The sequence below is a fragment of the Haliotis rufescens genome, unplaced genomic scaffold (assembly GCF_023055435.1).
Source record: "Haliotis rufescens isolate VD_foot unplaced genomic scaffold, xgHalRufe1.0.p SCAF_13, whole genome shotgun sequence".
In the NCBI taxonomy this organism is placed as follows: Eukaryota; Metazoa; Mollusca; class Gastropoda; order Lepetellida; family Haliotidae; genus Haliotis; species Haliotis rufescens.
In genome coordinates, this window is record NW_025963813.1 from 25,170,838 (window position 1) to 25,242,926 (window position 72,089).

Consider the following 72,089-nt stretch of genomic DNA (forward strand, 5'->3'; position numbering starts at 1 on the left):
TTGGCCCTCCATGTTTGCCAGAGCAGACAAATCCCCTGCTTTCAGCGCTAAGTGAGCAGCTCGGCATCCTTCGCTCTACATCTATTGTGTGGGTCACATGCGGTTCAATCCTTCCGTTGATTGCTGCCTTTGACGGACAACACAGCAACTAAAGTTCGTGCAGTTGATTCGGGAACTCCAATTCCGGAAAGATCATCAATCGAGACTTCCACAACCGCCATCTTGAAATTTGGGGCTTTGGCACGTTTCATCTTTTGATTGGGGTCATGGCCTCAAAGGGGAGGTCATATGGCCCCAACAATTAAGATGATGATAAAATATGTGATGGATGATAGTGCCGTCAATTTATCGTACTCACGCTGTGAAAAATGTGAATTTCATACATCAATGATGAGTGAAAGTATAGATGATGTGACATCATGGTCCTTCTATCCCCTGTGTTGTAGGATGCTGAACTGATGATAGTGTGATGTGGGGGAGATTGTGGTTGAAGTGGTCCGACTGGTTTATACGCGGTTGTTACAGAGTGCTTGTGGTAACACACATGAATGAGTGCATGTAGTTACAAAATGCTATTTAATGCATGCTTGTGGTCAGGTTATGCATTGGCGGTTAACCTGAAAGAGGTTGTGGTTTCATACTGTCGATTAAAGAGTGTTTGTTGTCCCACGCCGTTGGTGAAGCTTTTAAGTGAGTGCATGTTGTTTTGAAAACCAGTGCAGCACGAACGCCATCCTTGTTCGATGACTACCAAGCTAGAAATATTTGAACATTGTTTGTAGTTCTACAGTTTGTTGAATATTGCTTGTGGTCCCACAATAATGGTTGAAGATTGATTGTAATTCCACACTTTTGGTTAAAGATTGTGATTCCATATTGTTTGTTAAAGGTTGTAATCCCATATTGTTGGTTAAAGATTGTGATCCCATATTGTTGGTTAAAGATTGTGATTCTACATTGTTGGTTAAAGATTGTGATTTCACACGGTCGGTTAAAGATTGTGATCCCATATTGTTGGTTAAAGATTGTGATTCTACATTGTTGGTTAAAGATTGTGATCCCATATTGTTGGTTAAAGATGGTGATTCCACACGGTTGGTCAAAGATTGGTCTACACGGTATGCCGAAGATTGCTTGTGGTTCTACAAAGTCGGTTTAATATTTCCTGCTTTTCTCAATGCTGGTGTCATTTCACACTATTGATTATTGACTGTGTGTGCTCCTCACTGATGGTTGAAGATTGCTTATGGTTCTACACAGTTGCTTGGCCATTGATTGTAATTCCACCCTGTTGACTGGAGATTGATTCCACACTGTTGATAGAAGAATGTTTATCGTTCTACACGGGCTGTTAAAGATTGCTTGTGGTTCAACAATGTTGGTTGGAGATTGTGATTCCACACTGTTGGTTGAAGATTGCTTGTTGCCCTACACTGTTGGTTGAAGATTGATTCCACGCTTCTGTTTGAAGATGGTTGTGGTTCAACAGTGGGTGGTATTTTGCAATTAGGTTCTCATTGTTAGCTGAAACGCACATGTAGTTCTACAGTTTTGGTTGAACATTGCCTGTGATTTTAGCCGGTCTGTCTCAGAGTGGACATTTGTTCGGTGGTTAAGGGGAAAATTGGGTTTAAACGCTTCTGTGTACAGTATTTCAGTGACGTTATGCACAGGTAAGATAAGCGTGTAGCCCATGTCCTGGCCTGGTGTTGACAGGCCACGGGTTAGAAACTAACGAAACTGGCAGGTTACGATACAACTGCAGTTTGATATGGCCACATAGAGCATTAGGCACTGTGGCCTATGTACAAATGTTCAATCAAAGTCAAATTACATTGGTCAGATACATAAATGCAGAAAAATACAGACAACAAACATCAGTCGTTATATGTTTATTCGTAATACCGGGATGCCGAAACCATTTTGAATTTTCGATAGTTTGTTTCTCGAGTACATGGGTATTCATTTGTATGTGTCGGAAATTGTTGTATCATTTATATCGTGAGTATGGTAAGATATGGTATGAGTGAGTAGTGAGTGAGTATGGTGTTAAGCCGCTTTTAGCAATACTCCAGTAATATCACGGCGGGGGTCACAAGAAATGGGCTTCACACATTGTACCAATGTCGGGAATCGAACCCGGGTCTTCGGCGTGACGTGGTATGGTATGGGTGGTATGGTATGGTATGGTATAGTATGGGTGGTATTTGTACAACTTGTTTTTAATGTGTCTTGCCTATTTGCAATGCTATTTACGAACAAATCTCGAGACATTTATATACAATTTTGCAGTGTACATTTTGGTTGGTTTACACCACACTCAGCAATATTCCAGCCACAATTCTATGATCCACACTGTCGGAGAAAGATGACACGCTATCAACCAAGTCACCAAGTCATCCATTGCTACCAGCAATGGTTCCAATTCAAACCTAGAGTTCCTGCGGCGCACAGCAACCCATGCTTGTCCTAAGAAGTGACGGAATTGATTAGATCGTTATTTGTAACATCAATCACCGGTCCATACTCGATTATAATTTACATGCCGCCGTCATAGAGCTGATAATCAGCCAGAACATGGTGGCGAGCTTCTGGTGTAAGGGAGACAACCCCATGCCGTAAACGAAATTAGATCAAATGACATGCCGTCAGTGAATTCGCCAACTGATTTGCCTTGTGTGATATACACTGGTCGCTGACACACAACTACCAATATTTCTATGAAGTTTATGTCCTTCAAGCCCCTTTCAAACGCATATTGAAGATCATCACGACTGTACACTCCTCAGTTCCCGAACAGTCTTAAAGTTTAAATTGAAAATATATTATTTCAGGGTTTCAGGGTTTTGTCCCTGGCACTGTACTCTAAATCTAGCATCCTTGGCCACAAAATAGGAGTTTGAATCAATAAGCATGTGGTGTAACATACATGTCAATCATATATTAAAAAAAGATCTGGGCCCTGTTCCACAAAACGATATCAGCGCAAACACGGTCGTAATTCCCTAACTTTAACATAGACTTACGACAGTCGGTACCGCTAAGATCGCTTTGAGGGGGTGCTGCTGTTATTATCATTATTGATTCAAAGGTCTGAGGTTGGTACCTGGCATGACAACTCCAATCTTTTGTTACATCAAGTCTGATATAGTCCCAATTTGATAAAACATGTCCATTATCCGTGCCAGTGCCAACAATCAAATATCGAATACATATCAATTTCAAAGTTGAGGAGAATTACGATTAAAAACGACTTTTTAAGGCAGTAATGCAATATTTGTACTGATTTGGGTTTTTTTCCTGACACTGACCAAGAGTAAGTTTTTTTTTTATAATTGAAGAATCACCATCTTTAAATTTGATTCATTTTTCTTCTGGACAATTTCACAATTACAGGTTTCCTTTCATCCTGCAGTGAAGAACAAAGCGTGGTTTATTTCACGATAAAATATTGATGACGACATATATTTTGCTACAGCTACATCTATTGGGAACATCTCCCTAGACACTCCCCTCTAAAACATAACGTCATTATTATACATCAACAAGTTGTGAGCTCATGTTCGAATCTCCAGAAATGACGTCATGATAGAACAATGTTTTTAATCGTGAAACAAACCACGCTTCGTTCTTCATTGTTCTTTGTGATTTTTCGCGTAACTATCTTATATTGTACGATAAACAACTCCCACTCGTCGTTTATTTCTTAAACTACGCTTCGTTCTTCCTTGCTCTTTGTGAGTAATCGTCGTAGCTATCTTATATAGAAAGACAAACTGTCAAGTAATATCAGATTTATTACATACAAGCTGTACACAGCTTTCAAACGTTACATCAATAAAAACAGCAATATCCTCACAGTCCACACCCATTTAACAACCAAGTTTTCGTTCCACAAGTATGTTGCTTGTTACGGTTTTCCTTTATCTTAAAAATCTCTATTTCAGCCAAAACTTCTCATTGTTTGGGGGCATGTGATATTTATACAACTTTAAACAAGTTTCATTAACCAAATCAATGTCATAGAGCCAGTCTGTCAAAGTAAGCTTGCTGCACCGGACACACAAGTCTTGTCACCTCTCACTGATGTGATTATATAAACATTTTAGGTACATATTTAGTACGCAAGCCAGCAAGAGTTACTCCCCTTATATCATGCAGCTGATGACAGCTAACCATGCGGGGTGGGACTGACAACGGTATGCCGAGAAATTGCATTCCATACTGTTACTTTGTCACTGTCACAGTCACTAGTTAACCCATAACAACATCAAAATTATGTCAATTGTACAAAGGTTATTTCTAAACATTTAAGTTTTAAGAAAAAGATTTCAATTGATGTTTGGACATAGACGTCTCTCCTGTACAGTTGGAAAACAACACAAACTTCAAACAACAGCTCAGACTCCATCACATTGAATTCAACTGATTCACAACTGGTCACACCATACATGCTGTGAGTCCTAGTATGTCAGTCAACTGATTCACAACTGGTCACACCATACATGCTGTGAGTCCTAGTATGTCAGTCAACTGATTCACAACTGGTCACATCTTACATGCTGTTAGTCCAAGTGTGTTGATCAACTGATTCACAACTGTCCACATTTGACATACATTATGCAATAATCTACTGCAGTTGTAAGATAAGAGTGACTGTAGGTGGCACAAATACTGTCCTTGTTAATTAGTACTAATTGGTTACAAAGATCAATCCATATTTATCTCAAAAACAGCACGGTTGGGGGGTGGGTGCCTCTAAAATTGAAAAAGAAACTTTTTCACAATGTTAATATTATATATGGTTACTTGACACACCCCAATTAGTTGACACATGGAATCTATCCCGGTATTATATATAGACAGACAGACAGACAGACAGATTTATTTGTATAAGGCCATTTGACCCATTGTACAAAATACATTTACATTTTATTTATCTAAGAGTTGCCTAATTTATACTTCTTTTTTGTGTGTGTGTTGAGAACACGTACATTAAAATTTTTGTAAAATTTATCATTGCATCGTTGTTGGATAGTTGACAGAGTCTTTCTAAACAAAAATAATTATGATTAACTGTCTTTGGGATATACATTTCCCGCTGATTTGCATAAAGAGGACAATTGTATATAACATGAAGTTCATCCTCAATAACATGACAGTGTTTTACATAAGACGGCATCCTCCTCAATATTAGCAACACCCCTACGTATAAGTTGAATACCAAGAGTATTCTGTCCACATCTAAATTTGGTTATTAGCCTTCTATATTCACAATGCTTAATATTTGATAAATATGTTTCACAAACAATATTAGATTTGTGCAGTTTATAGAATGAGAGGGTCTTGCTGCCTAGAGATGCATGCCAATCTTGAAACGAACAATCTTTAACTCTTTCGCTGAACATATGTACAAATAATTCTGCATTGCCAATGCCTTGTGCAGCCCATACATCCCCAAAACCATAATGACTTAGCAAAAGTCTGATATGCGATGCCCAGTTAGGACGTTTTCTATCAGCAATGGATAATAACATTTTATAATACTGGTATGGGTATCTGTTTTGACTCATTTGCAAAATCTTAAACCAATATTTAATGCATTTTACATAATAAATAGTATGAAGTGGATACCTACCACATTCACCATAGGCTACTGCATTTGCAGTTCTGTAGCCCGTGTGAAGTATTTTTTTTCAAAATTTGCGGTGAACAATTTCAATCGTATTCCAGTTTTTGTTAATATTATATATGGTTACTTGACACACCCCAATTAGCCATACTCTTGACACATGGAATCTATACCGGTATTATATATACAACACAACTCTCCCAACAACCAATGTAACGATTGGGTTTATTCCATACACTGCTGGTGGTAATACCCAATCAGCTTGCGGGCCAAGCCAGCCATGCCAATTGCGCTACACCTCCTCGTCAACATTTTTAAGATTTGTTTGGTTTCTAACAAATAAAGACCTTAAAATTTACATTTTGACAAGTTATTTTTCTTGGCCATCGTATTGTACATCATACTAGCTTCAACATGACAGCAGAAAAATATCACTATTTTTCATGATACTAGCACATTAAACAATGTGTTGATAGATTACACTATCTTGTAAATAAACTTCTTCATTATCAATGTTGACATACAGTTGGCAATTATCTTAGACATGGTGTCTGGTACTATGTTATGTGCGTGCTGTCTTGGGCGTGGTGCTGCCAGCAGCAGGTTGCCTAAGACCTGCCTGTGCCATGCTCTCCTTCCATAGCGGCTCCATGCTCCGAATCATTGACCAGTAGTTACTCTGCAACACCAAGCACAGAGAGCAAGTTTAGCATAACTCAAACAAATATAAATCTTATTTATTAAGATCAAAATACTGTCTGTACTGCCTATAGTGTATCTGTAGCAGTGGAGTGGGTAGCTAAAGTGCCTGTACCAGTGGAGTGGGTGACTTTAGTGTCTGTACCTGTGGAGTGGGTGACCATAGTGTATGTACCTGTGGAGTGGGTGACTATAGTGTCTGTACCTGTGGAGTGGGTAACTACAGTGTATGTACCTGTGGAGTGGGTGACTATGGTGTCTGTACCCGTGGTGTGGGTGGCTACAGAATCTGTACTTGTGGAGTAGGTGGCTATAGAATCTGTACCTGTGGAGTGGGTGGCTATAGTGTCTGTACTTGTGGAGTGGGTGGCTATAGTGCCTGTACATGTGGAATGGTTGGCTATAGTGTATGTATTTGTGGAGTGGGTGGCTATAGTGTATGTACTTGTGGAGTGGGTGGCTATAGTGCCTGTACATGTGGAGTGGGTGACTACAGTGTATGTACTTGTGGAGTGGGTTACTACAGTGTATGTACTTGTGAAGTGGGTGGCTATAGTGTCTGTACTTGTGAAGTGGGTAACTACAGTGTATGTACCTGTGGAGTGGGTGGCTATAGTGTCTGTACTTGTGGAGTGGGTGACTACAGTGTCTGTACTTGTGGAGTGGGTAACTACAGTGTATGTACTTGTGGAGTGGGTGACTACAGTGTATGTACTTGTGGAGGGGGTGACTATAGTGTCTGTACTGGTGAAGTGGGTAACTACAGTGTCTACTTGTGGAGGTGGTGACTACAGTGTATGTACTTGTGGAGTGGGTGGCTATAGTGTCTGTACTTGTGGAGTGGGTGATTACAGTGTATGTACTTGTGGAGTTGGTGGCTATAGTGTCTGTACTTGTGGAGTGGGTGACTACAGTGTCTGTACCTGGGGAGTGGGTTGCTATAGTGCATGTACCTGTGGAGTGGGTGACTTTAGTGTGTGTACCTGTGGAGTGAGTGACTATAGAGTCTGTACCTGTTGTGTGGCTGACTATAGAATCTGTACCTGTGGAGTGGTTGGGTATAGAATCTGTACCTCTGTCGTGGGTGGCTATAGTGTATGTACCTGTGGTGTGGGTGGCTATAGTGCCTGTACTTGTGAAGTGGGTAACTACAGTGTATGTACTTGTGGAGTGGGTGGCTATAGTGTCTGTACTTGTGGAGTGGGTGACTACAGTGTCTGTACTTGTGGAGTGGGTAACTACAGTTTATTACTTGCCTGTGAAGAGATCACCCGTTTAATAAACATACAGCTGTATTACACATTGTGTAATACCAAAACGCGTGCTTATGTACTTTTGGAACACGTTTCACGAACAAATATTGAAAACTCTCAACATCCCTTGGCTTATTCAACGACATTGCGTATGGAGTTGATAGATCACTGAGAGGAGCTTATGCACACTCGATGACCCCAGCAACCTTGTTGCTAGGCTGACGTCACATGGCATTGTTTCGCCGATGGATCTTGCAACAAAATTCCACAATTTACGTCATTGGGTATTGTGACGTGATTGTAAACTTTGAGGTGCAAGGCCCGTGCCACAAGGCGATCGTATTGTAGCGCAACGACAGTCGTTAGTCTCAGTTAAAGTATGTGATTTGCGATTAGACCTACGATAATTTTGTGGAACGGACGCCTGAATTTTAAAGGTGGACCGTTGGATGGTATTAAATTCATACGTTTCAACTTTTGACGTGTTTGAAGTATTGTTCTGTTAAACTCAATTTGAATATGCCGTGGATCGTGTAGGTGTCAGCCTATTCATACTCAACAGTATAATTCTAAAAACGTTATAAATGGCAAGTAATAAATAAAATACTAAACTCGCTTCCGTGTAAAACCAATTTTATGAAACTCGTGAATAGTTGTGTTATCTAACTCGCTTTCCCTCGTCAGATACCACAACTATTCACTCGTTTCATAAAATTGGTATTACACGGGAGCTCGTTTAGTATTCTATATGTATGTACTTGTGGAGTGGGTGACTACAGTGTATGTACTTGTGGAGTGGGTGACTATAGTGTCTGTACTGGTGAAGTGGGTAACTACAGTGTTTGTACTTGTGGAGTGGGTGACTACAGTGTATGTACTTGTGGAGTGGGTGGCTATAGTGTCTGTACTTGTGGAGTGGGTGATTACAGTGTATGTACTTGTGGAGTGGGTGACTACAGTGTCTGTACCTGGGGAGTGGGTTGCTATAGTGCATGTACCTGTGGAGTGGGTGACTTTAGTGTGTGTACCTGTGGAGTGAGTGACTATAGAGTCTGTACCTGTTGTGTGGCTGACTATAAAATCTGTACCCATGGAATGGTTGGGTATAGAATCTGTACCTCTGTTGTGGGTGGCTATAGTGTATGTACCCGTGGTGTGGTTGGCTACAGAATCTGTGCTTGTGGAGTGGGTGGCTATAGAATCTGTACCTGTAGAGTGGGTGGCTATAGTGTCTGTACCTAGGAAGTGAGTGACTATAGAGTCTGTACCTGTGGAGTTGGTGGCTATAGTATATGCACCTCTTTCGTGGGTGGCTATAGTGTATGTACCCGTGGTGTGGGTGGCTACAGAATCTGTACTTGTGGAGTGGGTGGCTATAGTGTCTATACCTGTGGAGTGGGTGGCTATAGTGTCTGTACCTCGGGAGTGAGTGACTATAGAGTCTGTACCTGTGGAGTGGGTGGCTATAGTGTATGTACTTGTGGAGTGGGTGACTACAAATTATGTACTTGTGGAGTGGGTGATTACAGTGTATGTACTTGTGGAGTCGGTGACTACAGTGTATGTACTTGTGGAGTGGGTGGCTACAGTGTCTCTACTTATGGAGCGGGTGACTACAGTGTCTCTACTTGTGGAGTGGGTGGCTACAGTGTCTGTACTTGTGGAGTGGGTGGCTATAGTGTCTGTACTTGTGGAGTGGTTGACTACAGAATCTGTACTTGTGGAGTGGGTGACTACAGTGTATGTACTTATGGAGTGGTAGGCTATAGTGTATGTACTTGTGGAATGGTTGGCTATAGTGTCTGTACTTGTGGAGTGGGTGGCTATAGTGTATCTACTTATGGAGTTTGTGACTATAGTGTATGTACTTGTGGAGTGAGTGACTATAGTGTATGTACTTGTGGAGTGGGTGGCTATAGTGTATGTACCCGTGGAGTGAGTGACTACAGTGTATGTACTTGTGGAGTGGGTAACTACAGTGTATGTACTTGTGGAATGGTTGGCTATAGTGTATGTACCCGTGGAGTGGGTGACTATAGTGTATGTACCCGTGGAGTGAGTGACTATACTGTATGTACTTGTGGAGTGGGTAACTATAGTGTATGTACCCGTGGAGTGAGTGACTATAGTGTATGTACTTGTGGAGTGGGTAACTACAGTGTATGTACTTGTGGAATGGTTGGCTATAGTGTATGTACTTGTGGAGTGAGTGACTACAGTGTATGTACTTGTGGAGTGGGTGGCTATAGTGTATGTACTTATGGAGTGGGTGACTACAGTGTATGTACTTGTGGAGTGAGTGACTATAGTGTATGTACTTATGGAGTGGGTAACTACAGTGTATGTACTTGTGGAATGGTTGGCTATAGTGTATGTACTTGTGGAGTGGGTGGCTATAGTGTATGTACTTGTGGAGTGGGTAACTACAGTGTATGTACTTGTGGAGTGAGTGACTATAGTGTATGTACTTGTGGAGTGGGTGACTATAGTGTATGTACTTGTGGAGTGGGTGACTATAGTGTATGTACTTGTGGAGTGGGTAACTACAGTGTATGTACTTGTGGAGTGAGTGACTATAGTGTATGTACCCGTGGAGTGGGTGGCTATAGTGTATGTACTTGTGGAATGGGTGACTATAGTGTATGTACTTGTGGAATGGGTGACTATAGTGTATGTACTTGTGGAGTGGGTGACTATAGTGTATGTACTTGTGGAGTGGATGACTATAGTGTATGTACTTGTGGAGTGGGTGACTACAGTGTATGTACTTATGGAGTGAGTGACTATAGTGTATGTACTTGTGGAGTGGTAGGCTATAGTGTATGTACCCGTGGAGTGAGTGACTATAGTGTATGTACTTGTGGAGTGGGTGACTATAGTGTATGTACTTGTGGAGTGGGTGACTATAGTGTATGTACTTGTGGAGTGGGTGACTATAGTGTATGTACTTGTGGAGTGGGTGACTATAGTGTATGTACTTGTGGAGTGGGTAACTACAGTGTATGTACTTGTGGAGTGGGTGACTATAGTGTATGTACCCGTGGAGTGAGTGACTATAGTGTATGTACTTGTGGAGTGGGTAACTACAGTGTATGTACTTGTGGAATGGGTGACTACAACGCTACTGTAAACTGAGAAATGTGTATAAAAGCTTTTGTAGAAAGTTCAAATATGATCTTAAATTGTCACGGCTAGTCCGACTAAACAGCACTTTACACAGTCCGAAATTATTTTGGAATACTATACGTTCTCTTCAGAGACATCCTACCCCCAAAGGATCTATATCCCAAACAGAATGGTTACATCATTTCAAGAAGTTATTCTCAAAAGATGATTCGATATATTTGGTAGACAATGAGTGCTTTGAACGTGATGATGATGGCGTCAGTGAAATTCTTACTGAAGTTGACATGCTTCTGTTGGAATCGCCTATCACGGAAACGGAAATATTTAATGCTATATCTCACCTTAAAACAGGTAAATCTGCTGGGATTGATTGTGTTATAGCTGAAATGCTCAAGTACTCACTACCTGATACTATGCCTTTTCTGGTTAAATGTTTCAATCGGATTTTTGATACAGGTATTTTTCCTTCTATCTGGTCAAAATCTATTATTATTCCGTTATTCAAGAATGGAAACGTAAACAATCCTGACAATTATCGGGGTATATCTCTCACGAGTATCCTTAGTAAAGCATTTACATCTATCATCAATAATAGATTAACACAGTGGTCAAATATGAGAGATTTGATCCCTGAAACACAAGCGGGATTTAGAAAGGACTATTCGACTTTTGACCACATATTTACTTTGTATGCAGTCATTGAGAAATATTTATCGTACAGGAAACGTAAGTTGTATGTGGCCTTTGTTGATTTTAAAAAGGCATTTGATTCTGTAAATAGAGCTTATTTGTGGAGGTGTTTGAAAAATAAGGGTTTAGGAGGCAAAATGCTTGTCATTATTAAATCAATGTATGCAAATGTAAAATCATGTGTTCGCTGTGGTGATATTAAGAGTGACTTTTTTGATTGTCCGATAGGTTTACGTCAAGGATGTGTTTTAAGTCCTATACTTTTCTCATTTTTTATAAATGAGTTATATGTTGATATCATACAGTCTGGTAGACATGGCGTCCAGCTCTCCCCTGATGTAATAGAACTTTTCATGCTAATTTTTGCAGATGATGTGATTTTGATGTCTAGTACTATTATTGGTCTACAGAAGCAGCTTAACATACTTTCGGAATATGCAGATTAATGGAAACTTAGTGTTAATCTTGATAAAACAAATATTGTTATATTTCGTAGAGGTGGTCGAGTGGCCACAAGAGAGAAATGGTCTTTTAAAGGTACATGTATTAATGTTGTGCATGAATACAAATACCTTGGCATATTGTTTACCCATACACTGAATCTGAATAAGTCAGTAATTAATCTCACAAACAGAGCAAAGAAAGCTCTGTTACAAGTCCACTTTGTTATGTCTAAGCTCAGAGTTATTTCACCAAAAATGTATTTTAAATTATTTGATTCTCAAATACAACCTATTTTACTATACGGGTCTGAGATATGGGGTTATAAAGAGTTCTATACAATTGAAAAGGTTCATCTCCTCGCTTGTAAAAAGTTTTTGAATGTTGGTATGTCAACACCAAGTAATATGGTTTATGGAGAATGCGGGAGATTCCCATTGTACATTGGATCTTACACTCGTTTTTTGAAGTATTGGTGTAAAATAATATTAAAGCCTGAACACCGTTTACCCAAGAAAGCCTACAACATGCTCGTACACCTCGACAATCTTGGAAAGAACACATGGGCTTCTTGTATTCGTACATTGCTTTTTACATATGGCTTTGGTTTCATTTGGCTGTCCCAGACAATTGGTAATGCAAATGCTTTCATTAAGTACTTTCGCATGCGTGCCATTGATATGTTTCATCAGAAATGGCATTCAGATATTTATGAAAGTTCAAGATATTATACTTATCGCCAATTCAAGTCATTGCTTGAACCAGAATCCTATTTATCAAATTTACGGTACAGAAATTCTCGTAACACGCTTATTCGTTTTAGACTTGGCCTGAATGATCTAAAAATTAACACAGGGAGATTTTCATCTATTGAGAAATCGATACGATTATGCCCATTTTGTGACATTGTTGTCGAAGATGAATACCATTTCATGTTTATTTGCCCTATATACGAAAACCTAAGAGACAAGTACTTACCGCAGTGGTCTCTATCTCATTTTAATGCTAAAAGATTGTCTTCATTACTGTCTTGCAAGGATCTTATAACACAACATCAACTGGCTTTGTACATACATAATGCTTTTTTGTTACGAAGTGAATTGTTACCTTGACTTTGTATTTTATAAAATATGTTATGTAACTCCGTTGTATATGGGCCTGTGGCCTTTCATACAAAAAAGAATTGAATTGAATGGGTGGCTATAGTGTCTGTACTTGTGGAGTGGGTGGCTATAGTGTCTGTACTTATGGAGTGGGTGACTACAGTGTATGTACTTATGGAGTGGTTGACTACAGAATCTGTACTTGTGGAGTGGGTGACTACAGTGTATGTACTTATGGAGTGGTAGGCTATAGTGTATGTACTTGTGGAGTGGGTGGCTATAGTGTCTGTACTTGTGGTGTGGGTGACTATAGTGTCTGTACCTGTGGAGTAGGTGGCTTTTGAATCTGTACCTATGGAGTGGGTGGCTATAGTGTCTGTACTTGTGGAGTGGGTGGTCATAGTGTCTATACCTGTGGAGTGGGTGGCTATAGTGCATTCACCTCTGTGGTGGGTGGCTATAGAATCTGTACCTGTGGTGTGGGTGCCTATAGTGTCTGTAGCTGTTGTGTGGGTGGCTACAGAATATGTACTTGTGGAGAGGGTGGCTCTAGTGTCTGTACCTGTGGTGTGGGTGGCTATAGAATCTGTACCTGTGGAGTGGGTGGCTCTAGTGTCTGTACCTGGGGAGTGAGTGACTATAGAGTACGTACCTGTGGAGTGGTTGACTACAGTGTATGTACCTGTGGAGTGGGTGGCTATAGTGTACGTACTTGTGGAGTCGGTGACTACAGTGTATGTAATTGTGGAGTGGGTGACTACAGTGTATGTACTTGTGGAGTCGGTGACTACAGAATCTGTACTTGTGGAGTGGGTGACTACAGTGTATGTATTTATGGAGTGGGTGACTACAGAATCTGTACTTGTGGAGTGGGTGACTACAGTGTATGTACTTGTGGAAAGGGTTGCTATAGCGTCTGTACTTATGGAGTGGGTGGCTATCGTGTATGTACTTGTGGAGAGGGTGACTACAGTGTATGTACTTGTGGAGTTGGTGACTCAGAATCTGTACTTGTGGAGTGGGTGGCTATAGTGTATGTACTTATGGAGTTTGTGACTACAGTGTATGTACTTGTGGAGTGGGTGACTCAGAATCTGTACTTGTGGAGTTGGTGACTGCAGTGTATCTACTTATGGAGTTTGTGACTATAGTGTATGTACCTGTTGTGTGGGTGACTACAGTGAATGTACCTGTGGAGTGTGTGACTAAAGAGTGTGTACCTGTGGAGTGGGTGACTGCAGTGTATCTACTTATGGAGTTTGTGACTACAGTGTATGTACTTGTGGAGTGGGTGACTCAGAATCTGTACTTGTGGAGTGGGTGGCTATAGTGTATCTACTTATGGAGTTTGTGACTATAGTGTATGTACCTGTTGTGTGGGTGACTATAGTGTATGTACCTGTTGTGTGGGTGACTATAGTGTATGTACCTGTGGAGTGTGTGACTAAAGAGTGTGTACCTGTGGAGTGGGTGACTGCAGTGTATCTACTTATGGAGTTTGTGACTAAAGAGTGTATGTACTTGTGGAGTGGGTGACTCAGAATCTGTACTTGTGGAGTGGGTGGCTATAGTGTATGTACTTATGGAGTTTGTGACTACAGTGTATGTACTTGTGGAGTGGGTGACTCAGAATCTTTACTTGTGGAGTTATTGACTGCAGTGTATCTACTAATGGAGTTTGTGACTATAGTGTATGTACCTGTTGTGTGGGTGACTATAGTGTATGTACCTGTGGAGCGTGTGACTAAAGAGTGTGTACCTGTGGAGTGGGTGACTACAGTGTATGTACTTGTGGAGTGGGTGACTGCAGTGTATCTACTTATGGAGTTTGTGACTATAGTGTATGTACCTGTTGTGTGGGTGACTATAGTGTATGTACCTGTGGAGCGTGTGACTAAAGAGTGTGTACCTGTGGAGTGGGTGACAACAGTTTATGTACTTACGGAGTGGGTGGCTATAGTGTATGTACTTGTGGAGTGGGTGACTGCAGTGTATCTACTTATGGAGTTTGTGACTATAGTGTATGTACCTGTTGTGTGGGTGACTATAGTTTATGTACCTGTGGAGCGTGTGACTAAAGAGTGTGTACCTGTGGAGTGGGTGCCTACAGTGTATGTACTTATGGAGTGGGTGGCTATAGTGTATGTACTTGTGGAGGTGGTGACTGCAGTGTATCTACTTATGGAGTTTGTGACTATAGTCTATGTACCTGTTGTGTGGGTGACTATAGTGTATGTACCTGTGGAGTGTGTGACTAAAGAGTGTGTACCTGTGGAGTGGGTGACTACAGTGTATGTACTTATGGAGTTTGTGACTACAGTGTATGTACTTGTGGAGTGGTTGACTCAGAATCTGTTCTTGTGGAGTGGGTGGCTATAGTGTATGTACTTATGGAGTGGGTGGCTATAGTGTATGTATTTGTGGAGTGGGTGACTGCAGTGTATCTACTTATGGAGTTTGTGACTACAGTGTATGTACTTGTGGAGTGGGTGACTATAGTGTATGTACCTGTGGAGCGTGTGACTTCAGAGTGTGTACCTGTGGAGTGGGTGACTACAGTGTATGTACTTGTGGAGTTGGTGACTGCAGTGTATCTACTAATGGAGTTTGTGACTATAGTGTATGTACCTGTTGTGTGGGTGACTATAGTGTATGTACCTGTGGAGCGTGTGACTTAAGAGTGTGTACCTGAGGAGTGGGTGACTACAGTGTATGTACTTGTGGAGTGGGTGACTACAGTGTATGTACTTGTGGAGTTGGTGACTGCAGTGTATCTACTAATGGAGTTTGTGACTATAGTGTATGTACCTGTTGTGTTGGTGACTATAGTGTATGTACCTGTGGAGTGTGTGACTAAAGAGTGTGTACCTGTGGAGTGGGTGACTAAAGTGTATGTACTTATGGAGTGGGTGGCTATAGTGTATGTACTTGTGGAGTTGGTGACTGCAGTGTATCTACTAATGGAGTTTGTGACTATAGTGTATGTACCTGTTGTGTGGGTGACTATAGTGTATGTACCTGTGGAGTGTGTGACTAAAGAGTGTGTAACTGTGGAGTGGGTGACTACAGTGTATGTACTTGTGGAGTGGGTGACTGCAGTGTATCTACTTATGGAGTTTGTGACTATAGTGTATGTACCTGTTGTGTGGGTGACTATAGTGTATGTACTTATGGAGTGGGTGGCTATAGTGTATCTCCTTATGGAGTTTGTGACTACAGTGTATGTACTTGTGGAGTGGGTGACTCAGAATATTTACTTGTGGAGTGGGTGACTGCAGTGTATCTACTAATGGGGTTTGTGACTATAGTGTATGTACCTGTTGTGTGGGTGACTATAGTGTATGTACCTGTGGAGTGGGTGACTAAAGAGTGTGTACCTGTGGAGTGGGTGACTACAGTGTATGTACTTATGGAGTGGGTGGCTATAGTGTATGTACTTGTGGAGTGGGTGACTGCAGTGTATCTACTTATTGAGTTTGTGACTATAGTGTATGTACCTGTTGTGTGGGTGACTGTAGTGTATGTACCTGTGGAGTGTGTGACTAAAGAGTGTGTACCTGTGGAGTGGGTGACTACAGTGTATGTACTTATGGAGTGGGTGGCTATAGTGTATGTACTTGTGGAGTGGGTGACTGCAGTGTATCTACTTATGGAGTTTGTGACTATAGTGTATGTACCTGTTGTGTGGGTGACTGTAGTGTATGTACCTGTGGAGTGTGTGACTAAAGAGTGTATACCTGTGGAGTGGGTGACTACAGTGTATGTACTTATGGAGTTTGTGACTACAGTGTATGTACTTGTGGAGTGGGTGACTCAGAATCTGTACTTGTGGAGTGGGTGACTGCAGTGTATCTACTTATGGAGTTTGTGACTATAGTGTATGTACCTGTTGTGTGGGTGACTATAGTGTATGTACCTGTGGAGTGTGTGACTAAAGAGTGTGTACCTGTGGAGTGGGTGACTACAGTGTATGTACTTATGGAGTGGGTGACTCAGAATCTGTACTTGTGGAGTGGGTGACTGCAGTGTATCTACTTATGGAGTTTGTGACTACAGTGTATGTACTTGTGGAGTGGGTGACTCAGAATCTGTACTTGTGGAGTGGGTGACTGCAGTGTATCTACTTATGGAGTTTGTGACTATAGTGTATGTACCTGTTGTGTGGGTGACTATAGTGTATGTACCTGTGGATTGTGACTAAAGAGTGTGTACCTGTGGAGTGGGTGACTACAGTGTATGTACTTGTGGAGTGGGTGGCTATAGTGTCTGTACTTGTGGAATGGGTGGCTATAGTGTATGTACCTGTGGAGTGAGTGACTATAAAGTCTGTACCTCTTGGTTGGTGACTATAGTGTATGTACCTGTGGTGTGGGTGACTATAGTGTATGTACCTGCGGTGTTGGTGGGTATAGAGTCTGTACCTGTGGAGTGAGTGACTATAGCATATGTACCTGTCGTATGGGTGGCTGTAGTATATGTACCTGTGGAGTGAGTGACTATAGGATATGTACCTGTGGAGTGGGTGACTATAGGATATGTAACTGTTGAGTTGGTTGGTATAGAGTCTGTACCTGTGGAGTGAGTGACTATAGCATATGTACCTGTGGAGTGAGTGACTATAGGATATGTACCTGTGGTGTGGGTGGCTATAGTGTATGTAACTGTCGAGTTGGTGGGTATAGAGTCTGTACCTGTGGAGTGAGTGACTATAGCATATGTACCTGTGGTGTGGGTGGCTATAGTGTATGTACCTGTGGAGTGAGTGACTATAGGATATGTACCTGCAATGTGGGTGGCAATAGTGTATGTACCTATCTAGTGAGTGACTACAGAGTCTATACCTGTTCTGTGGGTGACTACAGAGTCTGTACCTGTTCTGTGGGTGACTATAAGATAGATACGTGTGTAGTAGGTGACCATAGAATCTGTACCTGTTGTGTCTGTTGCTATAGTGTCTGTACCTGTGGAGTGAGTGACTACAGAGTCTATACCTGTTCTGTGGGTGACTACAGAGTCTGTACCTGTTCTGTGGGCGACTATAAGATATGTACCTGGGGAGTGGGTGACCATAGAATCTGTACCTGTGGTGTGGGTTGCTATAGTGCTATACCTGTGGTGTGGGTGGCTATAGTGTCTGTACCTGTGGTGTTGGTTGCTATAGTGTCTGTACCTGTGGAGTGAGTGACCACAGAGTCTATACCTGTTCTGTGGGTGACTACAGAGTCTGTACCTGTTCTGTGGGCGACTATAAGATATGTACCTGGGGAGTGGGTGACCATAGAATCTGTACCTGTGGAGTGGGTGGCTATAGTGTCTGTACCTGTGGTGTTGGTTGCTATAGTGTCTGTACCTGTTGTGTAGGTGACCATAGTGTCTCTACCTGTTCTGTGGGTGGCTATAGTGTATGTAACTGTGGTGTAGTTGGCTAAAGTGTCTGTAATTGTGGAGTGGGTGGCTATAGTGTCTGTACCTGTGGTGTGGGTTGCTATAGTGTCTGTACCTGTGGTGTGGGTGGCTATAGTGTCTGTAGCTGTGGTGTGGGTGGCTATAGTGTATGTACCTGTGGAGTGAGTGACTACAGAGTCTATACCTGTTCTGTGGGTGACTACAGAGTCTGTACCTGTGCTGTGGGTGACTATAAGATATGTACCTGGGGAGTGGGTGACCATAGAATCTGTACCTGTGGAGTGGGTGGCTATAGTGTCTGTACCTGTGGTGTTGGTTGCTATAGTGTCTGTACCTGTTGTGTGGGTGACTATAGTGTCTCTACCTGTGGTGTGGGTGGCTATAGTGTATGTAACTGTGGTATGGTTGGCTAAAGTGTCTGTAATTGTGGAGTGGGTGGCTATAGTGTCTGTACCTGTGGTGTGGGTTGCTATAGTGTCTGTTCCTGTGGTGTGAGTGGCTAAAGTGTCTGTAGCTGTGGTGTGATGGCTATAGTGTCTGTACCTGTGGTGTGTTGCTATAGTGTATGTACCTGTGGAGTGAGTGGCTATAGTTTCTGTACCTGTGGAGTGGATGGCTATAGTTTCTGTACCTGTGGAGTGGGTGGCTATAGCGTCTGTACCTGTGGTGTGGGTGGCTATAGTGCATGTACCTGTGGTGTGGGTGGCTGTAGTGTCTGTAGCTGTGGGTGTGTGAATACAGAGTCTGTACCTGTTCTGTGGGTGACTTTAAGATATGTACCTGTGGAGTGGGTGACCATAGAATCTGTACCTGTGGAGTGGGTGGCTATAGTGTCTGTACCTGTGGTGTTGGTTGCTATAGTGCTATACCTGTGGTGTGGGTGACTATAGTGTCTTTACCTATGGTGTGGGTTGCTATAGTGCTATACCTGTGGTGTGGGTGACTATAGTGTATGTACCTGTGGTGTGGATGGGTATAGAGTCTGTACCTGTGGAGTGAGTGACTATAGCATATGTACCTGTCGTATAGGTGGCTATAGTATATGTACCTGTAGAGTGAGTGACTATAGGATATGTACCTGTGGTGTGGGTGGCTATAGTGTATGTAACTGTCGAGTTGGTGGGTATAGAGTCTGTACCTATGGAGTGAGTGACTATAGCATATGTACCTGCAATGTGGGTGGCAATAGTGTATGTACCTGTCTAGTGAGTGACTACAGAGTCTATACCTGTTCTGTGGGTGACTACAGAGTCTGTACCTGTTCTGTGGGTGACTATAAGATATGTACCTGGGGAGTGGGTGACCATAGAATCTGTACCTGTGGAGTGGGTGGCTATAATGTCTGTACCTGTGGTGTTGGTTGCTATAGCGTCTGTACCTGTGGAGTGGGTGGCTATAGTGTCTGTACCTGTGGTGTGGGTTGCTATAGTGCATGTACCTGTGGTGTGGGTGACTATAGTGTCTGTACCTGTGGTGTGGGTGGCTATAGTGTATGTACCTGTGGAGTGGGTGGCTATAGTGTCTGTACCTGTGGTGTGGGTTGCTATAGTGTATGTACCTGCACTATGGGTGGCTATAGTGCATGTACCTGTGGTGTGGGTTACTATAGTGTCTCTACCTGTGGTGTGGGTTACTATAGTGTCTCTACCTGTGGTGTGGGTGGCTATAGTGTATGTACCTGCGGTGTTGGTGACTAAAGAGTCTCTACCTGTGGTGTGGGTGGCTATAGTGTATGTACCTGCGTTGTGGATGGCTATAGTGTATGTACCTGTGGTGTGGGTGACTATAGTGCCTGTACCTCTGGTGTGGGTGGCTATAGTGTCTGTACCTGTGGAGTGGGTGGATATAGTGTCTGTAACTGTGGTGTGGGTGGCTATAGTGTATGTACCTGCGGTGTTGGTGACTAAAGATTCTGTACCTGTGGAGTGGATGACTTTAATGTCTGTACCTGTGGTGTGTGTGACTATAGTGTCTGTACCTGTGGTGTGTTTGACTATAGGGTCTGTACCTGTGGTGTGGGTGGCTATAGTACCTGTACCTGTGGTGTTGGTGGCTATAGTGTATGTACCTGCGCTATGGGTGGCTATAGTGTATGTACCTGTGGTGTGGGGGGCTATAGTGTATGTACCTGTGGTGTGGGTGGCTATAGTGTATGTACCTGTGGTGTGGGTGGCTATAGTGCCTGTACCTGTGGTGTGGGTGGCTATAGTGCCTGTACCTGTGGTGTGAGTGGCTATAATGCCTGTACCTGTGGTGTGGGTAGCTATAGGGTATGTACCTGTGGTGTGGGTGGCTATAGTGTATGTACCTGTGGTGTGGGTGACTATAGTGCCTGTACCTGTGGTGTGGGTGGCAAAAGTGTCTGAACCTGTGATGTGGGTGGCTATAGTGCCTGTACCTGTGGTGTGGATGACTATAGTGTATGTACCTGCGGTGTTGGTGACTAAAGATTCTGTACCTGTGGAGTGGATGACTATAATGTCTGTACCTGTGGTTTGTGTGACTATAGTGTCTGTACCTCTGGTGTGGGTTCCTATAGCGCCTGTACATGTGGTGTGGGTGGCTATAGTACCTGTACCTGTGGAGTGGATGACTATAGTGTCTGTACCTGTGGTGTGTGTTGCCATAGTGTCTGTACCTGTGGAGTGAGTGGCTATAGTTTCTGTACCTGTGGAGTGGGTGGCTATAGTGCCTGTACCTGTGGTGTGGGTGGCTATAGTGTCTGTACCTGTGGAGTGGGTGGCTATAGGGTTCGTACCTGTTGAGTGGGCTAACTATAGAGTCTGTACCTGTGGAGTTGGTGACTATAGTGTATGCACCTGTGGAGTGGATGACTATTGTGTATGTACCTGTGGATTGGGTGGCTATAGTGTCTGCATCTGTGGCGTGAGTGGCTATAGTGTCTGTACCTAGGAACTGCAGAGTCAGTACCTGCAGAGTGAGGAACTAGATTGTCAGTTCCTGCAGAATGAGGAACTAGATTTGTCAGTACCTGCAGAGTGAGGAACTAGATTGTCAGTTCCTGCAAAATGAGGAACTAGATTTGTCAGTACCTGCAGAGTGAGGAACCAGATTGTCAGTTCCTGCAGAATGAGGAGTGAGTGAGTGAGTATGGTATTACGCTGCTTTTAGCAATATTCCAGCAATATCACGGCGGGGGACACCAGAAATGGGCTTCACACATTGTACCCATGTCGGGAATCGAACCCGGGTCTTCGGTGTGGCGAGCAAACGCTTTAACCACTAGGCTTCCCGACCGCCCCTGCAGAATGAGGAACTAGATTGTCAGTTCCTGCAGAGTGAGGAACTAGATTGTCAGTTCCTGCAGAGTGAGGAACTAGATTGTCAGTTCCAGCAGAGTGAGGAACTAGATTGTCTGTACCTGCAGAATGAGGAACTAGATTGTCTGTACCTGCAGAATGAGGAACTAGATTTGGCAGTACCCGCAGAATGAGGAACTAAATTGTCTGTACCTGGAGAGTGAGGAACTTAGTGTCTGCAGGTTTCTCTGCTTCCTGTGCCAGTCTCCATTCTGTGTCACGGAGATCCTACACAACACATAAATTTGGTTTCTGTTTTCATTCTGAAAAATACTGATCTATTCATAATTTGAATGTTTATTCTCAATCACTCAGCCAATTGTGAATCTTAAATAAAGTTTGTAAAGAACAAGTAATGATCAAGTTTGGCTTGCAGTTGCAGTCAGCTAAAATGATACATGAGTTTTCCTACATTAAACCCATGAAGATCCGGGGTAGAATAGATCTTCAGCAACCCATGCTTACCGTAAAAGGCGACAATGTTTGTTGAGGCAACTAACGGGCCTGGGTTATCAGGCTTGCTGACTTGGTTGATGCATGTCATTGAGTAGTATAGGTAATGATGGTTCTGCCGCAACTCCACTGGAGCTGGATTTATTTACCTATACTGCTACTACAGATGGAATTTTTTATGCCAAAATGACTATGCGATTCAATGATAGTCATGATATTAAGTTAAATTGGCTCTAGCTCACCAATACCTGGTATACCTCATTGCTTCTATTAGTATAAAAATGATGATGCGATTCAACGATAGTCGTATTAAAAGAAACATCAATATTAATTAATAATGGATAAAATTTACTATAGCCCACGAGGACATTGGAAAGGTGTAGGAGCAATAAAAAAATTAGCCACCGCGGCTAAGGTATCTAAAGATGTGGCCAAGGATTGGTTAAAGAAACAAGCGATGTGGCAAATATATTTACCGGCACCGCGTTATATACCGAGGAAGAAGTTTGATATTTTTACAACGAATGAAGTTCATCAGGCTGACCTCTTGTTTCTTCCCCACGATAAGGTAAAACGCAAAACGTATAAATACGCTTTAACAGTAGTGGATGTGGCTAGTCGATACAAAGAGGCTGAGCCATTAACTTCGAAAGATTCAACAGAAGTAGCTAATGCACTGAGTCGCATATATAAACGCGGACCTCTAAAATGGCCTAAGCTATTTCAAGTAGATCCCGGTCGCGAGTTTATGGGATCGATAACTAAACTGTTAACAAAGCACCATGTCGAAATCAGGCGTGGTGAAAGAGAGGCCCACCGCAGTCAAGCTATCGTTGAAAGATTTAACCGGATATTAGCGGAACGTTTGTTTGGCTATCAGTATGGGATCGAAATGAAATCGGAACGATTGAGATCAACCAAATGGGTGACACGATTATCAGCCGTTGTATCAGCGCTGAATAATGAAGTAACGAGATTAATAGGGAAGAAACCATCCGATGCTATTAAAATGAAATCCGTGACTTCCGAATCTTCAGCACCGAGGAGAGGCAAAGAACGAAAACTTCCGGATAGAGTAAGGGTAAGATATTTATACCAGCCCGGTGAACTCGAAGGAGGCCTACGTCGCGCAACCGATCCCATATGGTCCCTTAAGACATATAACATTAGTCGATTGGTTACGAAAGAAGGAGAGCCTATTCTTTATTATCTTCAAGATGGACCGGGTAGGGCATTTGTACGAGAAGAGTTGTTCATAGTTCCCGACGGTACAGTATTACCACCATAACCATAAGCATAGGTAGTTACACCATCATTATCAATCCATCTCTTTGTATCTAAGGGGGATAATGATGTCTTGTTCATTCTTAATCCATATATCCTATGATTGTAACTTCTTAAAGAGTTCATCTCGTGTTTGAACGTTCTACCGTTGAATAATGATTCTTTATACTGTTCGTGTTTGATATGCTTTTTTACAACATACTTCTTAACATCCTTAGCTTTTCTTATCTCTCCATTATCGGACTTCTTTATAGAATACATCTTAGGTCTTAATCCCACATACTCCGCTATAGGGGTCCCAGCACATTCATCCTTCATCTTACCTAATACCTTTTTATTTACAACGCTGTGCAGTGGATTATCTTTTGGGTAATCGCTCGTGTCGTACATATCTATTTTTTCTGCCATATCTTTATACACATCCTCGGTTTGTATTTCCATCAACAAAGAATCTGTGTTGGTATATAACACCTCACATCTATCGCCGTATTGCTTCTTAAGTTCGTTGTAATAAAAGTCATACATTAAGTGTTTTGACAAGTCGAGAATACTCATACCGACGTACACCGGTCTGTTGAATTTTATATTACTCTTCTGCATATGCAACGCGGCTAAGTCGTTATCGAATATCTTGCTTCTGTTAAAAGCCGGACTGGCTATAAGTTTCCTGAGTCTTTCTTCCTCATTAAATCTGACTAATTTAACATCAACACGCTTCCTTAGATTCTCCATAGTTTTACCAAATACTGAGTTATTCGTGAGCTTATACAGATTCTTTTCGAAATCGCTGGTAGCTATCTTTCTTAAATCTGTGTTCAACCTTATATAGGGCTCCATCCAAGGGCTTTGATCAAACTTTAGAACTCTGTGTATTTTCTTAAGTTTCATACCTAACGATAGATACAACCTGAGATTTCTGTAGTGAACTATATATTTTGTCTTATCCATCAAATTTGGTACGAGTTTTTCTACGTTAGCTAACCTACTATTATTCATCAAGGAGTGTTGATATTCCGACATCCAATCTTTTATTAACCATTAATCTAGCGGATAACTGTTATGGTCTTTATGTAACGAACTTGGATATTCCAAGTCAACTTCTAGTATGTACCCTTTATTCGCATCATTCACATTGATATCATCGACCCACTCAAAAGCTCCCGTGGGTAAAGGTTGACTCATAGCCCATCCGTACAAATTGTTAGCGTCGAGATATAATATGTGCATATTGGGTTAACTGGGATCATATCCTTCCACTAATTTATTATTAGCCTTAGAATACCTTTTCGCTGCCATCGATATACCCCCTCTTAATCCTTTCTCAATAAACAAGTGCATATCGTAATCTTTGAGTAGTTTTAGTTCTACGCCGGTCTTCTTCAACAATGCATCCCACGATAGTCCGGGACTGGAATAGTACCATGCCGGGTCCAAGCCGTATTGTTTTAAACATGTCTTTCTAAATATCTCGAATATATCGGCGAGTAACAGTACATCGGTTTTTAAGTACAGATCGTGATAATCACCTAAATTCTTACAACCTAATTTATCCCAGAGAGTCAGAGCGTGTTCATAATCGGCATAGGTTATTTTAGATTCTGTTAAGTTACTATAGAATGATTCAAGGGGTGGTAATTCAGTTTCTTCGAATCTAGACCAATCATCCATATATTCGTAAGGATATACACCTTTTCTCAGCAACAAATGACGAGTTATCTTATCGGTATTTTTATTTGTTATCGCAAAGTCATCGGGATTGTTCGCATTAGCTAAATTGTCCAGGGAAGATAACAGAAACTGTACGGAGTCTATGAATCTAAGCCCATTACTTTGCTTTATTCTAGATTTCCCATCCTTGTCCCTATAATGTATAGGTTTAGTCAACGAGAACGATATGTATTTTTCCATATTATTAGGAATGCACGTTAAACCGCCGTCAGTCTTTGAGATAGCTTGCATAATGAGATGTGAATCGTATCCCCTAAGGTTGTGAAACACAACGGGGATGGGTATTGTTTGAGAATTCATTTGTAGTTTCAAGTTACACACGTTATGCGCGGCTCCCCGATAATTACCCGTGACGTGGCAATGATCTCTTACGGAATCCCCATCCAGGGGTTTATTACAAACGTGACAACTCGTTGACTTCTTATGGGCCCTCCAATCATCCCTCGTCATACACATGGGTTTCTTACACGATAAATTTTCCCTTATTATTCTCTCTTCGTTGTGTAGATATTCTAGGAACTTTCCCGCTGCATCAGGACCTCTGTAAATCACGGGAGTGTTTGTTTTCCCATCATACCTTACAACTATATATCCAAACCCACAAGGAATATGTTCTTGAGTTTTGTACGTAAAACTACTATCAGTATTGCATTCAGTATTTTCTATGGGTTTGATATGCGCTTCGAAGTCGGCGTAAATTACGTACGGTACTGGCATTTGATTACAATAATGTTCAAATTTTAATATATTTTTTCCCTCTTTAGGCATATCGATCCTGATAGCATTCTGTCCAACACCTCTCCAGTCTTCTTTATGCGCTTCTAGTAGATCTTGTCTGCTGTACCCATGAAGGCATCTTTCCCAGAAATATTTCTTTCTAGCATGTTTTGTTTGATCGTATAATAGCCTGTTTAAACTCTTTATCCACGTATAATGATATTTTCCATCTTTTTCGACCAGAAATGAATTGATTCTGGGGATATGTTCCGGAGCGGAGCTTATCCTGTGTACAACAATTCCTTTAGAATGTCCGAAAACATTTATAGCTAAATTATTTTGCTTTTCCACCTTATCAATTTGTGATATTGGTGTAGGTTCGTCTATACCATCGAAGTTGAGTCCATCCTTTTGGAGATAGCTAGAAGGCCTATTTGCAATTTTAGAATCTACGGGGAACAATGCAGATCTTATCATCATTCTTAAACAATCATCGGATTTATTTTTTACATTAATTATGGCTTTTTTCTTCTTATAATACGGGGGTAAATTTATATAAGATCCACCTTTGAAAGGCATATAATTTGCTATATCTAAATATAAACTATCGATTTTATCCACACCCCAACGTTCTAAAGTTTCCTGTATCCTCTGAATTGATGTATCAAATGATGCGTTTATAGTATCGGATTCGGTTAAAACTCCTTTATTGCTACGGAAATATGGTTCGGTATATTCGGTGCTATCGTCTGTGTTACTTTTACTCAATAACATTTTAATCGTCAGCTGGTATTTTATACTATGTAAATCATCTAACTCCTCGTTAATTTTACTCGATATGATTGGCTTAATATCGTTAACATCCATGTTGGAATTAATATCCATCTTCCAACCTCTTAGATATTTACCAACGCCGGTGGATGATGTGGGTATAAATATTAATTCTTGTTGTTGTTGATTATTATCAACATCATCATCAACATCATCATTATGTTGATCATCATTATTATCTAGTAAAGCGATCAATTAAGCTCTTCTCATTCGAGAATAACCTCTCAGCCCACTGTTTCTCGCTTGAGCTTTGAGTTCTCTAACAGTCTGGGGTTTGTTGTATTCCAAACCTAGTAAGGTAATCAATTCAGCTTTTCTCATTCGAGAATATATACGTAGACCACGTTGCTTTGCCATAGCCTTCAACTCTCTGACAAAAACCATTGTGGTTGAATGGTATATGCAAAATGATTCATTTGTCTAATTGGTTGTTTTTCATATATCTAAATACGTATTCTCCCCAACCTATTCCTCTCATTGATGTAATCTCTCTTCCTAGCATAAATAGTCTGGTTCCTGACCCTATCAGCACCGTGTTTCTTACATAAACAATAACAACCTTTGACCCCTATCCCGCATTCAGAACATGTATAGTTTATGTTTCCGCGCCTGATGTAATAATTGTGTGTGCCGCAGTAAATATCAACACAGTATCGGTTACATAGAGTCTTCTTACCCATGAGTGTAAATTTGCAATTATTCATGGTTTTATACATCTATCATATCATTTGTCTAAATGCAAATCACATCTACACTATTGATTAGGCAGTCAGCCAACGCTATTTATAGATTAGCTAACTAGGCCATGGTATAGCTGACAATTGCAACAGCTGATAACCCCATAATCACAAATGCGACCTCGCGGTTCTTTTGAGCCTCTGACAGTGTATAAAACTGACTCATTGTTGGTCTCGGTATTGGGTCGAGTTTTTTCCCATAAACGAGGTAGTATTCGTGCATGGCAGATTCGACATCCTTAAACGTTTGAATTGAATGTCCTTCCTTAAGCAGTTTTTTATGAATAAAGTCTAATCTCTTCATTCTCTGCCGCGTATATTGTGACTGGGCTGCTTGGAGTTGTTCCATTGCTTCGTTATGTCGTTTACGCTCCTCTTCAACTTCTTTAGCGTTTGATTCACTCATACTAGAAAATAAATAATTACTCCCCGAAAAAGCTAGAGCATTAACAATAGCTCCACCGACCATCATCGCAATTGTTGCCATATGTTTAATAATATAAAATATTCAAATGTTTAATTAATTACTTCATTATGTCTTCCGGGATAAGCCCTTGTTTGAGCATATCCTTCGTTGCCATTGCTAATCCAATATCCAGAACCATCATACCTATATCATAACTATTAAAATCTAGCTTGGGAGGTGTGGCTTTAGTAATCATTTTAGCTATACGGGCAAAGCCAATGGCCAAGCAGGTGACCACCGCTGAATGATGCGTTGCGTTTACCAACATTTTACCCGTCTGTAGCTGGAGTAGTCATGCTTCTTATAGCATTATATGGGGGCTAACCTCTAATTGAACTTGTTGTTGCATCGGGGGTGACGTTTTCTCTTCTCCGGTCTTATAAAAGAACCATACAGCCGCTATAGCAACAACTCCTACTAGTGCCCATGTTTTAATCGGATTAATATTTGAACTATTTATTAATTTCGCTTTCCTCGCCAGTCCTCCCTTTCTTCCTGCAGCTATTTTTGGGGGGTTCTTAGTAACTCTTGGTTGTTTTTTTGTTTGTGGTGGTTCCTCATTCACATGTGGTTCCTCGTTCACATGTTGTTGCGTTTCTGCAATATGTTGTGTAGTTTCGTTCACAATCTGTGGTGTCTGTTGAGTCTCCATTATTATTAAGAGGGCACGTATGTTTAAATTGACAATACCTAGCCGTTATTAAAGCTGTGGTGAACGGAGCTAAGAACATTCCGTATCTATGATAAAACTCACAGCTCACTGCACTTATAGCGTGTTCGATGAATGGGTCTTTCTCTAGAGATTGGCATAAATACATGCGATGTTCTGCCGGGATAGGAAGAAATGTACTAGCTACGACTGTGTATAGTTGTAATATAGCCGACCCTATCGTTTTAGTCATGGTAGCTCCCAGTCTAGACTCGTAACGCGCGTACAGTTTTTTAATCTCTTCGTCGGTCATGTTATCAATTTTTTCGATGGTATAATTTTCTCCCAAATATTGGGAACATTTTCCACCGGCTGCCAAAGCTGCGAGTCTTTCTCTATGTTTATCTAAAGATTTATCTACATTTTGATCAACATGTTGATGTGTATGTTGATCTGCATCAGATTCTTTGAGCATTTGTTCGATGAGTTCGTCGCATTCCATAATGTTATACCTAAGGAGATATTTAAGTCTAACATAATATAATATGGCATATCCAATACATCCCGTAACAATAAACTGTTGCGAAAGAATGAGGATTTCGAGCCACATTTTATGTCATATTAACCGCTAATGTTCAATTTACTATAATTTTGCTACATTTGCTACATTTGCTATAATTTTGCCACATTTTTGCTACCTTTTTGCTTAACAGATGCTATTTTTGCTACATTTTTGCTACATTTTTGCTACATTTTGCTAAGCAATTGCATAAGCAGCTGGTTGATCGGTATTTAATACAAGTTTACAGTGCTTCGTTGCCGATAACAGTTTTCTGACTTTATCTCGTTCGAGCTTGGTATAAATGACGTCATTTTCGCGTAAACATTCCTCGAATGAATCTCGATCTTTGCAATGAAAGAGTGCTACCCATTTGGTTTGCTCTCTGAGATCTTTCAGGACAGAGTTGTATTTTTGAGTAAGTACCCAAACGCTATGTTGAGTATGCCGTCCGGAGAATGCTAAAAACGAAAGCATATCTTTCTTTTTTGTGAGTTCTTTACTCGCGCTGCAGTCGTCTATTACGAAAAGGGTTGATTTGATTCTCCTTTGTATTTTTCTTGACATACTCGTAAACAGTCTTGTAAACGATCGCCCGGATCGACTCTGTGTACCCCGTCGTCATTCATTACCCAATCTCTCGATAGGTATGTTTTATTAACGCTTATAGTCGGGCACAGTATAATAATATGGTCGGAAACGTCCCTATAATGACTTTCTAAAATATCTAGAATAAAAGCTGTTTTTCCACAGCCCGTTTGCCCGCATATGATAGCGCAGTGCGGATCTTTAGGTAAAAGATTATTAATAGATTGCTTACACGAATCGTCCATTCTGTATATTAAGTTGCGCATCCATAATCACGTACAAATATATGTTTAATTTACCGGCCGTTTCCTGGAGCTTCGTTATCTGTATAGTGACACCCTCGCTAGCATTTTCTATTCTCCTCCCACTGCCGTGTAGTTGGTCATCGTCCGTTGTTCGCATGTCGAGCCATAGCGCGTACTTCGTGGTGAGGTATTCACCCATCGATACACTCCCGAGAGACAGATCTTTCACAACCGCGTTAACTTCCGGGGAACGTTTTATAGAAGGAAGTTTTTTAATCTCATCCCACTGGTGATACGCTAGCATTCCTTGGCTATATAGTTGATTAGGAACGCCCTCGATAGTCAATTCTACTTTTGTAATCTTTGGATTGTAGAACTTCTCGGTATTTCTTTTAAACGCATCGGAGGGGTCCTCGAACAACATTAAAATACCCTTCAACGACCTCGTGGGAACGTTTAGATTGATATTCCACATCGTATCTTTTTTGTCCCTCGTGATCTTTCGATGTCGCAGCACGCGATCGTACAAAATGGCTAACTTCCTGTATAATGGTTACGAATTTGTCTGGCTAATTCGGGATTCGTTATCATATCGTACTCCAGCGAGAAATTGTCAATGGAATAGCTAGCATCTCCAGCAGCTCTGATTACTCTACCGTAGTCATTAAAAGTGAGTTCGTATTCTAACCTATCGCCTTGGGATGCTTGATAAAAGGGCATGTGGGAATCTAGTAATTCAAAGTCTAGGGGGATATAGAATCGGTTACCTAATGCATCGGCAACGGCGAGATCTTTTAAGACGGTATCATCACCATTTTCAGCACCTACGCGCAGTTTCAATGTGTTCTTATTACAAATACCTTGGTACTGTAAGTTTTCCCGCTCTTAATCCGTTCTCCAGAGATCCATATAGCAATAGTATACATCGCTATCGTCGATACTCAACGATAGCACGACCTATGTTCTGAACGGGCTCTCTGTTAACGTCGGTAGAAGTCAAACTAATCGTAAATGCTAGTCGGCCAGTTCCCGGAACTAACACATCGTGTGCGCCGAGATTAGGAAAGCGAACCAGAAGCGTTTGATTTTGATCGATGGTACTAGGGTTATTAGTTATAGTTACAGGCTGACGAATTGCTTTGACTCCTAATGGATCTCAAAGTCTACGTTGTGGGTTTAACTTGCGTCCGTATTGCGAAGACATTGTTTTATTGAAATTATATAACCATATGTTTAATATAAAAATGGGTGATTTTGATCTTAATGACTTTGATCTAAGTACCTTAGATGATCCGAATCCAATCGCAGAGGGTACTGATGAAACCAGGCTTAGTAGTCTTAACGATGAACTTTTACAATCAACGTCAATGATTATTACGATGCCTTAAAAGAAGATAAAAATTATGTTACCCCAATAGGTCGTGACTATTCAAAGTTTACGATAGATAGTAAAGGAATATTGCGAATACGCGGTGAACCCGATATTGACCATATGCATTCTCGTAATCGTAAGCCCCTAGCTTTGTCTACGATAGCAGGTAAACACGGCACCGTGTTTGTTCGTGATAAATTAAGTTTTGTGGACTACGGACGAGCAAAACTTCCCGCAAAGACTACTAAGGTTCTTCGAACAGTGCGTGATGAACTCGGTAATACAGATGAGTCGGAGAAATCTTAGATACCTATTACGATAATTCCACGTTACAGGTATCGGAGGTTAGTATTACGGATTTACGAGGTCTTGACAAGGCATTGCAAACAATGCGGGGAGAACTTATCAATAATATAGCCAAGCTATCCGAACTCGACAAACATACAGCTCAAGAGAAAACAAAACTTGAACAGGCGGGCGATGAGTTCAGTAGACGCCGCGTAGCGGAAAGATTGCGTAACTTAGAATACGAAAGATCGGCCCGCATCGAAGCAGCTTCCAGTAATAGAAAGGCACTTCATTCGCAAATCAGTCGAATTCGAGAAACTATCGATCAAGTCCTCAACGATGACACTACACTGGCCGATAAAATCAAAACATTGTTCAGAGAACAGGGGATAACCATTGCCAGTATTTTAACCGCGTTGGGATTTATTATATTGACTTTGACTCTCGCTTTAACAGGTGGCACAGGTGGTACAGGTGGTGGCGGATCACCGCCCACACCGCCTAGTGATAAAAACGGTATAAAAGAGTGGATAAAAAAGCATTTTTTTAAAAGCATTAGGTTGAGCACTGGGAAAGCTCGCTGAAAAAGCCGCGGCCGCACTTCCCGGTATAATAGGGAGTATAGTTTCCTGACTATTGAATTTATTAGCTAAGACCACCACTTGGCTTAGTCAAAACTTGTGGGGGTTGATCGTAGCAATTGCAGGGCTGTTGTACGTATCCGCTAAGAACTATTTAACCAAATCAGTTCGCTAAGAACTATTTAACCAAATCATGAGTAAACCCACCGCGACTCCACCTAATGCAAGCGCTGTTTTTTCATCGATATGTTGTTGATTTTTAGCCTCAATATGTGGTGGCACTTGTGTTTGTGCGTTAGTAGATGTTTGTGAAACATGTGGTGTTTGTGGCTTGACTATTCCCTTTTCGCCTGTGATTGTTTGCGTTATTAATTCGACGTTGATATCTGAATTTATACCTGGTTTTTGTTTATCGGTAGCGATAACAATTTTATTATTATAACCTATCACTTGACCGATCTTAAGTTCCATATTACTCGGAGACATGTATAGTCCCGGCGCATAAACTTAGTCCACTTTGGATTGAGCGACTGTAAAGCATCTTGAAAACGCTTTATAGACGATGGTATGTCAACTGGTGAATTAATGGTGTCCTCCACGTTTGCGACAAACTGTTTTTGTGCATCGAACGCCGTCCCATTACCGATAATGGACGTTCGTGTTTGCGATTGTGCACCGAGAATTGCCCATACATAAGTTCTTATCGATTCATTAAATCTTACAAATCCTGGGTTCGTAAAATTATTTTCCGTTTTATCATTAAGAAATTCATTCCAAGCGTCATCGTGCAGTTGTACAAATTTTTTAACCATATAAATAGACCCACTCTTAAAACTCATAATATCCCCTCTCCAATCGTAACTATAAAGTTCCCAGCCTTTATACCAATGACTGGTTTTATGCCAATGATCATATATTCTTGAGTAAAGTTTGCTGGTACGCCGCAACTTAGGAATATCAACTGGAAGTTTCCTAAGTTTTTTATATACATAATCACTTTCTTCTTTGACAGTTATTTTTTCCTCTGCGTAAGGAACACCTAGACCATGGTTTGCTCCTTTAATACGCCAATCTTTACTCGTAGAAACATTAAATTCCTGACAAATACGCTCATATGCGGACCTATCATAATTATTATTTGTGGAATTCCACGCTCGATCCTGCGATAATGGAGCACTAATTTCTTTAAGTATACGTCTAATCTGATAGTACACGTGAAATGATATAACAGACTTATTTAGTTCAAATCCTGGGGAATAAAGAGATACACCACATCCTGTTGTAGCACACCATATGGCAAAGTTTAACTGATTCTGCCAAAACTGCATCGGATTGTGAAACCAATCGTGCACCATTTTATCGCTAGTTGCCGTGACCCTGTAATTTTCAAAGATATCGTGGAATTTAACAGTAAACTCAGCACCAGAGGCAGTTACTATAATCGATTGATTAGTAATGTATCTCGATTTCATATTTAAGTTATGATATAGTATCATTGTATATTTAATATGTATGTTACACTCCCGGGAAAAACAAATGGTCAGTCTATTGAACTGCTTCATACTATCGATAACTCAGATGGACAACTCGAAGTAGCTATCTGTGAACAGTGATGTAACGTATTACCCAGTGTGGACCAATATAAGTGCTGCAAAAAGAAATAATGAGATGTCTATATTAAGTGGAAACAGTGGTATTGAAAAAAACATTACTATACCTGATGGGTATTACAGCGTATGCTCACTCAATGATGAAATTTTTAAGCCTAATGGAATTAGTATCACACAAAATGAGTCGAATGGGACAGTGAAAATATACACTGGAGAAACAGGTATAATTATTGACGGGGACTTAGCAATTACACTTGGAATTGGACAGACAGTATTATTACCACCCAACAAAACAGTGAGTGTATATGCATTGCCCGATTTAGTTCCCTATAAAGAGTTGTGCATCCATCTTGATCAGATCAGTACGACGGATAATATTCAACTAGAAAGTCCTTCAACTCTGCTCAGATCTATTCCAGTGAAAGATGAAAAATACAATAGTGGTAGAACGGAATCTTTCTCACCATTACAATATAAAAAATTAAAGCGGGGTATTATTTCAGACCTCAAAATTTCTGTATTAGATGTAAAACACCAACCTGTACATATAGGATACTTAAGTGTAACACTCCATATTATAAACAATGGTTGATTCCATATTTAAGTTATGATATAGTATCATTGTATATTTAATATGTATGTTACACTCCCGGGAATAACAAATGGTCAGTCTATTGAACTGCTTCATACTATCGATAACTCGGATGGACAACTCGAAGTAGCTCTATGCAACGTAACGTATTACCCGCTGTGGACCAATATAAGTATTGCGAGAGATAATTATAGGTTCTTAATAAATAGAAAAGAACACTCTATACCTGATGGGTATTACAGCGTATGCTCACTCAATGATGAAATTTTTAAACCTTTGGGAGTTAGTCTCACACAAAATGAGTCAAATGGGATGCTGATTTTGAACACTGGAGAAAAGGAAGTAGGTATTGTCCTGTACTTAACAAAAACACTTGGATTTTTATTAGGAGAAAAAAAAATATTTATATTAATACTACCCAACCAAACACGGCATGGAGATAAATTACCCGATTTAGTTCCCTATAAAGAGTTGTGCATCCATCTTGATCAAATAAGCACGACGGATAATATTCAACTAGAAAGTCCTTCAACTCTACTCAGATGTGTTCCAGTGAAAAATGAAAAATACAATAGTAGCAGAACGGAATCTTTCTCATCATTACAATATAAAAAATTAAAGCGGGGTATTATTTCAGACCTCAAAATTTCTATATTAGATGTAAAACACCAACCTGTACATATAGGATACTTAAGTGTAACACTCCATTTTATAAACAATGGTTGATGCATCAGGCCCTGGAACGCACAGACAATGTAATACAACTGCGCTTTCCGATCTCGGAGACACAGAAGGATTCGGTAAACCCGGTACCAATGGTAAGTTATACGCTTTACACTTACACGATAATGTATACAAGCGGAAAGAAGTTACATTCACGGGTAATCTAGAAGATTTAAGCGATGTCGACGTTAGTAGGCTCATTAAAAACACTTCGTACAATATTATTCGCAACGACGATAATAAATGGACTATGGTCGACGCAAACATCGAGTGGCTACTGAATATCGTCATTACCCCACCTTATGCGATGATGGGTAAGGACCATAATTTAACTAAGATAATAAATAGTGGCATCGTACTCGCGGCTTATATCCCATCAAAACGAAAAAGTGTGTTAGTTACCCCCCTGCCAGAAAACCCAGGTCATATGTTATATAGTCGTCCAGCCTTAAAAAATGTTACTTTAAATTTGGTTACTGAATTCGATGATATTAAAGTTAACTTGAGTGCAATACCTAATATTTCCACGCTTATTATTGAAGTCTTGTTGGGAGATGTACCGGGAGATGCCTTCGAAATATTACCAGGTCTATCGATTAAATGGTTCAAGAAACATGAGCGTCAACGTTGCATTATTATTTATATCGGAGCATCGCCCGTTGCAACCCTCGAGGGGGTCCAAATTATTAAAAGTGACAGTATTTCTCTTACTAAGATATTCTTGCCGTATAATATACATTTGATAAGGTTGATGTATACTCTCAAAACATTTAAGCAAGACCAATTAAAGACTATTATATGATCGTAATATACACTTTGAGTTTATATCTGGCGCTCGATGAGGCGTTTGAAAAGATGGAAACTGTTGATGGATTTCGATTACATCAAATAAGCGACATAAAACATTGAATAGAGAAGGATAGGGAGTTGAGACTTGGATTGTATAAAAAGTATTGCAGAGCCTTGAATGCTCTCGACAGAGTTGACACCGCTCTTGTAGCAACTGGCATGGGACTCGGTGTAGCGGGTGTCGGTTTACTATCAACTATAATCGCCGCGCCTATCGTGCTCGGCATGGAAATAGCGTCTCGGGACTGGCAGGAATAGTGATAAAATTCATTTCTCGTAGGTTACAAAAGAAAGCATTAAAACACGATAGTATTCGGATACTCGCCGAAGCAAAGTTGAACAGCATTGAGGATCATATTTCGACAGCAATGGCTGATTGTAAGATATCCGAGGATGAGTTTCGTTTAGTGCTGTCAGAACTCACCAAATACAATGAAATGAAGCAGGAGATTCGATCGAAATCTCGTAAGACCAGTGGTATTAGCAAAGACGAGAATTTCATAGAACAGGGGAGGCAACAAGCGCGTCAGTTATTCCGTGCCAAAACCAAAGAACTGGTTGGAGATTAAAAATAGATTGCTTACTATCGTTTGATCACATTTAGACAAATGCTTACATAAATATATATAATAATGGAAATCGAAAAAACTATTAAATGGAGAGAATTACCACAAGGTTTTTATTATATCAGTGATGTCAAACCAACCAAATACGGTTATCAATTGTTTCTTATCAATTTACAAAAAGAGTGTAGTTATATAGTCTGGTCTCCTAGTAAAATGAACGAAGAACTTAATAAAAATGTTGAATATCGCTTTATTGATAAAAATAATAAAGAATATTGTTATTACCATTTAGGCTCATCTGAAGCAATGATTGGCTCCAGGTATTGGTGAGCTAGAGCCAATTTAACTTAATATCATGACTATCATTGAATCGCATAGTCATTTTGGCATAAAAAATTCCATCTGTAGTAGCAGTATAGGTAAATAAATCCAGCTCCAGTGGAGTTGCGGCAGAACCATCATTACCTATACTACTCATTGATCCCAATTGCGTGGATCGATGCTCATGATGTCAATCACTGGATTGTCTGGCCCAGACTCGATTATTTACAGACTGCTGTGCGGCGTTAAACAACAAACAAACAAAACAAACAAGCCTACATTCAAATCCATAATCAACAAAGACCCAGCAGCATGGTAGATCATATTTCAAAAGACTATGAACCATAATTATGCAATAACCTGAAGAAACAAGTTATACCCTTCTGAGGCCTAGTGGAGCAGCCACAGCCAATGAGAAGTGCTGCCATCAAACCTTCACCAGAACATTCATCACGCATCAAGAACATGCATTATGAACAGTAAAAGTTCTGATACAGTAACATGATAAATCCCTGCCTAGCCCCTGCAATAGCAGAAGGCACCACTTCAGCCACTGGTTAATATATGTACCAAGTTTTGATGGAAAATCTTTCATGGTTTTTAAGTTATGCTCCAGAATCAAAATACGGACGGACAGAGCAGATGATGACTAAATCCACCCACATTATATACCATGGGGATAAAAAGTCATGGGGCAACACCTTTCAGCATGATCAGGGCTCCACTTGTGAGCTATTGAGCATTTCATGGCATGTTATCATTCATACAGGGCACTGTTTGTTTTCTCTGGGCATTCTAGTCCAGTCTGTAGGTTATTTTGAAACCAATGAGTAGACCTTTTTGATAAATAACTATGCTTTAAATGCTGTGAGGGGAATTTGCATCTGTAACTGTGCTGACTCTGATGAGTTACATGTTGCATGAGCTCACAACACCAATACATGTCCATGTTACAATAAGTGAGGCATTCCTTGCAGTAGACTTCATGTATGCATAAAGCCTGCATTCAATCAGTAAATAAAGATCTGTAAAGACATATGGGTATGCAAGCTAGAAACATACACTGTTCCTATAGTACTGGACTTTTGAAAAAAAATTGTAACACAAAATTAATTCTTCCTTTTTTTTTTCTTTTTCCTCCAAGGCTGATTTACTGTTCCATTTAAAATACAATGGATGAAACTCAAAATTAATTTGGCTATGGTATTTTATTTTACAAAATTTGCAGATTATCTCATTGTGTCTGGACTCTGACCTTTATCAGTCTCTCATTTCTGACTGTGATCTCATCTAACGTGTGAGTTATAGGCGGAACGGTGCCCTTCTTGTCAACCTGCTGCCTGAGGAAAGCACCGGTCGAGTGCAGTAGAGACTCTCTTCTTGCAATGCTGTGAACAAAAAACATGTGGCATAATTTTCATGTTCAGTTAATCGTAACATGGTTGATATTTCCCATATTTAAAACCAACAGAGGTGGTGAATTCTATTTATCATTTCAACCTTATAGTTTTCCCCATTATCAGATTTATAGACAAATACACAGAAATTGCTGAAATCATGTGTAGAGATACATATAATCTTTGACAATGTGAAGCAAAACAAATAACTGATAAATTCTTTCGGGAAAATCTATTCACCAAGAAGTACATTCATGGAACTTTTTGATAAAAAAATGACTGAACGATGCGTTGTGGCATAGTCCAAACTGTGTGATGGTAATTACAACAACAACAATTCAAAAGATGTAGACATGATCAAAGGAATCCATATTGTTCCTTAGTTTGTATCAACATGTACCAGTTCACATACATGGATGTTAACTTGTATACTAGTGTCACTGGGGTATGACATACTTGTTTTATGTCATGCTATGTCATCGAAAAATGCTTTAGCTGAATGATAAAAAACATTTTTATTTCACTGTTGACATACACACATGAGCCAAAAGTATTTTCACAATCTGGCTGCTGTTTAGTGATTCCTCAGACTTCACTATTTGGAGATGTATTTATACATATTTTTATCAGAACTTTTTGCTTGGGTATAGTTTTGGGGTTAGCACATCATGTTCATGTGCACAATGGGACCGAGTGGTCAGACTCGCTGACTTGGTTGATGCATGTCATCGTATCCCAATTGCGTGGATTGATGCTCACGATGTCAATCGCTTGATTGATGTTGTTGTCTGGTCCAGACTTGATTATTTACAGTGAGTGAGTGAGTATGGTTTAACGCCGCTTTTAGCAATATCCCAGCAATATTACGGCGGGGGACACCAGAAATGGGCTTCAAACATTGTACCCATGTCGGGAATCAAACCCGGGTGTTCGGCGTGACGAGCGAATGCTTTAACCACTAGGCTACCCGACCGCCCCTGATTATTTACAGACCACCGTCATATAGCTGGAATATTGCTGAGTGCAGCGTTAAACAAAAAACAAAAATCATAAGCATAAAAAAATAGAGGAAATTATCCTCCTTTAATTCGTCTGCTTCATGAGGGCCCAAAAAGTATAAATGAATGAAGCAGGCTATACAGGAGAAATAATTCATTATCAACTTGTTAAATGACGTTTGAGGTCTGAAAAATGCAAAAATGTTGAGTGTTATCTTAACCACAGTGGAAAAATACCTAAAATACACAAGGTTGTTGAAAAACACACTCGAAGTGACAGATCCTGAAACAGTGCTGCTCGAACTCAATGTGGCATACATCCCTCTGGATGCCGAGGGTTTTTTTCTGACGCACATTTTCCTCAGATGGGAAAATTGAAGGTTGTGCGAGAATTGTGCTCACGCGGCACTGGATCTACCTCTGGCTATAAAATTACACAGAGATGGAGATTATTAAATTTCCTACCTGGTGGTGTAAATTTGACTGCAAATATTAAACCGGTTTTATATTAAACAAGAAATGACACTGCTAAGTGTTGTCCGAGAATTTATTCTGCGTTGAAAAACAGGAAATATCTCTGCTTTTTATTGTACACTGATAAAAGTACTGTGTGACGATTTTTATATTTTAGCAGCTTTACGGAAACTGTGATCGAACAAAATACTGCCTCATATCTGAACCACATAACTATATATCAAATGGAGTTATATGCGTATAACGACATACATTCAATGCAAAAAATAGCCTGCGGTAAATGATGAAAACTGATTTTTCTCTATGACGCCAAAAGGCAACAGAGTGGTTTCACGTGTAACCAAGTAAAGGGGGCATAACTCCGCTTTGCTTAGCACTAGTTTATTGTAACTCGGGTCACCTGGTGAGAATTAGCTGTGGGTAAGAACAATATATTTTCGTGGTGTTTTGTTCACGAGGAATCAAACTATTCCAACACAAATATCGATATTGAAACTGTATGTACATTTAGGCATGAAAAAAACCTTGAGAAATGATGAAATCGTACTTCATAATAAAAAGATGTAATAGAGAAATGGATGGCCCTATCTAACCTATTCATTAGTCTTTAGATTCCAACATTCTCCTGGTTGTGGAAGTGTGATTTGACTGACGTTGCACCATTATTAATGGAGCACTAGCCTTATCATCAAATATAATGAATTACTAAAAACATGACACCATTTTATTTGACGTCATTGCTGGTTTTATGTCTTTGACAACATCGGGGGAAAGACGACACAAGTATTTTGATTGATATATATTTCCCCTAATTTTCGTTCATGGTATGGAAAATATGGATGTGTAAATGGAATTTGACGCTTTTTCGACGCAACATAAAATGACTGCTTTTACCATTTGAATAATGTCTTGAATATATAAACAATTAGATAGTTTACCATGTATCTTAACAGGACAAGACACACACCTGTTTGGCATAAATTGGACATGTATTTGTTCATTATTATGTCATTATTACTCTTCACCTTGTCTCAGAATTATACAATAAAAGATGCAAAGAAAGCTCTATTGGTGTAGAATTATTAGGATAATCGTATAAGGTTCCACCAACAGGGTACATGGCACGGGTTATATTTTTATACTTTTTACACTACTTCGAGAAATAAAGTAAACAGTTTAATAACCTGTGGTCACAATATTTGAAAAAGGATGAACCCATTGATTATATAATGCAAAGCGAGATGAATAATTCGTATATCATTTGTGACTTACGCGCACCTGGTGAAGCATGAGATATCACTGTTCTGTATATCAAACGACATAAAAAAAAAAATCCAAGACCAAGATAATTTTCCTAGAAATGTGTGCATATGTTTTACCGAAATATTTCATCCATTTTGGAAAAGTAATATATTCAGTTTTAGTTATAAAACAAAATGAAACGGCTATTCATGGACATTGTTCATATGAACTTATAATATTGACTATTACACTCCCAAGAAATACGTACATGTTTCAGTTCTGAGGGGATTTCAGTAAGTTTTGCAACTTGGGCATTTGTGTTTACACAAACAATGTCAACTTGTGGCAGGTGTGACACTAGTCATAACATAAGGTCGACACGTGTTATAACAAGTTCCAGACACAACAATAAGCTAGATGTGATGGCTTCATTCACCTTAGGGTGGTCACAATCATTGATTCTCTCAAACATGAACAACGTTTTGTAATAAAGTTCCTTACCAAGGAGTGATGCAAAATAAAAAGAAATCCATATGTGAATGTGAATTAGAACAGGTAAATCACCCACCCTACAGCCCAGACTTAGCCCCCAGTGACTATTTCCTGTTCCGGCAAATGGAATCCGCCACACATGGTAGACGCTTCCAGGATGACGAGGACACAAAGGCTGCCACAGAGGTGTGGTTAGAGGGCCAATCTGCGGATTTCTATAAAAGTGGTAGTAAAAGCTTAAAGACAAATGGAATAAGTGTATTGAGGTGAATGGAGATTATATTGAAAAATAAAAGTGCATAAGATATTCCGTGACTTGGTCTTATATTGAAGTTGCAAAACTTATTGAACGCCCCTTGTACATTTACATTTACATATCATCTTCTAACACTCGTCCAAGGGAAAGGATTATCGTATACGACACAATAAACTTATCAATTTCTTACGTAAACAATGTTCAAACAAACACAAGATTATCAAAGGTTTGTACATATTGGGGCCTATATCTACGTATGATATCATATTGAACATTGACAAATATCCAAAGTGAAATTAATTGTGTGAAAAAATGTATAAAAGATATGCAAAATCTACATCATAACTGAAACTGTAAATAGCATGATACAATGATCGAGTCTGCTTTCATTCCACATGTTCAAGGACCTTCACCTCAAAGAAATTACCAAATATGTACAACAATGTTGACGTATGACATCACTACCGAACACTGACTTTTACAAAATGGCGTGTTCACTGTCAACAGTATGCAGGATTTTACGAGGAGACTTTCGTAGATTCAGGGATCAATATACATAAATGTGACATTTAAGTAATCAGAAACATTCTTAAAATCTGTGTACTGTTATTTATTGTTATATTTTTCATTGAAACCAACGGAAAAAGTCAGAAATTCTGATAACTACCATTGTCAATGTGCGTGATTTTGCGTCAGTCATGGCATCACACAGTACGGAATCTTTGACAATTTCTATTGAAAATATCAAATATTTGCGATGTATCTATTTTTAGTTCCCTAATTCTTGCTACGATTCTCTTCCCATGCATATTCTGAAAATGTTGAGCAAATGTATTCAACGATTAGATAAATGAATAGCTCAAAATATGAGAAAATGCTACACTGTGTAAAATCTGAATTTTGCTGTTTACATTTCAAACAAGTGCAGTTTTTTTAGCACAGCATTCGTTTTCACACCTAATTTATTTTGCTTGATTTCCTCTTTACACTTTGTAATGGTGACAAAGACCATTTGTCATTTGATTCTAAAATGTATGAAGAATTCAAGGATGTATGTATCTCAGCTGAGTTTCAAACATATGTATGTTATTGGCGTCTCATTACCAGCATACGTGAAACGTGATTATCTAAAAACTAACCAATGTGGCGGAAAGTTCACTTCAGTGTTCGCATTCGAAAACATTCTACACGATTCTAGGGTTATAGGCGACGTTTTGGAATGATCATTGCTGATTTGATCAAAGACAGATACCCATGATCACTAATAATGCTTTTAAATTCCTTTCTCCGAGTAAATATCTGAAATTTAGATTTCAAAACATGCTGTAAATAACGCTGTGAGTGGTGATTTAGTAATTAGGAAAAATTGGCGACATTTACAATGTACCTAATTTTCAGAGGACATTTTCAATAATTTTGCTTGGCCTAAAATGCCATTGGATGATATCACAGAACAGAGAATTTCCCACAGTATTCATAACTATGAAGCGGATCTGTGTGTGTGATGTATTTTGAATTGTATTCGACATCAAAGTGAGGGTTGATGACGAGGGACATATATGTTCCTCTGGCACCCAGGGGATATCCTGAAAGAGTGACTTTACGGATTAGGCAATAGGATAACAAAAGAAAAACTTTGAGTGGTAAGACTTCAGCCCGTATACCCCCTCAAAAATATACATGATTAAAAGGATTGAGCATAGCATATAACATTCGGAGGGGGATACGGACGGAAATCTTTCCCTTTGAGTGACACAAGTGATATCTTCCATGCACAGGCACCTGTTCAATTATCAACAGACGTTTTAGGTTTCACTGTTACAAAACAATTAAGAGACACAAAGAAGAAAATTTGCATATCCAGTATTATGCATCTGTTGTGTAGATCTTGCCTAGTGTAGACTGTGGATGGAATCCAGTAAAAACTCATCTTCAAGTGAAGTTCAGCCACACAAAAAATATCCTTACATTTCCTCATGTAGTCGGTTCAACTGCATTTCTCGCATGGTCCATTTTTCCACGCGTGAACCGTACGTATCTTCTGTCATAGGGGGCATGACGACTGGCTCATAAGTTTCACTCCATTTCCCTCCCGACAGCCCAGATTACATTTTATTTGTACGAAATATCCGTTGCCGACAACGCTTTCCCCTCAGTTACAGCTTCTAACAACAATTATGATTAAAAGAGATGAAGGTGTATTATGTATCAACAAACCTCTCCTAAAACGTAAGTATTATAAAACATATTCTTATAAAGTTTAGTGTTATGTTAATAACTAATCTAAATTAACAAATATTGACACATTTTGTTAAATATTATTAATAAAGGAGAATATTAGTAATAAGTATTTAGGAAAATAACTTGAACAATACAAGGGATACAACTCCATTTGTAAGACTGGTTCACCGATCATGACAAAAGCGCTACGAAAGCAGCGCGTATCAACAGTGGAACCAGTTTGTCCCAGATTCCCTGCGTTGTGTCGCTTCGATTTCTCGCCGAAGCTCCAAGCTCCTCACGGCGATAGCCCTCTACCGCTGCCACAAGTAACAGCGCCACTGTACATGTGTTATAATAGGCGTCGCGTCCACAATAATGAAGCTGCAAGCTCCTTCTCTGCGTGTGACACCTTCGTTACACGCTGCCACTGGTGTGCAAGCGGCCACTACAAGAATGTTGAAATTGTTTGAAAGGCAGTATATTTACTTTTTTTACTTTATTTTTCAGTACTTTTAGGCCACGGGCCTTTTTGTACAGACGAAATACAAATAAGGTGCAAACAGAATAAGATATAATACACATTTCTTTGTTTTTTTTAACAAAAGCAGTTTTAACATAATTGCACATTTTACATGTTGGAGTATTTGTGTTCTTACAGCATTGGTGTAAAACAAGTACTTTGCTGTATTCATATTGATAATAGGGTCTTGCGATGACAGTAGCTATAGTGTATTAAACTTCAGAATATTTGGAAAGATGTAAAATTTAGATTTTATGTAAATTTGCCTAAGATGACTGGCTATAAGCTGGACAAATTAACAAAAATTGATATTCATTTTCGATGTGGTTAAGTAACAAACTTTACATTTTCTAAATTCACGAGGAATATTATAATGTCGTCCACGTTCAATTTCTAAATTGTGAGAACTAAGCCGAAAACGAGTCAATGTGGTTCGGAATTTATTTACTGTAATACTACTCAAATAGTTCTCACATAAAATGGATGTTTTAAACGGTACATAATAAGCCATTTTGGGGCTTTCAGATAAATCACTATGCCAAACCTGAGAAAAGTTGTCTTTTAACCGTTGACGTAACATGTTTAAAAATACGGTTTTATTACCACATGCTTGAAAGAACCAGACATCACCAAATCCTAATCTAAAAATAACAGTTGTAAGTTTCGTTACTCAATTTACGTGGCCTTGTTCATCGTACAAGCGCAACATATTGTAGCATGTTTTGGGTAAGCGGGATTCCTGCATATTTAAGAGAGACAGCCAATATTTGACACATTTCAAAACAGCAAGCAACTGGATAGAGTATCTACCACACTCGTCTAACACCCCATTATTTGAAGTTGAACTTTTTCTAGTGCCTCTATGTCACTGAACCCCCAAATTTCGGCCCCGTATAAAAGTATTGGTGTTATCTTTGCATCAAATAATTTGAAGTAAAAGTGAGGCGAGTATGGTTTTAAGGAATGTATACTACTTAAAAGGAACACCTTTCTTGCCTGAATTGCAATATTACTTAAAGCGTTCGACCACAGTAATCTATTGCTAAAATACAAACCAAGATAACTGTATCCAGTAACTACTTCAACCGCATTTCCATCATAATACCATTTTTTATAACGTGATAAACCTCCCCCATTTTTAAATACAACTATTTTTGTTTTTGATAAATTCACTGACATTTCCCATTTACAACAGTAATCATGCAAGATATTTAACTTCATTTGTAGGTTGTTGACAGTATTGCCAAACACAATAAGATCATCCGCAAATAGAATTTGAAAAATATGAATACATTCCGGATGTAACTGAACACCAAAACGACAATTTTGTTCCATTTCTGTAACCAATTCATTTATAATAAACTGAAACAAAAAAGGACTAAGCATACACCCTTGCCTCACACCCATGAAGCAATCAAATGTACCAGATACACTGTTGTTTGAAAGAACACACGCTTTTACATTACTGTAGATGGATTGTAACATTTTACCCATTTTAGAACTCAAACCATGTTTGTACAATAGCTTCCATAGAAGATGACGCTGAATGGAGATGGAGTCGAATGCTTTAGAGAAATCAATAAATGCTGCATAAAATTTACCACCTTTACGTGAAAGATAACGCTGAATTTAAAACAAAACAGTTATCAATAGTTGAATAACCTTTTCGAAACCCTGACTGACATTCGGATGTTTTGTCAAGTGTTGCAGCCCAATACACTAGTCTTCTGTTTAAAATAGATGTAAAAACTTTACTGAGGTTACTCAGGAGGATTATTGCTCTATAGTTATAAGAAACAGAGGCGTCTCCTTTGTGGGATAATTACCCCCGTTGCCCAACTTTCAGGAAAAACACCGTTTTGATAAATGCTGTTAAATATGATTTCTAAATAAGGTATTATAACAGCGGACGAATATTTTAGATATTCACTAAGAATGTCGTCAAGATCAGCTGTTTTATTACTTTTCAGGGCACTGACTACCTGAAACAGAGTGCAGAGACTCGAGGACTTCAACTTTCTCCTGATGTGTTCCAGTTGGACTTTGAACGTGCGTCTCACAATGCAGCTGGTGTTGTGTTTCCAAATGCTCAGCTACGTGGGTGCTTCTTTCACTACACCCAGTGCATCTGGCGTCGCACACAGAAGCTAGGCCTTGCGACAGACAACAAGTCAGACGACAGTGTGAAAAAACTAGTGCGACGAGCTGCTGCTTTACCTTTAGTGCCACTTGACAAAGTTGAATATGTCTGGCTTGATACCATTGCAGACGCACCACAAGATGACAGGGCTACACAGCTGATGGACTAGTCACTACCACCTGGATAGAAGGTGCATGGAACCTGCCAACTTGGAATCATTTCGAGAATGATGGACAAGAACCAACAATAATTTGGAAGGTTGGCACAACAGACTGCACAGGTATGCCATGAAGAAACATCCGAATGTGTTTGAGGTTGTGCGATTGCTGCAGAAAGAACAATCAGTCACTGAAGTAAAAATTCAGCAGATCCAAGGACAGCAGAGAAATCCAATCCGTAGACGTCGCTACCGCATCATCGATGCTCGGATTCGATCCCTGAAGGCCGATCTTCTTGCTGATAGACTTACCGAGTTAAACTACACAGACCATGTGTCAGAGCTGCTGCATCTTGGCTAATTTGGCTAAATATTCAAATGGATGGACTTTATGAATGGACTTTATGAATGATCCATTTCTCAAATTTTACTTTTGTGTGTGATATTGTATGAAAATATGTTGGCCATATGATATATCTGCATGTTGTTATATTGACAGAATAAATTAATATAATGTGTACTACATATCTCGCACTCTGTTGTTAATTGCTTTGTTAATCTCGGGAACACCGTGAAATCACTCATGTGTGACATCATCTCCATTTCCTGGACTGTCGACACATATTTGGACTGATTATTTTGCTATTGTCGACAGTCCGTGCATGATCCAAATGGACACAGGGCAAACGGGAGGCCGGGGTAATTAACACTGATAGGTGAAAGAATGGACATAGCAAAGGGCAAATTGAAGCCAGCTTGGTAATTAGCCCCGAAGAGATCAAAGCAATAAGTCCCAATCACTAGGCAGATAGGTTCCCTGGTCACGGTTCATGGCTGACTGGTGTCTCCTGATGTCAATGGCTTCCTGTAGTTTTCTTTGTCGCCAGTTGTTGTTGCTGGTAGACAGGACTTTTGGTGGCTTCTCACATGATGTTATGGTTTTGGTTCTTCAGGATCTGTTCGGAAATAGCGGATTTCAGGTCGAGTTTCTTAACAGAGGTCTGATGTTCTTTGAGTCTAGTGTTAAGGGGTTCTAAGGGTTTCTCCAATGTAGCGGTGGCCACAGTTGCAGGGTATCTGATATATACACCCTCGGGGGTTGGGACTTACGCTGCTTGTGCCTCTGCCATTCGCTCGTAGATGGGTCTTAATGGACTTGCCGCTAGAGAAGGTGACATCTATGTTGGCTTTGTTTTTTTGTTGAGGCGGGAAATTCCAAGATAAAACAAGCCATCATCGCCACCCTCACCCGACGTGCCAAATCCATTCGCCACCCTGATGCCCTCAGCAGTGAACTGGGCCATCTCACGGAAACCTTCACCTTCCTCAACAGCTATCCTGCCCACCTAGTCTCCAAAACCATCCGCAAGACCCTCAAGAACTCCGACCCCAGGTCAAAACCAGTCCCATCGCCCATCAGAATCACCATACCCTACCCCGTCACTCATCAGATTTCCCGCCTCATCAAGAATAAAGCCAATCTGTTGAGATTGGATTTTTATCAAAAACCCAGACATTGATATGTATAACTATAAAAACGTAAACAACCCAAACGCCAGAGAAAAATATTAAAATTCATAGATGAACAATCCTTTTTTAACCCTTGGAGAGATATGAATCCAGACGAGAGACGGTATACGTTGAGACAAACCAAAACCCATAAAACAAGCCAGATCAGATTACTTCTTGTTGTCAAGAGACCTTGACATTTCCGTAGATAAAGTTGGTATAGACCCTGCTTCTAGAACAGATCACTCTATACATTGGATTTCGTTAAAACTTAATAGTATCGAGGAAGGAAGAGGCTATTAGAAGTTTAATAATTCCCTACTAAACGACAAAACTTTTGTTGAAAAATCTAAAGAAGTAATTTATATTACAATAGAGCAATATAAAACAGCTGTCGATGAACAAGGCAATGACAGATTTAATATAGACGACCAACTTTTATCGAAACACTAATGTTGAAAGGTCAAACTATAAAATACTCCTCGGAAAGGAAACGAAAGCGAGAACAGAAACAAAACGACTTACAAAAACATCGATGAATTGCAAATAAATCTAGGGGCAAATCAATCTAGATACCTCAAAGGAGATAGAAATTAAAAAATGAAATACTATAGAAACCTAAGAGGCACACACTGAACTGGAAGAAATAAATTACATAAAAACAGAAGTAATAATCATGCGATCTCAGGCAGAATGGAGAGAAATGGGCGAAAAACAAACAAAATAACTCCGTATTGCATTTACTGCTGTCTTTTGACAGAGAGACGAGCTGTGTGAGATCCAGCTGTTGAAGAAAAGTTGTTCCAACTAGTAGAGGCAGCACCCTCGTACAGTCGGCACGTGCTCCGGAAGTCATGACGTCACATCCAAACACATTACGGCTTTGTCAACCTCCACGGACGGACGTATACGGTATCTATTATGGAGATATTGAAAGCTTTATATACTGAACAGCATTGAAAACGCACCAGCAATAAATCTTGAAATATTACAAAAACAACTTGAGCAATGACCGAATTTGATTAGAACAGACATAGACGGATTATTAAGAAAGACGACAAAGGAAACAGGAATACCACACAGTAATTACAATGACGTCATCAGTGTAAGGAAGACACATAGGGTTAAAATGAAAAGTCAATATCTGGTATGTCCGCCATTGACAGCAACACAGGCCATGCAACGTCTTCTCATTGATCGAATAAGTCTGCGAATAGTGTTCTGGGGCATTCCACTCTTGACGTAGTGTATCTTCAAGTTCTCTCAGGTTCTGTACTTGCGGACGACGTGAGAGGCGTTGACCCAGGTAATCCCATAGATGTTGTTTAATTGGCGATAGATTAAGTGACAGGGCTGGTCATGGAAGCAGAGGCACACTATTGTTCGCTAGGCACTGTGTTGAAACACGTGCTGTGTGCGCTCTTGCATTATCTTGCTGGAAGGTGTGCATATCCTGGTGCTGATGAAAGAATGGGATGACGTGATTTGCCAATATGTTATTCCTGTAGTAAAGGGCATTAACTCTTCCACGACAAACATGGAGCTCTGTTCGACGGTTATGACTGATGCCGCCCCATACCATGACACTCTCTAGTTACACGACGTTGACCCGGACGTGGTCGATCTCTGGTGGTTCTTGTCTGCTGGTATCTGCTCAGTAGCCTGAGGACTGTTGAATGATGGCATTGAAACCGTTGTGCAACGACTCTACTTGACGTACCAACTTGAAGCATGCCCAAGGCACGTTCACGTTCCTCTGCTGTTAATCTTGGCATTTCTTGTGTCAGTACCCTTTACGTGTGCAGCAACAAGTGATGTGGCTTTTAAAAGTCTGTCTTTTATAGCCCTATTCTGCATGCTTCCCGTGAAACAAAACACGTTTTCCATGATGTGCACGCAATTTGTTGCGTTTTGGTGGTTTCCCTCACAAAAAATTTCAATGCTGTTCAGTATATTACAAACTTTGCGTTGTTTCTGCAACAAAAGTCTGCTGTATCGTTTATTATTGATGGTTTGTTACCTTGGGGTCATCCCATTCATAATTGCTAATGTTTATCGCCCGTTTGTGGCTCTACTCACAATACTTTACGAGCGTTTTGTTGTTTCCCGCCATTTTGCTTTTCCCCCACCATTTTTGCGATTCACCGCGTGGACACGTACTTTCCTGTGTTGCGTTTTGAATTCGTTAATTGGTTTGGGTATTACACTAAATTTAATTTTTGTGTTTGGGTGTGTTTAATGCATTGCTTTGTCACTACCTTTTAGCGTAATTGTTTGCTCTTATAAACTTTTATGACATAAAATGTTTTTGAGTTACATTATGCTTCCCGTTGTGTGTTTGCACATCGTTATGTTTTTGTTTAAATTCAAGACTTTATGCCTCGCTGCTCTAACTGCCGCGGTAACAAATCTGGTCGGGACCCCCACCCTGCTGCCTTGATTGTACTACGCCTTGTACCCTCACAGCTCAGTGCCGATATTGCAGTCCCTTGTCGCGGAGTTCTTTCACCGCTTATCTACGAGTATCCAGAAAACGCTTCACTCAATGTGTGCGTGTGCGTCGACACCCAGACAAGCCTTACAACGTAGAGTCTGCCTCTCTCGTCACGACCGAAGGCCTTTCACGGTCTCCTACACCACCCCCAGTCGTTCCGGTCACCGACACACCTGTGGGTGGGAGACTAGACAGGTTTTGGAGAAATTGGTCCATACTAGAGGACCCGTTCGTGGCAAACGTCCTCCGTCTGGGGTTTTAGCTCCCGGTGGTACTACATCCTCCTCTGACGTCCACTCCGACGGCAGATGCGTATTCACCAATATCAGCTCCTTCACGACAGCGTCGACACCTTACTTCGGAAGGAGGTCATATAGGATGTGCACGACCCGGTTCAGAACCCGGGATTTTACTCCCTGGTGTTTTTGGTTCCCAAGAAGGGCACCACCAAAATGCGCATGAATCACAACCTCTCCATTTTCAACCGGCGCTACCTGGTACGTCCTCATTACTTCCGGATGACGACGTTGAGGCTGCACAGGACAAGAATCAAAGTAGGCGATTCCCTTATCAGCCTCGACATCCAGGAGGCCTATCTTCATGTGCCCATCCACCCCAACGACCGGCGATTCCTTTTCAATAGTACCCATTACCAGTGGGCGGTTCTACCATTTGGAATTTCCACGGCCCCGTGGCTTTTCAAACGGATCACCAAGCCTGTGGCCGCCTAACTACACCTGAGGAATGTCAACTTCGATCAACGATTGTCTCCTCAACAACCTGGACTCTGAGTTGCTACTTCGCCACAGGGATTTTACCCTGCGACTCTTCCATCAGTGGGGTTGGATCGTCAATCAGACGAAGTCAGACCTGACCCGATCCTTTCGTCTGCAGTTCATCGGCGGCCTGTTTCTCACGAACAAGGATCTCCTTCAAGTTCCCAGGGACAGGTGGTTGAAAATCCTCGACAACCTCTGCCAATGTCAGATTCTCCTGGGTCTCCTCACCTCGGCTCAAGACCTGACTGCCAGGGTTCGCCTTCAACTCCGTCCTATTTAACGGTTTCTAGCCCCCTTCATTTGGCGACAGGATTAGGAGATTCCCATCGTCCTCCCGGTTCAATGCACCCATACCTCCGGTGGTGGACGGTGAAATGGAATGTCTGCGGCGGTGTCTCCTTGACACCCTTTGGGGGGGGGGGGGGGGGGCAGGTTACACTTGCAATTCCTTCCAGGGTGCAAGAATGTTCTGGCAGACGCTCTGTCCAGGCCGGACAAGGTGGCTCCCACCGAATGGAAGCTCAACCCAGAGGTCTTCACCGGACTTTGTCAATCGATCGACATCCCAAACATCGATCTGTTCGTCACATTTCAGAATTGCAAGCTGTTGACTTACATCACGCCGGTCCCGGATCCGGCTGCTGTGGCAGTCGACGCCTTCAGTGTTCCCTGGGGGGGGATTAAACGCGTACGCTTTTCCGCCTCTCGTTCTCCTTCCCAGGGTTCTTCAAAAGATCCAGGCCACTCGGAACTTGACACTGATTTTGGTCGCGCCTTGGTGGCCGACCAGTTGATTTGTCGACCTCCGAAACATCGCCAGAGACAACCCCCTGGAACTTCCGGCGTGGCCCAACCTTCTGCTCCACCCACACAGTCGGTTGCCACACCCAAGCCCCGCTCGGTTTCGTCTGCACGCCTGGCTCATCTGCAGAAAGCGCTAGGAACTAAGGGCTATTCGATTACAGCGGCCAAAGCTATTGCATTAGCCCATTGTCCATCTACACAGGGACTGTATGATGATAAATGGTGCTCGTTCCAGGCACTCTGCTGAGACAAACACCAGGATCCGACGACAGAGTAGACAACAGTTCCTGGCTGAGTTCCTTCTGTACTTGAGCAGCACCCGTCGGTTGAATGGCTTTACCATCTCCATATACCTGGTCGCCATCAACTCCGTTCTTGCCATCCCAGACGATCGGAGAATCGCGAAAATTCCCGTACTACAGGCCTTGCTGCGCTCGTTCCGTCTTGAAGACAAGAAAGCCAAGTTCAGACCGCCTGCGTGAAATCTGAATGTGGTCTTAAAGGCTCTTCGAACCACTCCACTCGTCTTCCTTCTACGACCTAACGTGTTTCTACTGGTCTTGGCTACTGCCGCTCGATTCAGTGAGCTCCACGCCCTAGACGTCTTCCATGTCCGGTTTGAACGCGGGACTCATGGCGCCGTTCATCTTGGACTGTGCTGGGACTTCATCGCAAAGAATTAACTCCCAGAACAGCCTGATAGATCATACACCATCCACCAATGTGGAATTATTAGTTAGTCAAAAGCAGGGTCTAATAACATGCATTCAAAAAAAACGACAAACCAACATAGCACCTAAAACTTTGGAGACCAATTTCACTATTAAATGTCTTCTAAACGAGGATCAAAGAGGTTTTATGTCAAAGCGATACATTGGAGAATGCACTTGATTAATTTGTGATATTTACTTTACTGAATGCAAGGGAATCCCAGGATTGATATTACTTTGAAAAGGCGTTCGTTTCAGTGGATTGGGATTTCATCCAAGAAGCTTTGACTTTTTTTTAACTTTGGACCTTCAGTTAAGCACTGAATAACAACCTTATATCACGATATAAAATCTGGTGTTTTAGTTGACGGTTTTGCTTCAGATTTGTTTCAAAGTAACAAGTGGATGTAGACAAGGTGATTTATATTCTTGTAATGCGCTGACATTTTGGCAATCATGCTTGCAGACGACACATCTCTCATATTAGTTGGAACTAAAAAATGTCTCCAAAAACACCATGACAACTCTTCAAACATATGCGTCTTTTTCAGGCCTAAATATTAACACAAGCAAAACGCAAGTGTTGTGGATAGGCTCACAACGCTTCTCTGATAAAACTATGCACAAAAGTTGGAAATTGAGATTGGTCAAGAAAAGGTTTTACTGTTCTCGGTATTATATTTACTCACAATTTGGCAGAAATTGCAGAAAGAAATTACAAACACAAACTTAAAAATCATTATGAACTCTTGATTAGCACGTGACATGACCCCATTAGGTAGAATTACTGCACTAAAAAGTCTTTTTTTTACCAAAACTAACCCACCTTTTCTCAACCTACCTAATCCAAGTGAAATATTTATAAAAAAAACAAAACAACTCGAAACACTGTGTTTCCGTTTTATATGGAAAAATAAACCAGACAAAATCAGTAGAAATAATATAATAAAACCTTATGAAGAGGGAGGTATAAGAGTGCCTGATATTAAACATACAATCAATGCTCAAAATATATCTTGGAATACATGTTTATTCCATTCACATCCACACTCTAAACTTGCCACTCTTTTGATTAATAATATAACTCCATCACAAATTGATTTTCAGCAAAAGTGCCAATTTTATATTTCGGAAAAGGTTATTAATGATTGGGCCAATGCATTCTGGAAAGATGTTCTGTGTGCATGGGGAAGCTTACTAGAAAAAAAGGAATTCTATCAAAGAGGAAAAAGATATATTATCACAACCTTTATGGCTAAATACGAATATAAGAATCGGGAACACTCCGGTATATTATAAACCATACTCGGGGAAAAGGTATTAATCTTGTAAATGATTTGATAGACGAGAGTGGACATTTTCTAGATATTTTAGACCTAAAACATATATACGACTAAAATACATTTTCTGGAATATTCTAGTCTTATCCAAGAAATAAAACAATATTTAAAGCGTAAGAGTATAGCCCTAACATCTAAATTACATCTGCCCTTAATACCATATTTCCTTGAAAACTTGGAGTAGGGGAGGGGTGTAGGCCATTTTATGATATATTAAATAAGGTATCAAACAATATGATATACATTCAAATACATTCAAATATGGGAACTAGATCTTGGCCTTAACATGACGGAAAACGAATGGCAAACGACTAATCGTTGCCCCCACAGATAAAATGTGTCCTCAAGACAAAAATGGTTCAAATACAGTATTTTTCACAGAATTATACCACAAACGAGATACTGTACGAAATGGGATATAAAGAATCATTTCTTTGCAATTTTTGTAAACGAGAAAAACAAACCTTAATGCACATGTTCGTTGAGTGTGAAATTGAAAAACAACGTTGCAAAATGGATCAAAGACAAAACTGGAAATGAACTAGAATTTTCAAAATTGACAGTCTTATTTGGACATCAACAAACACGAAATGATGTATTAAATCATATTATAACTTAACAAAGCAGAATATATTCAAATCACACATTTCCGACTCCATACCAAATTTCCAACACATCAAACAAGAAATAATCGACATCGACAAAAATATACCATATTCACAATGTAAATACACACAGTTCATGATATTTTGGTCACTCTGTCATCACCTATTCGTGTAAACCCACGAACTTGCACAAATCCAACAAAGATGTCTTAGCATCCTGACAGTGGAATGTTTTTTGTTTGTTATCATCTATAGAACTACTTTGAAACGTGTATGTATTAAAGATTGCAAGTGAACTATATGATGTAAACTTATTGTTTGTGTAATCCAAAATGAATTTAATCATTAAAAAAAACATTGCAAGAACGCCGTCACAAGCTCCGAACCTTCAGAGTGAAAGAGCCATGCAATTTGGCCCTCGCTTTATATGAAGGTTTATACACTCAAACTAAGTTAAAGTCAATTCTTAAGTAAGCTTTTGAAGTTACACCTGTCACGCACCAGTACACAACGAGGTTTCCCATCCCGTGTTGAGAATAGTGATACACACATCATTCAAATACTCAACTGTAGACATTTCCTCCAATCATTTTTGACATTTGTAAGTGTGTCGCCCGAAACATCCGGATATCCTGCCATCGTTCCACAGCCATCCTCCCATCCTTACAGTGCACTGTCGCCATGTTGTCCTCTCTCGGAGCCACACTAGTCTTCCTGCAGGGCTGTGCAAGGTAGGATCTTGTACTTCTTGGACATGGAGTCAGGTAGAAACAGGCATTTGCCAAGACGACGAGCAGCCTCGGACTCTTTCACTTTGCATAATGTTTGAAGACAACATCTGTATCTCATATTAAAATATCTTCTTTTTCTTGTTTAATCAGCCTAGAAATGTTGTTTTCTATTTTCAGTTTCCACACACTTCATAGGTGTGTCTACGGTCCTCTGGGTAAGTGCAGTTTTATGTGATTTTACACATACATCACCGAATGATATGTTAGTTGGTATAGGCAAACAGGCAATAGGCATGTATGCAGAACAGTACCGCGTACTCCATACCTCGGGGCAGTAGCGTAGGTTTGTGGTTAAAGCTTTCGCTCGTCACGCCGAAGACACGGGTTCTATTCCACACATGGATACAATGCGTAAAGCCAACTTATGGTGTCCCACGCCGTAATATTGCTGCAATATTGCCGAAAACTGCGTAAAATCATACTCACTCACTATAAACGGACGAATTTCTAAATGGGTTTGTTTCTTGTTAGAAGTAGAGTTGGATCTCGTATTACGGGATATGATTAAATGTGCTTGCAAGTATGTGGAATAAAGTGTGTTGAAGTCATATATGAAATGTATGAATGTCCGATTGGTTTTCTATCAGAAGACGCGAGACGATTTGACGAACAGCAGCGGCGGCAACAACCCCCAGGTATGACGAGAGGAAATCCATTCTCCATGCTTGTGGGATACCTATTGGTTTAAGTTTAAGATTAAGTTGTATCTACATTGTATAAATTGTTATTCTCTTTCCCCTCTGGTTACTATGAGGTAGCAGTTCACTTGACACAATCAAATGAGATATCGATAATCATATGACTGTTTGTTTCTACTATGACCGAATTCTTTGCAAAATTATACCTAATGATATTATTGCTGCAGACATTCATTCACAGGCTTTGTGTTGGACTATTTCAAAACAAACACCTCATCACTACAAGATTAGTAGATGCTTTACTGATGATATGTTTATTGTGTTGTCTTTTCAGGGATGTGTCTCACAAAAGAGTGTATACAACACGGTCAGTGCATTTTCCTTCCACAAGAATGCATGTTAAAAGATTGTGTTAGTCCTAACCTTTTGTTAGTTTTAGAACATTTAATTACGGAAAGGATTGGTCATTCTCCCAGGTTTAAACATGCATCAATATTTGCAATTTTGTACATTTTATTAAAAGGGAAAAGTATGCATTTGTAAGTTTAATTTCATCTGGATGGGCCGGTCTCTGAGGCACTTCAATTCCCTATGCAGAGTTGCTTTACTTGGGTGTGTCAGGAAGCTATAATCGTAGGTTTAAATCCCAAATTCGCCCTGATTACGTTTCTAGGTATACCCGCCTCGTTGTTTTCATCAAAGTTGAAAAAACATAAAAAACCTACATCATCTTGGGCCTTCACCTCACATCAAGCTGAAACGCCATGATATAACTTGAATACTCACTCACTGTACTGATTTATTTCACAGCCAACAACGTCTGGTCTCGCATGAACAGAAGCGCTGACCCCTGTGAAGATTTCTTTGAGTATTCCTGTGGCGGTTGGGTACGGAGTCACGCTATCCCGGACGACCGCTCATTTTACGACACCATAGCACTTCTCCACGATGTGTCCCAGCGGCAACTGAGAGGTCCGGTACACACGTGTGTTATGTGCGTCATGATCCTACTTCCTTTCCCCAGTTGTCTTTGGAGGACAACGCCGGGGTGTATTATCATCCATTGAGACAAACACATCCCACAGATTGCGTTTAAACATCAGATGTTAACTGTGTATAAGCATTAAGTTCACATATAATAAGACCGTCCTTAGACGTATCCACTGTTACGTGTGTTCGTGTACTATCGTCATTCCAGTAACAACTCTTGTTGTTCAGATCTCATGGAGGTTGCAGGTTCTATGGAAGATCCCGAGTCAATGCAGAGAGCTAGGACCCTGTACAACTCATGTGTGGATGAAGGTGATAGATAGATAGATAGATAGATAGATAGATAGATAGATAGATAGATAGATAGATAGATAGATAGATAGATAGATAGATAGATAGATAGATAGATAGATAGATAGATCAGTGATTCTGACTTGCTTCATGCACTGATGTGTACTGATGCACTGATGTGTACTGATACAATGCCATGAACAAAATGTTATCACAGGAACCATTTGTAACTCAAATATCCTTTCAATATGGACTAGAAAGTGTTTACATCAAAAACATTATACATTGTCATGTGTTTCCAGATACAATTGAATTCAAAGGAACACTCCCAGTTACTGACTTCCTCAGACAATATGGCGGATGGCCACTGTTGCAAAGGGGAGATAACCTGCCCATTACAATAGAGGATTTGATAGCTACGGCTACTAACGATTTCATGAACGTTATTGTCACCATATCAGTCTCAGAAGATTTAAAGAATTCGTCACGGATGGTCATTTATGTGAGTACTGACAATTTAGTTGAATTTTTCTACACCTGTAATTTATACCTTCCTGGGTGTGTTGCAGTTGCAGATACTCTGGATTTCTTAACGTTTAACTTTTCACTAATTTGGTGAGATCATGGCTTGAGTTACTGGACTGTTTATAACTTGTTTAAAGCCGCAACTGAGATATTAATATTTACACATGTAATTTATTATATACTTTTTGTGTAGTTAAATTATTTCACTACAAATGTAATCCAAAAATATTTGTCACGAACAAAAAATATTCTTGAAAACTATGAGACCGCTGTTGGCAGCGAAATAATACACGCTGGTCAAGTAACAAAAATGGCGCTTTGCGAAACGAAGAGTCTCGATTGACGAGTTAAATGAGCATTTTACAGTTTATACGGAACAATTGCGAGAGAATAAACGACACGAAGTGATATAAATGACCATCAGTCATTATTTTGCCTTGTCAATGTGGAACTAGCGTAAAAAGGACTTAACGTTTTATGTACGGGCTAGACACTTACGATAAAGGGAGACAATTTAAGGGGTGGTAAGTCTTGTATGACAATAGTGACTTCAAAGTTATGTTTACTGCACTGAAAATATCACTTTTCTCAACTTCAGAAAACTCAGTCTTTCACACTGAAGTATATAATAAAACTATGTGTCATAACTGTACAGGGTCATGTACAGAATTATGAAATAACGTACAGTTCCTGTAATGCCAGTTGATTGTCTATGGATAACCATAAGGGATATATGTTGCTAGCTGGACCAAACGTGGCTGGGAATGGGCAACCGAGGCTATTTCCTGCATGGTTTACAGGACAAGTTAATGGTGGCCTACAGAACGTTCATCAGGAATGTTGCCACTGAGCTAGGAGCTGATCAAACCACCATTGATGCTGATGTTGACGACTTAATAGACTTCGAAGTTAATTTGGCTAATGTGAGTACTTACCTGAGACTGAGCATGTGGCGTTCTGTACTCTGCGAAAGTAGACATCGATTGAGGTATCTATTTCATTGTGGTAAAATATAATCCCGTCAACAGGAATACGGTCTGTAATTGTAGTTTGTGAAGTAGCCATCGGTTTAGGTAAAATGTATTTGATTGTGATACAATATAATCCCGTCAACAGGCATACTGTCTGTAATTGTAGTTTGTGAAAGTAGCCATCGGTTTAGGTATAATGTAATTGATTGTGATACAATGTAGTCCCGTCAACAGGAACACTGTCTGTAATTGTAGTTTGTGAAAGTAGCCATCGGTTTAGGTATAATGTATTTGATTGTGATTGCTTTCTTTTTAGAATGAGTTTCATACCTTAGTGATGAACATCTATGTATTAAAGGCATTTCCCGCAACATGTTAACAAATGTACTTTTCCAAGATATCCATACCAATGGAGGAGAGGCGAGATTATAATGCGTTATACACCAAGAGGACTGTTGGGGAAATGTCGGATTTATACCCAGTGGTAAGGTTTTTCAAAGCTTTTCAAAAATCGTATTTCCTTGTTTATGCCCCTGCACATTCTTTCTTCAATTAGACTGTCCAACAAGCGAACAGACACGACAAGGTTCTATTTTGAAATTAGTAGGCAATATTACAAAACTTAGTTCATTTAAGGATTTAAGGAAATATTATATATTTATGTCCCACAACATGCAATAGACTATGGTCATATACATTGAACCAATATAATCATAGGCGGTTAACCCAATAACATAGATCAGGGACTAGTCATATAGTATAGGAGGATGGGAATGTTGGTGGAAAACGGAATTTTTAAGTTTTGTATTTTAGAGTGCTAAAAGAACAGCATCAATGTATTCATGTAAATCTTTCACCCTATGAACTTCGGGTAGTCAAGTAAATTAAAGCGACAAAACCATTTCCACAATCTTAAGAATTCTGTACAAAGAGCAAAGTTCTTTGTACGATTCCGACTAGATAATAAGCATGTGTATATAAATCAGCGATACCAGGTGCTTGCGAGAAGGTGAGCGTATCCTGCCAAATCCGTGGCACCCGTCATAAAGACTTGCAAATGCACCTGAAAAACACTGGAACATATGCCTCGAAAATAATTTTTGTCACTGATGCGTCAAATGTGGAAATGTCCTCCACATACCTGCCATTAAACCTTTTGAGACCTTTACTGGGGCCATGGATGTTTAAACTGATAAATACAACTTTAAGCAAGAGTCATATGACGTTATTTGAAATCTTCGAAAAAACTCATGTTCGATTCTGCCTCAAAGGCTAGAGCTGATAGAATATTGCTTGACATAAACAGAAAATTGGCTCTTGCTGAGCTGAAGTCACCCCGCTTGTCATACAGTCGTTTGGAGAGTTTCTTGTAATTCTGAATCCTTATGCATAGATCTGAATATGAAACAGATGAGGCAGTTTCACTGGTCTCTTTTATTTCTAGTCCAGGGACCCGTTCCACAAAGCGATCTTAGGGCTAAGTTGATTGTAACTCACTAAGTATGCGATCTTAAATTTTTGTTACGATCAGCCGCCCGTTCCACAAAGCAATCTTAACTGAGAGAGTTGTAAGTAAAGATCAAAATGCTAAGTTGCCCCGGACCAACTTAGGATTGCTAAAATCGATCTTAAATATTGTACCATAACAACAAAGATGGCGACTTTTATTATGGTGTGCAAGGAAATGCGTCGTCTGCTAAACATGACCAAGGGAGGCCACTCCAAGGGTAAATTTCGTATCTTTGTGGCTGAAGATTCCGATCTTTGTTAAGATCGGCTACTTAAGAACTTGTAAAGTTACAATCACCCTAAGATTGCTTTGTGGAACGGTTGTAAACTTTAGCTAAGACAATTTTAGAATCGACGTAAGTCTCTAAGATTAATTGTAGTTATGATCACTTTGTGGAACGGGGCCCTGGTTGATAGATCAGTGGAAGAGAATTGGATATTTGATCAGTGTTGAACGATATCAGATTACCGATAAACCTGAAGCTTAAGGTAAACTTCTTGTCCAGATTCTCTTGTTTTAGTTTTGTCAATGCATGTTACACCCTCTACTTAATGCAAGTAGGTTATAACCTATAGGTAATTAATATACACTAGGCCTTTGATCTCCCCGGTACATGCATACTGATTGACTGATTGACCACTTAATGTGTTGTAACCGTACGGATATTGCCATTGTAAACAATACCTGTTGTATTTCTGTTCAGATAAATTGGTTGTCATTATTGCAACTTGCGACGGGCAGTGCTGGCGTCAATATAAGAAAAGGGGACGATGTTATAGACTTTTCTGAAGGCTACTTTCAACAACTTGTTCCTTTGCTGCAAAATACCCCACTTAGGTAATGTTTGCACTGTTCTTAGCTCATGTTTGCTCTGTAATCAGGTAATGCTTGCACTGTACTTAGGTAATGCTTGCACTATACTTAGGTAATGCTTGCACTATACGTAGGTAATGATTGCACTGTACTTAGGTAATGCTTGCACTGTACTTAGGTAATGATTGCACTGTACTTAGGTAATGCTTGCACTGTACTTAGGTAATGCTTGCACTGTACTTAGGTAATGCTTGCACTATACGTAGGTAATGCTTGCACTATACTTAGGTAATGCTTGCACTATACTTAGGTAATGCTTGCACTATACGTAGGTAATGATTGCACTGTACTTAGGTAATGCTTGCACTGTACTTAGGTAATGATTGTACTATACTTAGGTAATGCTTGCACTATACGTAGGTAATGCTTGCACTATACTTAGGTAATGCTTGCAGTACAGTGCAAAAAGTAATGCTTGCACTGTACTTAGGTAATACTTGCACTGTAAACGTATATATACAAGTCAATAGAACAGAGATATCCCAAAGTTATGATAAAGTAGTTACTAATCAGCCGGAACTGGTCACATTCTCAGAGATGAGTTGCATGGTATCAACGGTATGGTCAATGTATGATCGCTGGTCAAGTTCATCGAATATTCGCCAAAGGAAATGGAAGATTCAAATGAAAATATACTACGTTGTATGCTTGTGGACAACATATGTAATCTTCACGTCCATTTCAATGAACATCAACCTTTACGCTTCTTTATTTTTAGAGTGATCCAGAATTATGTGGTGTGGAGATTTATGCGCAAACAGGTGACGGCTCTACCACAGGTTTTCCAAACTTATGAACAGGAATTCAAAGAGGTTAGTATTCACTACAGACAATATTCCCTTATACCTGTTCCATTAGTCCGTCATACATACCCTTTAGTAAATATATCCAATATATATATTTGGCAAGTCTAGATATACTGCAGTCTCTGAAAATGATGAAAGTCTGTCGGCTCCTTTATATTATAAGTTATCAAGATAATTTAACAACTGGTTTTTTTCTGAGAAATGTGTTCAATTCAGAGGCTAGATGTTTGTTAACCTGTTCATGTCCAGCTTGACTTTATAATTAAGCTTAAATGTTAAACCATGTAGGTGAGGAATTCGAAATGTCTGTCATTTATTATAACGTTGTTGCATTATACCACGTGTAGGTAGTCATTGGCGTGACGTCACTTCCTCCCCGCTGGCACAGCTGCTTGCAAGTCGTAGATAGTTTCATGCCCTATGTAGTCGGACGGATGTTTGTACAAGAACACTTTCTGCCCACCTCCAAGAATGATGTACGTTGTGCCCACAAATGGGACCATAATTTCTGCGTTATCCTAGCGTATTGCTTGTTTCCACCTTAATAAGTTTATCTTCTTAATTCCATGTTATTCATATGTAGTCAAATTAATGGTTGATAATGTGTGATGCTTTCAGAAGTAGGTTTTGCTCATTTGCGCATTTGCTGAGACACGTGCCTTGAAAATATGAAATATCCCTAACATTACTGTGATATCAAATCATCCACCATTCCCTGAACGTGATGATGTACACCGTAGGTCACCGAGGCAATACGGTACGTGAAAGATGCCTTCAGACAGAGACTAGACGACATCACATGGATGGACGAACAAACAAAAGACTTAGCTAGAGACAAGGTAGGTTTGCTCCCAGATATCACGATATATTCCACTGTGTGGTATATGATTGGATGTTATAACCATTCGGTTTAATGTTTGAGATAAGGGGGAACTATTCAGTATATGGTTTTACAAAGAAATGGATGCGTGACTCTATACATTTGTACCTAGAGCTACAGGTGTGAGGACATGCAAAGTTTTTCACATTTGCACAGAGCATATTTGTATCTGTTGTTTCTAGTTGGCAAGTATGACGAGCAAGATCGGATATCCTGACGAGTTGTATAACACCACCTACCTGGACAACATGTACCCAGTAAGTCAACTCCAAATGTCACTCTTCCCGATATAAGATGGCCCCTGGTTCATATAGGCGATAATGTAACACAACTTTGAGCAGAACTTATTTGGTAATATTTTATCGGATAAACTTGATGTCATGTTTTATATTTGACAAACTAGATGTGACGTTTTATTAAATGAATGGATAAGTGAATAACGTAATGTCACTAAACTACAAGTATATTCTATTTGTAATACAGAAGATGTCATACATGTCATGAAATAATTAAGTGGCACATTCCTCTCGTTGTGCACTAGTTGAAGTTAAATCACAAGATAGCCCATCCATGAGGTACACTAGATGGATTATTCCATGTGTAATACACTAAATGTCACATCCATGAGGTACGTTTGGTGATAAATTCCATATGTAATACACTAAATGTCACATCCATGAGGTACATTTGATGATACATTCCATATGTCATACACTAAATGTCACATCCATGAGGTACACTTGATGATACAATCCATATGTAATACACTAAATGTCACATCCATGAGGTACACTTGGTGATACATTCCATATGTAATACACTAAATGTCTCATCCATGAGGTACGCTTGATGATAAATTACATATGTAATACACTAAATGTGTCATCCATGAGGAACACTTGATGATACATTCCATATGTAATACACTTAATGTGTCATCCACGAGGAACACTTGATGATACATTCCATATGTAATACACTAAATGTCACATCCATGAGGTACGCTTGATGATAAATTCCATATGTAATACACTAAATGTCACATCCATGAGGTACACTTGATGATACATTCCATATGTCATACACTAAATGTCTCATCAATGAGGTACGCTTGATGATACATTCCATACGTAATACATCAAATGTCACATCCACGAGGTACACTTGATGATACATTCCATATGTAATACACTAAATGTCACATCCATGAAATACGCTTGATGATACATTCCATATGTAATACACAAAATGTCACATCCATGAGGTACACTTGATGATACATTCCATATGTAATACACTAAATGTCACATCCATGAGGTACACTTGATGATACATTCCATATGTAATACACTAAATGTCACATCCATGAGGTACACTTGATGATACATTCCATATGTAATACACTTAATGTCACATCCATGAGGTAAACTAGATGGACCATTCCATATGTGACACACAAAGATGGCACATCCCATAATATACAAGGAGCATGTTCAATAATTGAACCATTAGACGACTCATTTCAAATGACAAAAGACGCATAATGCATATGCGGAATATTAGTTACAGATTAAACATATTAATGATTGTATACATAGAAATAGTCCTGAGTCTACAACTATACTTTTATTAGTGTTGTCGTTCTCCCACCCACAGTTTGAAGTCGAGGAGGGAGAATATTTCAAGAATGTTGCATCTTGGAAGAGGATGCGAACAGCGATGGAATGGCGGAAACTGCTGAAACCATCTGACAAGTCATTGTAAGTAACGGAGGAATACCCAGTAGGACCAGGTACAGGGGTATTCAGTCATGCTCCTCAACCAGGACAATAATGGGGCAGGATGCACTAACCTTTGCAAGAACAGCTGGTGTTTGATAGTGATTCATAAATACAATCGACAAAAACATGAAAATTCAGCTAATGACACATTTAACTTATAAATCATTGTAACCATTATAGTAACATGTTTGTGTGACCGGGTTCGAATCCCCGCATACGAACAATATGTGTCCATATGTGAGGCGTTAAACTTCATTCGCTCACTCAGTCAATAACTCACATCCTCACTCATGTTAACCTGAATGTTATATATCATTAACAGATGGATGATGTCTCCGGCGGTAGTGAATGCTTACTACAATCCGTCCAGCAATGAAATGGGTAGGCGTAATATGTTTACCACATCTTACAGTAGATCTATATTTATGACCTCATATTAATTTTACTATTTTTGAAGTATTTGACAGGTTGCGGACCAGTTCATCGAATTGTCCCCAAACATTACAACTGCGACACTGAATAACGGATAGCAACCGGGACATCGAATTGTCCCCAAACATTAGAACTCCGACACTAAATAACGGATAGCAACCGGGATATCGAATTGTCCCCAAACATTAGAACTCCGACACTAAATAACGGATAGCAACCGGGATATCGAATTGTCCCCAAACATTAGAACTCCGACACTAAATAACGGATAGCAACCGGGATATCGAATTGTCCCCAAACATTAGAACTCCGACACTGAATAACTGTTAGTAACCGGGACATCGAATTGTCCCCAAACATTACAACTGCGACACTGAATAACGGTTAGGAACAGGGACATCGAATTGTCCCCAAACGTTAGAACTGCGACACTGAATAACGGTTAGGAACCGGGACATCGAATTGTCCCTAAACATTAGAATTGCGACACTGAATAACTGTTAGGAACCGGGACATCGAATTGTCCCCAAACGTTAGAACTGCGACACTGAATAACGGTTAGGAACCGGGACATCGAATTGTCCCCAAACATTACAACTGCGACACTGAATAACTGTTAGTAACCGGGACATCGAATTGTCCCCAAACATTACAACTGCGACACTGAATAACGGTTAGGAACAGGGACATCGAATTGTCCCCCAACGTTAGAACTGCGACACTGAATAACGGTTAGGAACCGGGACATTGAATTGTCCCTGAACATTACAACTGCGACACTGAATAACGGTTAGGATCCGGGACATCGAATTGTCCCCAAACATTACAACTGCGACACTGAATAACGGTTAGGACATCGAATTGTTAGAATCACTGAAGCAAGTAAGAACTTTGACTGCAGGCTCTTGGAATAACGGACACGTACGACTGCAGGACTTTAAGATTTGCAAGTAAAGAGCTTATAAGATTTTATTGTTTTTAATATCTGTTGGAAGAAGACAATTTGTGAGTTAACTGAGCAGTTAATCTTAGAAGTAAATAAAGACTGAAGAGCCGCACGCCAACCTCTGACTTGGGAGTACTGTTACACAACTGCAAAGGGCTAAGAGTTGAGCTCGACCTTCAAGGTGATAGGAATTTATGTACGGCGTCGCCGAAGGCGAAAGACTACTTCACCACCGACATGTATGTGTGGATAATACCTTCAACACATCTCCCCATCTCTTTGATAATACATGGCGATCTACAAGGTAAAGTTTTTTCTCTCGTCTACTGTCTACAACCAAGCAGCCGTGGCGAGACATAGGTCCGTGTGTGTGAATATACTCAATTAGCTGCTCAAAACCTAGGATTTCACCTCAACCCTGCTGTATTGCAGTTAGACTTGCAGTGGGTAACGTGTTCCCAAACACGAACACTCGTGGGTGTTTTGGCCATGATACATTCCCTGGGCCAGAAAGGACACCCAAGGTACGAGGTGGTTCGGGAGAGCATCTGAAACTTGTTCAGCTGAAAGACCTTTGGGCGCACCTCATAGGAAACGCAGATACGTCAACATCGATGCCAGAATCTGTGTCCTGAAGGAAGATCTTATGAATTATGGAGTACACAGACCATGTATCCGAGTTGATACATCTCGAGTAAATTAATGTGGTGCTGCTACGGACAAAGTTAGATCAAAATGACATCAAAATGAGATCACATTTAGATCAAAATGACATAAAAAAGACATCGCGTGTTGTATATTATATGTAATTCAATACTACCCTTTTGAACAAAATAGAATAGATTTTAGTGACGTGGAGATCATGGCCGATGTCAATGTACAATGTACATATTCAATACTGCCTGCTATAACCGGTGTCCATGCTGTACGAGTTTACTCTTGTTGTTTTGACCAGATCTCGATACCTGGACTTCAAATTACCAGATTCACTCAACCACAGCAGGTACCTGGATGTAGAAATACTTTTCCCACACCACATGTGGTACAGACATTCGATGTCATGGCCTATGATCTTTGACTACAAGCAATTCAAGTTTCAGAGACTTGTTAGATGATGTATGTAGCTGTATGTTTGTATTGCAGTCATCATGGCTGCCCTGCTACAGCCGCCCCTCTTCTCCCCGGGGCTCCCCAAGTAAGTTTCCTTCACGTTAGTAAATCGCTCCTTGTTTTATCTTCCAAAGTTTGTGGTGTGGTTTTCGCAGGGAGGTAGTTTGTCTCCCTAAGTTAGTGATGTTTATTAAACGGAAGTGTTGCCACTTCGTAAGTAAGTATACTTTTGTATGTACCCTTTCCACAAAGTGATCTTCGAGTTAAGATGATGGTAACTTCCATACTTACCACAGTCGAAGTGTTCAGATCGTTTTGAGGGACGGGGCCTGGGTGCCGTTGTACAAAGGGACTAAGCACAAAGGTGATCGTAACTCCTATACTTTACCATATCATCGTAGCGCTGTAGTTGTTTTGTACAACGGCATCCAGATCGTCCTTAGTAACAAGTCTGCATTGCTAAGTAAGCAGGTTGTCTCCCCAAGTACCACGTCACCGGAAGTTGGATATTTGTCTCTCTACGAATATGTATTTTCGTTTACAGAATCGCGTAAGAAGTTTTCCCCTGTGAATTGTCAGGACGGACAGTGGTGTAGCAAACGCAACCAAAAGACAACCTGGAAACAAATGACCTTTTCCCTTTCAATATGAACCATTTACCAGAAGAAACACTATCAGGGTGATATTTGCTCCCACTGTTTCAGGTATGTGAACTACGGGGCCTATGTCGCGAGTGTATTGGGACACGAGTTGACCCACGGCTTCGACGACGTAGGTAGGACGACTTCATGGTCTAAGCATGTTTCCCATGTACCGCTATCTCCACTGTAACGTCCTTGTGGAGTAGGGGTGGTAGCCACTCAAGTAGGAGACATATATGTTCGACCCTTACCCATCAACCTTCCTGCTCTCTGGAGACACCAGAGCTACATCTTTGTTTTATTTCGGCAGTCCAGTAATTATGTTTCCCTTTGGGAATATTGTGAAATAAGTGACTTATTCTTGTTTTCGAAAGGTCGGCTGTTCGACAAGAATGGCAACCTCGTTGAGTGGTGGAGTACTGATGTCATAAAAGCCTTTAAAGATAAAGCTCAGTGTTTCATAGACCAGTACTCTCAGTACCACGAGGCTTCAGTCAACGTGTCGGTAAGTAGTAAGCATGAACAAGAAAAGCAAATCCTAGGGAAAATAAATATGTCTCATTGGCAATGAAAGGTTTAATGTAGATTTTATTTCCTGAGCAAGTACATTATTTGAATCTATTACCGTTTGCATATGAAGTTCTATTATCATTATTCGAGGTGAAAACGTTAGCTCCATCCGACAAAATAGGTGTTAATTGTTTCAATGACAACAAATACAAATGGTTTTGGTTAATAATGAGCTTTGATCTTGTTTATGCTTTGAGCTACTACTTTGATGAAGAACGTTAGACATAGTGTATCTCAAGTGTCTGTTACATTCCATTCTCACTGACTGTAACATACTTTCTTACCACGCATTATGTCAAAACGATAGGCAAGAGCTAAAGGAGAGCTACACGAGAGCTAAATATCTAGTATGTAAAATGGCCATGAAGTAAATGTGTGGTTTTCAAGGAGACACAAACCTCCCATGTTTTCTATTGGAAGGTTCAGAATGTAGGTTCGATGCCTGTAAATTTCATTCAAATACGTGAGGTTTCCAATTTGAAACCTATGTGTCAACCAGCATTGTGAGAGAGTACCGCTGTGTCTTGAAGGTGAACGGGATCAACACGCAAGGTGAAAACATTGCTGACTGTGGTGGAGTAAAGCAGGCTTATCGGGTTTGTGTGCTTAAAACAACTAAGAGCGACTAGTGAATGAGTGAGTGAATGAACGCCTCAGTCTGCAATATTCCAGCTCTTCCATGGCGCCCTGTATCCACGTAAGTAATTAGCCACGTCACAGAGCCTGTTTAGTTGCCGACGATTTGACATTTTCTGTGGGGGCAGGTTTGGGGTGGCGCTGGGGCTGACTTGTTATAACCTGTTCCCGAAAATACTGCAAAGATTCTGTGTTTTGGCCCCACACCCGCATTTCAGAGGTTAAAGTGTATGTTTGCAAGCGGTGACTGAACAATTCATCTGCCACTAACTCCCAACCCCCCAAACCCCAACACCCAACACCCTAAAACAAGACCTCAAACACACAATTCCCGACCCCAAACATCCCAACTCCCGACCCTCAACACCCTAACTCCCCAACAGCCAACCTACAACACCCCAACACCCCAACACCTCAATTCCCGACCCCCAACTCCCCAACATCCCAACACCCGACCTCAAACATCCCAATTCCCGACCCACAACACCCCAGCACCCAAACACCCGACCCCCAACACCTCAATTCCCGACTCCCAACGCCGCAACTCCCAAAGAGCCAACCCCCAACACCCCAACTCCCGACCTCCAACACCCCAATTCCCGACCCCCAACTCCCCAACATCCCAACACCCGACCTCAAACATCCCAATTCCCGACCCACAACACCCCAGCACCCAAACACCCGACCCCCAACACCTCTATTCCCGACTCCCAACGCCGCAACTCCCAAAGAGCCAACCCCCAACACCCCAACTCCCGACCTCCAACACCCCAATTCCCGACCCCCAACTCCCCAACATCCCAACACCCGACCTCAAACACCCCAATTCCCGACCCACAACACCCCAGCACCCAAACACCCGACCCCCAACACCTCAATTCCCGACCCCCAACGCCGCAACTCCCAAAGAGCCAACCCCCAACACCCAAACTCCCGACCTCCAACACCCCAACTCCCGACCCCCAACACCTAAATTCCCGATCACAAACATCCATACTCCTCAACTCAGCATCAAATGCCATTACTTAATTAGTTAGAATGAATCTCAGAATTAGTTCTGCTGTAAGTTGCAGTCTGGTAATTTATAGTTTGCTCAAATTGAGCTAATCAAATGGCACACCAAGGTGAATACGTTACAAATTTCATATTGTAGACATTTCTGTAGTGTTGTGTTTTTATATGACGTAATAATACATGTGTTTAAAGCAAAATAAGTTTGAATTACTAACATCCAAAATGAGAAGCAGAATCAACATAAGAAATGTGTTGAAAAGTTGGAGAACTCAAACGTGGCATTTGTGATTTTTAACGGGTGAGACCTGGGACTACGTGTCAGTGTGATTGTGCTGACATTTTCATTACCACACTATGAACTCGCCTTCCGTTGTTGCGGGTTTACAAAATGTGTAAGACAATGTGCCTGTATCAATATTATAACTATTATACGTACATCTCATTAATTCCTCCCGTAAATACAATAAAAACACAAGTCGATATATTTTCGTGACGCAGGCATATCGCAATCTTGTCGGAGATCTGCAGGCCGAAGAGCCGCTCCTGCCTTATCTTGGCCTCAGTCAGGACCAGGCCTTCTTCATCAGCTATGCCCAGGTAACACGGGGAGCCCGCCGTGGCTGGAGAACGTTTTGTGTAGACTATTTCTACATATCAAACCAATAGTCCGTGTCTCTCAGCAGCTGGGAATTGATCTATTAATCTGTCTTTGGGATTTTCCAATGCTTCGTCTTAAGGACGTTAGTGATGTCGATCAGATGACTGCGTGTATGTAAAGACCACCTCATAAACGATTCTGGTTGAGAATGAATAATACGTTATTACGTAAAGTGGGATATAAGCGTTGCCGCTTTCGCGTTGAGGTGAGTAGAGGGAGAATGATAGTACCGTGTGCATCGCATGCAAGGGTAAAATAATTCATAAAAAGCTACAGGTACATATATTCATTCCATTTTGTTTTTCAAATAATATACAGGTATTACGAAACAGGGTTGTTAACATCTACTGAGAGAAACAGTTATCTTTACAGAAAAAGGTACTTCTATGACTTCTATGTCGTTGAGATAGATAAATTATATAATACCCTAACTCCTCGTTGTGAAGTAAGCAGCTATATTATGTCCTGGTGTTTGTACAGTCGTGGTGCGCCAGTTACAGGAAGGAGGGACTGGAGGCTACCATCAGGGGGGATGTCCACAGTCCCAACATGTACAGGTAACTCACACCACCTGCATGGTACATAACTGTATACTCCAGCATGTAGCATCGTCGGTGTGCTCTTCTCCCTCTTACTTCATAAAAACCCATTGAACACTTTTCATGTTTGTGAGCGGACGTCAGTTTTTTATTTCATTTTCAGGTCTCATATGTGTTTATTTTTCACGTCGTTTTCGAATATATCGACGTGTAACGAGTTTGCATATTCCGTTTCAGAATCATTGGCGCGTGTCAAAACTCTTTTGAGTTTGCGGAAGCCTTTCGTTGCCCAGTTGGAAGTTACATGAACCCGCCCACAAAGTGTGAACTGTGGTAGTTATGTGTCTACACGACGTGTAGTGAACTGTGGTAGTTATGTGTCTACACGACGTGTAGTGAACTGTGGTAGTTATGTGTCTACACGACGTGTTGTGAACTGTGGTAGTTATGGGTCTACACGACGTGTAGTGAACTGTGGTAGTTATGGGTCTACACGACGTGTATTGAACTGTGGTAGT

The 72,089-nt window shown here is 40.4% G+C and overlaps 2 protein-coding genes across 2 annotated transcripts in view; one reads left to right on the forward strand and one right to left on the reverse strand.

Annotated features, from left to right (window-relative positions):
• Positions 1–3,777: 3,777 nt before the first annotated feature.
• On the reverse strand, positions 3,778–43,860 carry LOC124110792. Its single transcript, XM_048394336.1, has 4 exons — positions 43,657–43,860; positions 38,085–38,217; positions 21,824–21,898; positions 3,778–6,311 (listed from the first exon to the last, which is right to left on the reverse strand). The coding sequence occupies exons 1-4, from the start codon at positions 43,743–43,745 to the stop codon at positions 6,195–6,197; spliced, it is 414 nt and encodes a 137-aa protein (XP_048250293.1). The 5' UTR covers positions 43,746–43,860; the 3' UTR covers positions 3,778–6,194.
• Positions 43,861–55,621: 11,761 nt separating this feature from the next.
• Positions 55,622–72,089, forward strand: part of LOC124110791 (neprilysin-1-like) — a 20,461-nt gene continuing 3,993 nt past the window's right edge. Inside the window, exons 1-23 of the mRNA XM_046470212.2 lie at positions 55,622–55,700; positions 55,878–55,915; positions 56,348–56,395; positions 56,733–56,765; positions 57,209–57,370; positions 57,617–57,700; positions 57,982–58,181; positions 58,948–59,127; positions 59,573–59,659; positions 61,389–61,522; positions 62,277–62,370; positions 62,712–62,840; positions 63,105–63,203; positions 63,427–63,501; positions 64,901–65,004; positions 65,348–65,406; positions 67,547–67,598; positions 68,218–68,288; positions 68,529–68,659; positions 69,255–69,320; positions 70,873–70,971; positions 71,513–71,589; positions 71,809–72,089. The exon at positions 71,809–72,089 is cut by the window's right edge and continues 3,993 nt beyond it. Coding sequence (XP_046326168.2) covers positions 55,651–55,700; positions 55,878–55,915; positions 56,348–56,395; positions 56,733–56,765; positions 57,209–57,370; positions 57,617–57,700; positions 57,982–58,181; positions 58,948–59,127; positions 59,573–59,659; positions 61,389–61,522; positions 62,277–62,370; positions 62,712–62,840; positions 63,105–63,203; positions 63,427–63,501; positions 64,901–65,004; positions 65,348–65,406; positions 67,547–67,598; positions 68,218–68,288; positions 68,529–68,659; positions 69,255–69,320; positions 70,873–70,971; positions 71,513–71,589; positions 71,809–71,908 — 2,172 coding nt within the window. The 5' untranslated portion in view covers positions 55,622–55,650 and the 3' untranslated portion in view covers positions 71,909–72,089. The remainder of the gene's footprint in view (positions 55,701–55,877; positions 55,916–56,347; positions 56,396–56,732; positions 56,766–57,208; positions 57,371–57,616; positions 57,701–57,981; positions 58,182–58,947; positions 59,128–59,572; positions 59,660–61,388; positions 61,523–62,276; positions 62,371–62,711; positions 62,841–63,104; positions 63,204–63,426; positions 63,502–64,900; positions 65,005–65,347; positions 65,407–67,546; positions 67,599–68,217; positions 68,289–68,528; positions 68,660–69,254; positions 69,321–70,872; positions 70,972–71,512; positions 71,590–71,808) is intronic.

Excerpts from the sequence above, each read along its gene's own strand:
- LOC124110792 (XM_048394336.1), bottom strand. The coding sequence starts at position 43,745 with ATGCCCCCTATGACAGAAGATACGTACGGTTCACGCGTGGAAAAATGG. Across the intron at positions 38,218-43,656 it reads AACCGACTACATGAGGAAAT|CATTGCAAGAAGAGAGTCTC; the intron begins GTAAGGATATTT and ends TTTTGTTCACAG. Across the intron at positions 21,899-38,084 it reads GAAATGAGAGACTGATAAAG|GATCTCCGTGACACAGAATG; the intron begins GTCAGAGTCCAG and ends TGTGTTGTGTAG.